The sequence below is a fragment of the Triticum aestivum genome, chromosome 5D, assembly GCF_018294505.1.
Source record: "Triticum aestivum cultivar Chinese Spring chromosome 5D, IWGSC CS RefSeq v2.1, whole genome shotgun sequence".
In the NCBI taxonomy this organism is placed as follows: Eukaryota; Viridiplantae; Streptophyta; class Magnoliopsida; order Poales; family Poaceae; genus Triticum; species Triticum aestivum.
In genome coordinates, this window is record NC_057808.1 from 323,353,332 (window position 1) to 323,425,420 (window position 72,089).

The 72,089-nt window shown below is 43.1% G+C and overlaps 1 protein-coding gene and 3 long non-coding RNA genes across 4 annotated transcripts; 1 reads left to right on the forward strand and 3 right to left on the reverse strand.

Moving 5' to 3' along the window:
• Positions 1-6,641: 6,641 nt before the first annotated feature.
• Positions 6,642-8,057, reverse strand: LOC123124775 (uncharacterized). The gene is made up of 2 exons (XR_006461227.1): positions 7,483-8,057; positions 6,642-6,901 (listed from the first exon to the last, which is right to left on the reverse strand). It is a non-coding gene; the product is annotated as an uncharacterized lncRNA (long non-coding RNA).
• Positions 8,058-8,394: 337 nt separating this feature from the next.
• On the reverse strand, positions 8,395-9,283 carry LOC123124774 (uncharacterized). The gene is made up of 2 exons (XR_006461226.1): positions 8,804-9,283; positions 8,395-8,713 (listed from the first exon to the last, which is right to left on the reverse strand). It is a non-coding gene; the product is annotated as an uncharacterized lncRNA (long non-coding RNA).
• Positions 9,284-24,902: 15,619 nt separating this feature from the next.
• On the forward strand, positions 24,903-30,422 carry LOC123121480 (uncharacterized). Its single transcript, XR_006459753.1, has 4 exons — positions 24,903-25,342; positions 26,898-27,002; positions 27,097-29,785; positions 29,993-30,422. It is a non-coding gene; the product is annotated as an uncharacterized lncRNA (long non-coding RNA).
• Positions 30,423-32,238: 1,816 nt separating this feature from the next.
• Positions 32,239-35,011, reverse strand: LOC123121481 (uncharacterized protein At1g66480). The gene is made up of 2 exons (XM_044541478.1): positions 34,157-35,011; positions 32,239-32,609 (listed from the first exon to the last, which is right to left on the reverse strand). The coding sequence occupies exons 1-2, from the start codon at positions 34,805-34,807 to the stop codon at positions 32,565-32,567; spliced, it is 696 nt and encodes a 231-aa protein (XP_044397413.1). The 5' UTR covers positions 34,808-35,011; the 3' UTR covers positions 32,239-32,564.
• Positions 35,012-72,089: the final 37,078 nt, after the last annotated feature.

A 72,089-nucleotide genomic window follows, 5' to 3' on the forward strand; every position in this document is an offset into this window, starting at 1 on the left:
TTCAAATACATGGTGAACACGTTTCAACAACTTTTTAAACACGAAGAACCTTTTTAGATTATTTTTTGTGGGAAACTTTCGATCTATCCATCTTCAATCACGGCAGTACAACGAACACCAGAAATAATAAAAATTACATCCAGATTCGTAGACCATGCAGCGACGACTAAAAGCACTGAAGCAAGCCGAAGGCGTGCCGCCGTCAAGGCCCCTCCCTCGCCGGAGTCGGGCACAACTTGTTGTAGTAGATAGTCGGGAAGACGTCGTGTTAAGGCCCCATAGAATCGACACACCAGAATAGCAACCGCCGCCGATGAAGAGAAGCTTAGATTGGAAGGATCCAATCTGAAGATATGTGAACAAAGACAAATAATGATTGGCCCCGAGCAGATCGGCCAAAGGCAACCACCGACCGAATCCTATGAGATCCGCCGGAGACACGATGCTAGACGCATCACCGGGACGGGGCTAGACGGGGAGAACCTTATTTCATCTTCAGGGAGCCGCCGACGTGTCGTCTTCCTAAGTAGGACACAAAACTTAAAGAAAGACCTAAAGCGGACCCCTCTTGTTGGCAAGGGCTGGGATCACTGCACACAGTAGCGGAGCCAGCGTCACACAATGTAGGGAGGAGCTCTATTAGGAACATTTTTAGAATTGATGGTAACCATTGTTTAAAAGTACATGTGCTTTTAAAAAAAATGTCTCACCTGTTTTTTAAGTTGTTTATATGTCCATATAAGTATCTAATTTTTATAAATCTAAGCGTTTTATGCTACAAAAACGACTAGAGAAACCAGAGCAAATAAAGAATACCAGAGGAAACGCTAAAAACTGCACTGTAGAAGCGCTCGGGAAGAAACAGGCCAACGCCAAACTGAGCTGGTGGCCCATGTTCGCCAGCTATGCTACAGCCCCTAAATATGACGCAATGAGCGTCATATATGATCATTCTCATTTTAGTTGGCCTGGGAGCTCCCTGCATTAGAAACACACAAGAAGAGTGCGATCAGCCGGTCCATTTGGCAGGCGCTGTGGAGACCGAAGGTCTTAGAATAGGGCGCCCCTATGTCTAGCTTTAAGTGAAACAGGGCATATCCTAAATGGGCGCACAACATATCCCCCACGCTGGGCCGACCCATCTTTCCCTTTTCTTTCTGTTTTTTAACGCCAAAAGAAACTATGTGACGAGAGAGTTTCGAACCGACGACCTCCTGCACTTACTTAAGCTGCATTAACAACCCCACCAACCCTAACTGAGTTGTTCAATTCTATCTTTTACCTCCTTTTTTTCTTTCTTCTTTCTTCTTTTTTCTTGTTCCTTTTTTTATTGGAACGGTTTTGCTGGTTTTTTATCTTTCGTTTTTTCATTAGCTTAACTGGATGAACTTTTTTCAAATCAATGATCTTTTTTTTCAAAATAAATGAACTTTTTTCAAATTTGAACGAACTTTTGTCAATATGAATGAACTTTTTAAAATCGATGGAATCATGTGAGTTCGAATACTGGAAAACCCTAATTTTTTGCACTTTTCCTGCGCTGTAAGTTCGTTGCGCTCGCTTTTTGTGGGCCGGCCCAACTAAGTGCTGCAATGAGCGCCAGTTTGTTTCACGGTTCAGAAGGCGCCCTATAGGATGGGAGCCCCTATTTGACGCTCTTTGCGTTAATTGGCGGCCAGGCGCTCGACTGGACCGGCCCATGAAGCTTCACCGCCGGACGAAAAAGATGGCAAAAAGGAAAGGCAGGCACGACAAGGATTTGAACTTGCGACCAAGTGCTTGCGACTGTACACGCATAGCCAACACAGTAGACTAGTACAGTTGGTTAAAGAGCAGAGCGTAGATTATAGAACTAAACCTGACTTGTGCACTGTAGCAAACAGGAACCAATTACGGTAGCGAACCCGAAATTACTTGTTGTATTGATTTTTTAAAAGTATAATTTCTTTGAATGTGCATCTTTAAAAGAGTGCGCACATTTTTTGAATTCATGAAAAAAATAGAGACAGGAACACTTTTTGAATATGTGAACAAATTTTTTTCAAAAGTCAGAAATTGTTTTTGAGATAACGCGAACCAATTTTGAATTTGTGAACAAATTATGAAATTCTGAACATATTTGAAACTGCGAACATTTTTCGAATTTGTGTACAAATTATGAAATTCCAATGAAATTTGTAACCGCAAATATTTTTTGAATTTGTGAACAAATTATGAAATTCCAAAAAAATAAAACCACGATTTTTTGTTGATTTGCGAACAAAAATTGAAAAATGGAACATTTTGTGATATTGCGAACAAAAATTCAATCCGCGAACATTTTTTGAATTGGTGAACAAAAATATTAAAAATGGAATATTTCATGAAAGTACGAACAAAATTTTAACGCCACAAACATTTTTTGAAATTCTTGAACATTTTCTAAATTTCTAACCCAATTTTGAAAACGTGAACATTTTTTGAAAATGCAAACATTTTTTGGAAAATCCGAACAATTTTCGAAAAATCGGAACAAATGTGAAATTTTAAAAAATATGTGAAAATTTGAACAAATTTGAAAACGCGAACATTTTTTGGAAAACGTGAACAGATTTTTAAATATGGGAACGAACGTGAAATTCCAAAACTTTTAAAAAATTTGAACAATTTGTAAAACATGAACGTTTTTTGAAAATCACAAACAAAATTTGAAACTCCGAACAGATTTTGAAACACAAACAAATTTTCTACATCTTTTAAAAGAACGAAATATTTTTTGATACCTGAACAAAAAAAATCAAACATCTAAAAAAAGCCGAATAAAAGTATTGAATATATTGAACTTCTTTTGAAATTGTGATATTCCTAAAAAATAAATAAAAGAAAGAAACAAGAAAATGAAAACGAAAACCAAAAAAATGAAAGGAAGAAACAAATAATAAATGACCTCTTTGCATGTTTAAAACACTAGTGTTGTTAAGCTCGAGTGGCTAGCAACGCATCTCCAAGAGTGGGAGGTTTTGAGGTTCGAATCCTTGCTCTTTTCATTTTTTTTTGAGCGATTTTCCCTGTATTGCATCCAACATGGGCTGGGCCACGAACGGTCGATGGGTGGAGCCCCAAATGGGTCGCCCCAGCCGCACGGAAGGCCATGTTATTTTTTCTGTTTCCTGTTCTCGTGTTTTGCTTTATTTGTGTACTTTTCTATATAATTTAAAATAAAATATTATATATATACATATATATATTGTTACTATTCATCATCCAGGGTGCAGAATAAGTTATTTATTCACCTGAGGTAATCTTACGATCATTTCATAAATAAATTACATTTTAAATACAAATAGTTACATTCATATTGATTTACTGCATAAAAGTTGGCATAACAAAAAATATAAGTCAAAAATTGCATTTTATGTATATTTTGCACTATGTTTTTACATTTGTAATTTTACGTAACATAAAAAATATTTACGACAATTATAGGTTTTCTTACATTCTCTTTTTTATGTCTAAAATAAGACAAAATTTACGAAACATAAAATTGCGGTGTATAGATGATAAAATAGAGGTGGATAAAGAATAACTATTCCGCACCCAGGGTGACAAATAGTCAAGGGATAAAAGCGCGAACCCAATTGTAATCCCTTGACTATTTGTCACCTGGGTGGAATAACCCCAGCCGTCCCTCGAACCAGACGCCACAGCTACGCGAGAATAAAAGCGCGAACGTAAATTTACCTCATGAATCGTAAAGTTACATCATGGGACCCCACGTAAAAAGAACACCGCGAGATAAATTTACCTCGTCTCTACTTCGAATCAGGAGAAAACCAACTCCATGGATCGTGGGAGGGCTCCGCCGTTTTCCACGCCTCTCCTGCAGTCCACCAGCTCTACCCCTGATTTGTCCATCGTGCAGCATGACGGTTCCCCGTAGACCAGCGGAGCGGTTCGCTCTATCCGGTGGCCCGGAGCCGGCTCCGGTGGCTTTGCAGAAGGGAAGATGTCGTCTAGCCGGCGGGGTCCAGCTAAACTGAAGCAGCGGCGCCAAGTTGGGCCGCGATCTCAGCGCCAGGGCGGCGCTCGGCGCATCGACGCACTCCGCGAGCTCGAGCCATTTTCATGTCTCTCCTCTCCCATCCTCACCTCCATGATTGGATCTGGATCCAAAGATTCCATCGGCTGCCGTTGAGTCGTCATGGTCTAGGTATGATCGACCTCCTCTTCAAGTTTGGTCAATGGTTCCTACTTCATGCGCCCATGAGCTCCAGCGCCGCCCCTTCCTCTCTTGAATATGGTCACCTGGGCACATCCCCCCTGGTGACATCCCTACCTATTTTTTCTATACTGAAGTTATTTTGTTTTGACAAGAGTGAGTCAGAATTTGTGTGTTGTGAGTTTGGCATCTAAATGGGGGTGGTAAGTTGTGATGGGACAGTGAATCACTTTGCCTGTTGTAATGCGAGCAGAACGAAATGACCATGTTATGATAAATAAAATTCTTATGCTAAGGTCTTACAATGTTAGAACAAGTCGATGCATTATCTTTCTGAAATCAGCAGCAAAAGTATCAGTAGCTCATTTTGTTGTGGGGAGCAGAGCTTAATAGTCAATTAGTTTTGTTTTTAGTGCTGCTTAGAAATTTTCATAACATGTGTGAAGGCTAATTTGATTCTCAGTTCGTACAGTCACCTTGTTCTATTTCAGTTCTGCATCCTACTCAGATTTTGAGTTTGCTTGGTTTGTTCAAAAACCAGATCAAATTTTTTCAAGTGAAGAGAGAAATTTATTGACATAGGAAAGTTATCCACTAACGCTCTTAATTTTGATACCTGCCATGTAGGAAAGTTCTCCCCCAAAACTTTGATTTCTCTGTATTTCCTGCGTGTGTTATGCAGTGGACAAGTGTGAAAAAGTTGTTGTCTATTTGACATGAAGAAGTTGAGGTAATGTGTTGCAAACATGATGTTTTCCTAACATCCAATTAATTTGGTTGCAGGACTCCATCACCACCACACAATCACATATGGAGGCTACTGACTAACTTATTTGTAGAATAAAGAGGCCAATATATTTAATCTTTTTAGGTATACTTTGGATTTAAGAAGAAGCTTAATCATTGTTATTTTATATATTTGATAGTTTTGACATAAACTCTCTCACATCTACTCAGTTGATTTGATTGGGAAGCTTAACGGTCTATGCGCTACTCCCTACCACTGTACAACAGTATTTTTGGCAGTGTACTATCCAATTCTTAGCATTCTTTTTTCTGGCAATAACAAACACGGGAAGCCTTATTTTGATTTCTGCAATGTTCAACATGTTCAACTGGCCAAGAGAAGGAATTCTTGTTCAACATGTTCTCAACATGTTGACTTGAGATGTTCTCTTTGAGAAATTATTGACACAGAGAAGTAATGACCTTTCTCCAGTTTTGCATATTAAGAACTATTGTTTGCTAATATCTCATCAATCTTCTTTGAGACAATTACAGTTTTGTAAATTTCCAAATTTATTGGAGAAAAGAGATCAAATTTTTCTTCTCATTCTCATGCAGCTTCAGATGTTTTACCCATCAGCTTTTGCTATAGGCTTTTGTACATGTTATCTTGCTTACAGCAAGATCTGCATCCTTGCATTGTAGATGGTAGTTGAACCAACTAATTCAGTATGAACTAATAGTGCAGGGGTTTCTACAGATGCAGCGCCACCAAGGAATGTGTTGCGAGGAAGCACGTGTGGAGTGGTGGTGCTGCAACACCAAGATGCTCGTGTCACCGACTAGAACAAGGCAACAAAAACAATCATATGCAGTCACTCGACCTGTCGATGCTTGCGCAAATTCAGAAGCTTAACTGAATCTGCCAATGCTAGAAGAAGATAGAATAACTCTGAATTTTTTTTATTTTTTTTGCGGGGAGAATAACTCTGAATTTGTATGCCATATATGGAACATGTCATTCTTCCGATTTTTGGTTATTCATCTGACAAAATATCTGGATGCAAATGAAATTTTTAACAAGGCCAAGATTTCACTGCCGTATTTTCATGACGTAGTGAATATTTTATCGGGGGTGCAATGCATTTACCATTTAAATTATTATGTCAATAAAATTGCTCCATGCGAGCGGTTGTCAAATTTCCTTGTAGAAGTACCACTGGAAGTTCATTCTTCTAATCTGTGTGTGCTTTCAGCAGATGATGATAGGCTTATCAATAAGTGTCTTGTTGAGTGTATCTAAGAAAAATAATGTTCAGTTATTTGTTTGGGAGTCCTCCTTTTGATTCTCCTCCAGCGTTTTGTAGCACTGTCTACTGGATCATCACGTCTTGTACTCAACCCATTAGCTGACCACACACAAAAATATACTTTGTGTTCAACTCATTAGCTCTAGACCACACACAAAAATATTCTTGTGAGTTGTTGTGAAGACATAAGTATTGCATTGATACACTGGGCTGCATGAGAACTACCCAAAAAGCACTTGAATTTCATTACATAACTAGGTCGGTTTACAATGAACAAACACGATCTGAGTTCGTCATACACAATCATACAGACAATAAATTCAGTAAGCTATTTGAGAAAGTAGCATCTAAATATTCAATATCTACAGACAAGACTATCTATCTGTAGTGACAAGACTATCTTTCTGTAGTGCAACACTCTCCCATCGATCTTGAGATGGACACTGTTCTGGCCTATCTGCAGACATTTGTAGTTCCAATTAGGGGTTGCAAAATCAACATCTGAATGACTGTAAAGTTTCTGCGAAGATGTATTTCCAGTTAGCCTTTGCAACATCCTCATCTGGATGACCATACAGTTTGAGCAATGATTTCTGAAAAAGTTCCAGAGCTTGGACAACTGTTACATGTACACGTATCATTGCAGCTCCTTGTGACTACTCTGTTCCTGTCATGGGAAGAGAACCTTGATATACAGAAACTGTAGATTTGTGGAAAGTCAGTGTTGTCGAAATTTTACTGTGATATTTTCATTCATCAAATAATGGTGCATGATAGCGGACAAGATAATAAGTCAATAAAGATGTGAGCAGGATCTCAACTACAAAAGATTAATTAGTTGTTTTTTTAGAGAAGATTAATTAGTTGTTGATACTATGCCATTCTATCCAAACCTATACAAAAGTAACAAATTCTTCCATTCTGTATTGCCCAAAGCCCCAAACAATCTAGGGAGTAGAATGCGCGTGAGAAAATGCACATCTGTCTTCGAGTTCCTTGCTACTTGCAAATAAAATGAAGGGGGCAATAATTTGCATAGAAATATTAAGAGAACTAGTAAACCCATAGCATCGACTTGTTGGCAGGATTTACCTTACGACCAAAATTTGAAGTCAGGACATGAATTTCTGAAACAAACAACTGCAAATGGTAGGTTTGCTCACCATGAAATCCCGAATGGAAAACAGTAACAAAACGTGAACCAAAAAAAAATCCTAGCTGGACTGAAGATTTAGCTAGCCACCGTACCCTGATGTCGAATCCCAATGGTGTGCTCCGCCCACCATATAACCACCCACAGCAGTGCCGAGGCCGGCCGGCGCTTGCTGATGCCACCTGTCGAGCCAGTCGCAGGCTCCCAAAGCTTCAAAACCTTTGGGTAAATGGCAAACAGTCTTAGAAATTCTCCTAGAAAGGAACAGCTTAAAGATTCACGTACACCTAAACCATGTACTTGCATGAGCACACAACTACTAAACACTCCTTAATCTGAATCGTGTTATTCATTTTCTATAGATGGACTAATAAACTCCAAAATACAACACTGTCCTTGTCCTATTCTTATATGCAAGTGCAACTAAACTGATTAATGTTTGCTAACAGGAAAAATTGCTTGCTTTATACTGAATCCCTGATTTGTTGGAACTACCGAAGAAACTAGTTGTGAGTTCCAATTAGGTAACTGCATAGTGCAGCTACCTACGCCAGCAGCTATGCCTGATTGTACTATATTCAAATCAAGCTAATTTCCTGGTGCACATGACCATCGTGAAGTGACTCATGCAACCAACTTTGATATAACAAACACAAGAGCAGTCGAACCCCAATCCTAACCAATCAGAACATAATTTTCTCGCCTGCGCACCATTGCCTCGCCTCCAAGTCCCTTGCATACATCTTCTTCTGCTCCTAGATTTCTTGGCAGAATTCCAATTCCTCGATTGCCTAATAAATTCACAAAACATAAAGCTAGCATCATCGATTAAAATCTTATCTTAAGAATAGCAAAAAATAGAAATCCTCGTAAAGTGAATATTCTTTAATTGAAGAAATATTGCTCGTACGTATGTGCAAATTTCGATTATAACATAAATATACAAATAGCATTGTCAGCTAGGTACAGACTGACTCTTTATGCACATCATTACTAACCTTCAATTAAGTCAGAACCATCATTTATTGCTAAAGGATGAAAAATTGAAAATTCGTGAAACTTAAACAAAAGCAAAATCAGTAGAGTATTCATATGTCCCGTGACAACCAAAAATTGATCTCAGCTAGATTGAAGTCTGATACTCTACTGTTGTTCCTTTCTCCGCAGCCTTGAGCTTCTCCTCTTCTTCTATGTCATCCACATGGCCTTCATCTCCTCCTTGAATTGATCCCACCGCCAGGAGTCCGTCTCGAGCGTTACCTCCATCACCCGAGCTCCTCATTTATCTTTCCTTTCCTTTCTTGGTCTGCTTCCTCTTCCCCTGCACTGCTCCCAAAAACCAATAAGCCTAACCCTAGAAATTCAGAAGTTCATGGAGGAGGATAGGGGAAGACAAGGAGGAGGGTGGTCTTATACCGCCGACAGTGGAGAGGGACGCCGGAGAAGATCGCTGTCACTGCCGAGCTTCGCCCAGATCTTGCATCCCCCACGGTGCCTCCGAGTCGTTGCCGCACGAGAGAGGAAAGGGTAATACTCCACACGCGAAAGAGGTAGTCCTCGCCGTTGGGCCATCCCTCCGGCGCCGTCGCTGGCTCGCTGCCGCTGCCTCCGCATTGACGAGATTTTTTATTTTTTGAGGGGAACCGCAATGGCGAGATGCGAGCAGCCGGAGGGAGAGAGAAACGGACCGGGGGAGTGGGCTAGTTTTTTTTTTCTTTGCCATCAGGGGTAGTGGACGACCCGTTTTCCATCAACGTAATATTCTGATCACAACATAAACTTCCTAGATTACACGCCTGAACTTCCCTCTATAGAAACCCGACCTTCGGGCTATCTTCGCAACCGTGTCTCCCCGCGCAATTTATTCTGCTTAGTCATGTTCTATATGATGTTAGTGTAATCTAGAAACGTTTTTTAGCATCGAAATACCGGTTTTAAATAGGAATCTCACTCTTTAGCGGATTTTGCTCTCGGGTTGGGATAAAATTACGTTTTTTTTTGTAATTTTACTGCCTGAGTTGTTCGACCTGAACTTCTCCCAGTGCTAGGTTGAACTTCCACCAACATTGCCCAAATGGGGCTTGCGATATACCGATGGAAAGCTATGGACCTCAGTATCATGACCCAAGTTATTTTTTGGCAAAATGTAAGCGGTTTAAGAGCAGTTTTGAAAACCGTTCTTTCTTCATACAAAAAACGTGAATCGTATTTTCAATCGCATTTCTAAATCGTTTACCGGAATGAGGCAAATAATATGGCGTTGTGAAGCTACTGTAAAACCGCTCCTTCCACATGTTGAAAGTTTTCTCTAATTCCCTATGGTTAAAGAGTAATTTGGAAAATCGTAAATTTCGCAAACCGAACAGCCGAGTTCGTATTTTCGATGTCATTTCTAAACGGCTAATCCAATTGAGGCAAATGATATGGCGTCGGAAAGCTTATGAAAATGCGCTACTTTCTCTTGTTGAAAGTTTTTTCTAATTTTGAACGGTTCAAAGTAATTTAGAAAACGGTACAAGTTCCACCGAGTAGGTATTTTCGAGCCAAAATTTTAACCTCACGTCCAAATGCAGCAAATGATATGGCGTTGGAAAGCTTGAGGAAATGCGGAACTTTTTGGTATATATTATTTCTTCCAATTCATTACGGTTTTATGTCAATTTTGAAAATGGCTAAAAACGTATTTTCGCCATAATTTCTACAAACTTTATCGGAATGAGGCAAATAATACATCGCTGAAAAGCTACGGAAAATGCGAAACTTTTTCATGTTGATGATTTTCTTTGATTCCTAGCCGTTTTCAAGTAATTTCGAAAATGGCGGGATCATTCGTTCTGCCTTTATTGCGAAACAGATTCTTCAAAAATGCACCGCGTGAAGACTTGAACTTCTCAGCATGTCTACTTGAACTTCACTCTGTTTTTCACGTGCTTTTTTTGCCCATAGCTCTCCATCCACTCACCGGAACACTCACCGGAGTTGAGCAAATGATATACCGATGCAAAGCTGATGTAAACACGCAACTTTCCCGTGTTGATCATTTTTTCATACTCGCGACAGTTTTAAAAGTTTTCATTCAGCGTAGTAATCGAACTTCCTGCTGTTTTCACGTTGAACTTCTGTGACGTATTTTCGTGTGTAATTCTCTAATCCATTCGCGAGTGTTACACAAATGATATTTATTCTGTACAAACCTCTCTCACAATAATTTTTTAACTTTCTCCCACCGAGTACTTGAACTTATAATAACAAAAAATTGGACTTTGCCTTTTAATTCATTTTTCTCATATTAAACACACACTATGTAGTACATGAAGTTTTTCTTTTTTTATAATTTGATTTTTTTTGTTTTTGAAATCAAATTGCTCCCAAATAATAACTGAACTTCTTCGTGGATTGAATGAATTATTTTAAAACACAAAAAACAATTTCTTTTTGTGTTTTTAACATGGAAATACAAGGTGAACCTCCCTCGCAAGAATTTTTGAACTGCCTCGGACAGAGCACTTGAACTTCTGTCAACAAAACCTTTTAAGCTTTTATTTTTCTATACTTTTTTCTCACCTGAAAATCATTCCTCGCAGTACTTGAACTTCTCGTTGTTTTCACTATGAACTTCTGTCACATTTTTGTGCATACGTTGAATTACACGCAATTGAAGGCCGGACGTCATTTTTTGTCATTTTTCAAACATGTAATTGGTGGTCGGATGTCCCGCAATATAAATTCTGAACCGTGCACGGAGGAGCACGTGAACTTCTTACAACAAACCTTTTAAGCCTTTTGTTTTCTATTCTTATATTCTTATATTCTTATCTGAAACGCATTTCATGTAGTAGTTGAACTTCCCGCTATTTTCACCTTGAACTTTTGTCACGTATTTTTTTCAACCTCTCTCAAAAAAAATTTGAACTTTCTTGGGCCAAACACTTGAACTTCTAGCAACAAAACTTTTAGCCTTTTCTTTTCCATTTTTTAATACAAAATGCACTCTGTGTAGTACGTGAACTTCTGGCAATTATGAATCTGAACTTCTCTTGGTTACGTGAAAATATCTGAGTTTTTATAGACATTAGACCGCTCTACCTTTTTTATTTGAACTTCATTTGTGTATTTTTAGAAATGTGAAAATTGGAGCGGTTTTTAGAAACATCGAACTTCTTTATTGTTTGAAATTGAACTTATTGGTTTTATTCTTTAGTAACTAGAAAAATCCGATTTTTCAAATAAATATCAAACTGCTCAGCTTTTTCCAATTGAACTTCTTGTTTTTTTTCTAGTAACGTGAAAATTTGAGTTTTTTTATATAAATTGAACTAGTCCGTTTTTTGAAATTGATCTCCTTGGTTTAATCTTTAGCAACCCTTTAGCAACTACGCTACCCTTTATCAATGAAAAAAACTAAATTTTTATAGACATCAAACCGCTCTATTTTTTCAATTTTTTGAACTTTTTTATTTATTAATTTCTAGAAATTGGAAAATTTGGAGTTTTTCTAGTAAATGTTGAACTTCTTCGTTATTTCAAACCAAACTTCTTGGTTTATTTGTTAGTAACGGGAAAAATTCAAGTTTTTGTAACAAATATTGAACTGCTCCGTTTTTTGAAATTGAACTTCTTGGTTTATTATTTAGTAACAAGGAAAATTTGGGTTCTTCATATACATTGAACTATTCTATTTTTTAAATTGAATTTCTTAGTTTTTCATTTTGGACTTCTTAGTGTTATTCATTTGTAATTGGAGAAAATCCTAGGTCTGTAATAAACATCATACAATTTTTGATTATTTTCGAACAGAACTTCTTGGGTTATTCGTTAGTAACGGAAGAAATTATGAGAAAAATCTGAATTTTTTATAGACATAGAACTTCAACATTTTTTAAATTCGAACTTCTTAGTTCTATTTGTTAATAAAAGAGAAAAAACTGTTTTTATAAACATTGAGCAACACCATTATTTGAATTTGGACTTCTAGTTTTTTTAGAACAACAAAAAATCCGTTTTTTGTATATTCTTTTGAAATGTTCCACTTTTTAGTTTGAACTTCTCATATTTTTTAACAAAGGGGAAATCCGTTTTTATTGAGATTTTTGAAGTACTTTTCTTTATTTGAACTTCTTGCTCAATTTTTTTAACTTCGAGAATTTTTAAATATCAACATCATCGTAAGTTTTTGTAAACCTCTATTTTTTAATGCGACCTTATGTCGCACTATTTCTCCAAATGTTGTAGGTTTATCCGAAAACAAATGAGCTTTAACCAAAATTATATTACCTTTTTGTGCGTGCACCTATGATGTGTTTTTTTCTTAATTCCATGTGTTTTGTTGTGTTTGTTTAACATTTTTTTCTTATAATGTATTGTCTCTACTTTTCTTATTAGCATGTCTGAACTTCTAGAATTATTTTTGAAACGGGGAAAATCGCTTTTTTATATAATCTTGTTGACTTGTTCTTTTTTTAATGTGTTTATTTTTCCTCATTTCGAATTTCCATGACCATAATCTTTGAACTTCGGTAGTTCTATCTTCTTTTTTGCGAACTAACCATGTTCCTCTAGTAATTCCATACTTTCGTTTGTTGTATGTTTTTTCATTTATTATCTCCTTGCTTTCCATTTCTTTTTTTGCTGAACAAACAATAATACATGAACTTAAAATAGATACTGAACATATTTGCAGCATATTTTTTTAATTGATCTATTTTTCTACAAAAAATGACCTTTTCTTTTGTTGTTGAACTGTTTCAATCTTTGCAATAGTACCGCTAGAGAATTTTGTCCCACGGGAATTACAACGAGAACCTTGAGAACATCAAATTCCAAGAAGAAACATATTTTTTTTCCTTTTGCACAAACGTACGAAGAATCATCACACTTCACAAAGGTCATTTGACCACAAGATCCACCATAATTAGGTGCTGCTGCTGCACACGCACACTTAGAGAGAAGCTAAGAGAGAGGGAGAGCAGCACATGGATAGAGAGCAGCAATAGCCTGTACTTAGAGAAAGAAACTACAATAGTAGGAAGAGAGCAGCAACAACGTCGCACCATTAGCATTACTAATATGCTATGTTTGGATGTTGATATTCAAGGCCTTGGAATTGAATTGGCCCCAATATCAAATCTCCCTGACTTTGATATTGACATTGACCCGAATTCTGGTGTTTGGATGCTCACAGAATTGACATCTGGAATTTGCATGAGAGGCGCAATTGCAAAGCTTGTTTGGATGGCCAGTGTGTACATTGGAATTGGTCATTTGTCATAGGATGAACATTGTACTTCGATGTAATTTTTTAATTTAAATCCTATGCATTATGTGAATATATTTTTGAATGTTTACATTTCAAGAATACAACCACAACACTCATACAATGGCAGCACTTGCAAAAAAAAGCATCACTTGCACAAAAAAGGACATCACTACTTATACAACAACAACATTTTCTTCCACAACCAAATACAACTATCCCGAGCTGCTCTTTGTGAGATAAGGTATGCCATCCCGAGAACTACACAATAATTAAGTAATTATGCATCAATTTGTACAACATATATCAATCAATCAAGAAAATGGATGTTCAGTCAAGCATCGAAAGGACCGAAAGCAAAATTTCTATCAACATCACACGTCTAACAGACCAATATCACACACAAACCACGTCAATTACTTTGGATCTACCTGATGGGGATCAAAGCTCAAATCGTCTGACCTGTAGAACATAATTGTTTTTTAGAACATCGGCACATAAGTGTGGGGGGTTTGAAGGGATTAGAGGATTGGGATTTCTGCATAGGAAAGGGAGGGGACAGGTGACGGCGGCCATGGGCTATAGGAAGTAGCAACCATGGGAGGAGAGGCTGCCGAGCCATCTGCCATGGGGAGCATGCGCGCGGTGGTGGGTCAGGCCAACGACGGCCACTGGGACGGGCGCGCAGGGAGGGAGAACGGGCTCGCAAGGAGGAAGACGGGCATGCGGAGAGAGAGGTAAGCACGTAGGGGAGGAGCGGATCAGCCGGAGAGATGGGAGAAGGAGGAGGACGGTGGAGAGGGGCTGACCAGCGCCGCCGGGAGCTCCCGCGTCGCGTCTCCGCTCGTCTCCTGTACCACACGTTTGGCCTGTTTCTTTTTTCTTGAGAGCGGGCGAAGCGGTAAGTCGAGCGAGCAATCCCGAATATCTCACGAAGTCGAGCTCCTGTGCTCTGAATTCGGAATAGCCAGGCGGGCTGCGAGAGTGGGCTAGCGAATATCACGGGCCAATTCAGCGAGTCAATTCTGTGACCATCCGAACAATGGCATTCGGGCTGCCCAATGCCAATATCAATTTTTAGGCCCCAATATCAACATCCAAACAGGGTGATAGAGAACAACAGCACGCGGGAGCACTAGTTGAGAGAAGGAACGCTCCACAACATTCACACTCAACATCAGCACGGTAGGCATCAGAAGTGGGCCGTTCACCAGCCAGAAGACGGGCAGGTCACACAGAGCAAAAGTAGCAGCAACCACAACATCTTCAATTCAGTCCAAGAAAGAAGAAACCTGAGGCAGTGGACTTGGGGATGCAGCGACGCTAGCCAGGAGACGGGGGTTGCGCTGGTGCGGGGACGCTCGCTTTTGGGCAGCGCCGCTCCGACGGGTTGGTGTGCCGCGGGTCGCTGGAGTCCAGTGGCATGGCGCGGAGGCGGTGGTCGGGGCAGGGACGGTGATGGCGCTGTGGGTGGGTGGCCAGGTCGGGGAGGGTGGTTGGAGTGGGGCGACAGCGAGTGCAGGAGCTGCGTAGGCGGCGGCGCGTGGGGATCCAAGGCCTCACCGCGCGCTGGGATCCCAGGAACGGCGGAGCGCGGGCGGCGGCGGCGCATGGGGGTCCCAGATTCGGCCATGGCGCCTGGGAATCCCGGGCTCGTCGGCGGCATGCGGGAATCCCGACTCGATGGCGGCGGCGGGTGGGGATCCCGGCTCGATGGCGGCGGTCGTGGGAATCGTGGGGGTCGAGGATCGGGAAGTTGTGGACGCACGGGTGGGATTTTCCCTTTTTTTTTCTTTGTTCGGTTCGCGTGGGTTTCTCAGATCCAGGAACATTTCCGTCGGCTCCTATTTATATATATATAGGGATTGACTATTCGTCACCTAAGTGAGGAATAGTTATTCTTCACCCCCTTCTATTTTACCACCAATGCATCGTAATTTTACGTTTCGTCAGTTTTGTCTTATTTCTGACGTAAAAAGAGTCCGTAAGAAAATATATAATCACCGTAAAAAATATTTTATATTATGTAAAATTACAAACGTAAAAACATATTGTAAAATATACATAAACTACAAAATATCTTGTCTTATGACCTATATTTTAATTTTCTTATACCAAATTTTACGTAGTGAATTAATAGAAATGTAACTATTTGAATTCCAAATGTAATTTAATTAGGAAGTGATCGTAAGATTACCTCAGGTGAAGAATAACTTATTCTGCACCCTGGGTGATGAATAGCATCACTATATATATATATAGAGAGAGAGAAATGTTGAACAAGTATTGAAAATGTTGAATAAGTATTAAAAATGTAAAACTTTATTTGAAAAATATTGAATAAGTATGAAAAAGTATTGAACGAGTATATGATAAATGTTGAACAAGTATTTGAAAATACTGAATAAGTATTAAAAATGTTGAACCAAATATTTGAAAAATATTGAATAAGTGCTAAAAATTGATGAACGAGTATTTAAAAAATGTTGAACAAGTATTTGAAAATGTTGCATAAGTATTAAAATATTGAACAACTATTTGAAGAATGATGAATAAGCGTTCGGACCATGTTGAATGTGTGTACACAAAATGTTGATCGCTTGCTAAAAATTGTTTTTGATATATACAAAAATGTACAGTGAGAAAACAAACACAAACAGAAGAAAAAACAAAAGTAAAACAAAAATGGAGAAGAAAAAGTAAAACCGAACAAAAAAGAAAAAGAAAAAAATCAGAGAACAAAAAATTATAGAAAAGAAACAAAAGAAAACAAGAAAAAAAAACCCGGAGAAAACCGGCTCACCTGGATTCAAGTAGGTCGCGCCCCCGCTATTTAACACGAAGAGTTGGTGGTCTTGATGGCTATCCGGGCTCGTTGCTTTCCTGGAGGTGCAAGGTTTGATCCCTTATTCTCCCAATGGTTCTTCCCTTGTTTTTAATAGTGCACAAAATGAGCCGGCCCGACTACTGTAGCCCTTTTCTTGAAGGCGAGATATAGTCACCACGCTTAGAATACAAGCCATTTTCTCGGCCTTTGGGTTTCTACTACGTGGCCCTTTTTGCAGGTTTTCAACTAATTTTACATTTGATTTAAAAACACACAAATATTTAACTAAGTTAAAATGAACATTTTTAATATTAAGATTTTAAAAAACTATGGTGAGATATTGTATTTATTTTCCTCCGAAATTCCTACAGATTGTTCCATTCTATAGGAATGTCATATGAATCATGTTGACTCTTTCTATTTTTCTAAAGAGTATTGTATTAATTTATAGTGATTTAGTATTTCAACATTCTTACGGATTTTTGTTCTTTTAAACATGGCCTAAACTGTGAAGGAGGCCAACAGACACATCCCCATGTGAGACGAGTCCGGGTATAATATTCTCGAATTTCTTGGCCCCAGCCACTTTGAGAGCAAGTACAATAGAGCCGAGTCAGCTGGCTATAAGAAATAAACCAGTATACTCTTGCTTAGTTGGAGGAAAAAAAAGTGGAGAGAGAAGGTAAGCGAGCTCTTGGTGAAGAGCCAGCTCTAGCACGTGCTCCTAGGCACTTTGTGAGAGTGAAAAGTGGGCCATATAATAAAAAAAAGTACACTCTTCTAATCAACTATTGTACATATTGGCTATAAGATGGGTTATAGATGACATGGCAATGACTTATAGCCAGCAGTTGGCTATACTATTAACCATGCTCTTCGTCGCCAAAGGAGAAACCTAACCACCTTGTACCTCTATGGATGTAGTTAAGAGATAATCCCAAGATAAACGAGGGTTCGATCTTCCCAAGTTAAATACCGACAATTAATACGATATAGTTTCTTGCATGGATCTTATTTCCTTCACTTTCTTTTGGCTAGGGAAAACTTATCTCCTCTAGGTTCTGTCGGCAACTCCGCGGGTTCGCCTCCTCTCTGCTTGACGATCCTTCGGCCGGTGGCGGCAAGGGGGATCTCGATGGCTTGGCTCCGAGTAGTAGTTTAGGTTAGGGAGTCTTGCAGGGACGGCGCTCACACTGATGGCAACACTTTTTTTTAGTTGGTCTTTCGGGCTCCGATTCTCCTCGAGTTCGTGTAGAGAGATTCAACAGAGCTTCAGTGTAGATTTTTGCCGTCTCCTTGGGGGGGGGGGGGAGTTAGGGTTTCTCGTCGTGTGTACGCGATGAAGAGATCTGGGGTTAGGCGCTTTGAGTCGATTCAAGGGTCCAGAGGCTCAACAGCGTTGATATTTAGGGGCGCTTGGGCAAAGACTTCTTGGCTGACATCGGAAAGGTCAGACCGGCTTCGGTAGCGAAGCGATGATCACTGGGCGTCGGCGACTCGTTCTGGCGACGGTAGCGGCTGTCTGGTAGTCCAGGGACCCATAGTTCCAAAGAAGTATAGAATGATATACGCCAGTAAGTTCACCAAAAATCTCGTGTGGGAAATTATGAGATGTTGCAACTTTTCCTTTTACTCCGACCCTCTCTGTTTTTCTTTTATTTACTAGCAAACATGTCCGTGCGTTGCACCAGGAGTATCATTCCTCATACACCCACTCGACGTCATCAGCAAATCCCATGAGATCTTTCAGGATGCTACACGACAAACAATATGATAAGTTGTGTTGCGCAAAAACATTAATGTGGGATGCTTTTTGAAATGTACTCAAGATGTTTCCAATTCATGAGACAACAAAAATAATCTAACCGATAAAGAAATAAACAAAAAAAATGAATATGCTTTTTAAATGATTGACATGCAAGATAATAGCATATTTGAAATCTGCATATTTTTCCGAGGAATTTTCATATATAGTATGTTAAATTTCGAGTTAGGATTTGAATCTGGCCGATAAAATAAAATAAAATATAAAGGTAGAAAAGTGGGGATAGTTTGGACTCAAACTTGGGTCTCCCTCGCAGAAGGCTGGGGCTCTAGCCAGTGGGCTAATGCGTCCCTGTTGTACATTACGTGTGTTGCAGCATGAGAAAAAAAAATCATTCCTCATACACCCACTCGACGACATCAATAAATCCCCTAAAATCTTTCAAGATGCTGCACAACAAACAATATGATAAGTGGTCTTGTGCAAAAATATAAATGTGGGATGCTTTTTGAAATGTACTCAAGCTGTTTCCAATTTATTAGACAACAAAAATAATCTACCCGATAAAAAAATAAACAAAAAGATGGAAAATGAATTTTTTTAAATGATTGAGATGCAAGATAATAGCATATTTGAAATCTGCATATTTTTCTAACCAATTTTCATATATATTATGTTAGATTTCGAGTTATGATTTGGAGAATATGGGTATTTTAAAAAGTATTTGAATCTGCCCAATAAAAGAAAATTTATATAAAAACGTAGAAAACGTGGGGGGTAGTGAGGACTCGAATCTGGGTCTCCCACGCAAATGGCTGTCTTTGTAGCGAGAGGGCTACTGCATCCCTGTTGTACATTAGCGAGTCACTTTTTTATAAGACATATCCTGGCGCAGTGACTTATGAGAAAACCAATCATTTCTTTCTCACTTATGGATGGCATAATGGGTAATTTGTGGCAACTTCGGGGGTGATTTTCGTGACGTACCACCAGATGCAATAGCCCCTTTATTATTATTACTAGCAAAACGGTCCGTAGGATTGCAAAGAGAAAAAAAAATCATAATCTCTAATGACTATGCCACATTTTACTGCATCACCGACATACACTAGCACTCTTATTTACGTGAAATCGTGAACTATTTTGGAAAATCATGAATGTTTATAAACCCGTCAACATAGTGGAATCGTGAATATTTTTCAAATTCATGAACATTTTTACAGATTTTTGAACATTTTCAAAAATCATGAACATTTTATACTATTTGCAAATATTGTTTTTTAGAATTGTGAACATGTTTTAAAACATTTTTCTTCAATACGCGAACATTTTTAGAATCGACGAACATTTTTTGGAAATTGGTGGAACGGTTTTTGAAATTTACAAACATTTGTTTTATTTAACGAATATTTTTTGCAACGCATTATCATTTTTTGAATCAGCAAACATTTATGAATCAAGAAACTAATTTGTAAGTCACGAACAGTTTTTTTAATTTTTACGATATTTTTCAATTCATGAATATTTTTTGAATTGGCGAAATTTTGTTCAATTGCATTAACATTTTTTAATACATGGTTTTTTCAAAAAACATGAACATTTTTCATTTCCCGAACATTTGTTTTCAAAATTGTGAACATTTATGAAATATGCAATTTAAAAAAAACCGTGAACAGTTTCTGAATCCACAAACATTTATGAATCATTAAACAGTTCTTTCAAAATTCTCAATTTTTAATTTTGGAAACTTTTTTAAGTCCCAAATTATTGAAAGTACAAAAAACAAAGATGGGAAAGTCAAATGAAATTAAAAGCAAAAACAGGCCGCCCGGACATGGGCAGGCCCAAACTGGTGCGTTGCGTCTTCTCCAAGCGCGCAGAGCGCAGTATAGAAGGATCCTAAAGCATGGGCCGGCCCAGGTGGTGGTTCCCCTGTGTGAAACTTTTTTTTATCAGTTATAGGTGGCCTCGGTGAGTAATATTTTACAACTTTAGGGGAAAATTTAGTTACGTACCGCCAGAAGCAATAATCCCATTATTATTAGATATAGAGGTGGAGATTTGAGAACTGTGCGTGCCTTACGTGGGACGGCCAAAATGACTCCATATCAGGTTTTTTGTTTGGTGTTGGACACATGCTAACTACATGACTACGATGGTCGCCCAACTCTTTCAAATGACTAAACAAATGTAAAATCACCACAGTCTTGTGAGGCTGAGGACAACATATCTGCTTCACAATGAGAGCACTTAAATAGCTCACATCCTCTCGTCTCTCAAGTCTCTCTAGCAAAATGATTGTGGCAACTAATGATAAGTTGTTGAGACATTGGAGATACACAAAGTGTAGCCACGGTGGCCTATGCAGTTCTTATTGGAGTGATTTCTGAATTCCGGACCATGCTTCTCAGCACATAGCGACCTAGTTTGTTCCGAAAAGACGCGGTGACCTCAACAAAAAGGTTTTCTTTCCAATTCTGGTTTTGGTATTACCTTCTGCAGTTTGACCTCAGTTTTCCCAACCCGGATGCGAAATTGTTTTAAACTTCCATCTGGTGGACAATCAATGTAACAATCCATGGAGATTAATAAAGGCCAAGGGATGATTCTCAAAAAATTGTGTTTGAAGTCCGAAAGAAGTACCGCCGCGCTGCGCACAATGTCTGAATGTTCTGACAACAAATACATGAAACGAAGGACCTTGTATGTTATCAATTGTTTTGTTCACTAGTAAATGCCCGTGCGTTGCCACGGGCAATAATACATGTACAAATTTTAGACGTGTCCATCTAATTGAATGACAAAGTTTAGTTGAGGATTATCTAACTCAATGTTGAGATGAAGTAGCGTACATCTGTACTGAGTTGAATTTAAGAAGAGCACACACATTTCTTTTCATTTAGCATATAACTATCCACTTCACATGAAATATTTGAAGTAAGCTTGCAAAAAATAGCATTGTTCATATTTAGATTAAAAGAATAAAAACTGTAATAACGTATTGATACAGAGTAAACAAAGCTATTTCACAATGTTGTAATAAAATTACACATATGCTTCTCCGACTAAAAAAAGTTTATCCCAATTCTCTTCACCAAATCACGCACGACTTGTGGAATATTTTCTACGCATTCATTGTCCTTGTACGACAGCAAGTGTACCAACACCTGATTCTGTAGGTCATAATCGTCCTGCACGTGCATTATGCTGTCATGCAAGGCTCATATCTAAAAGGACACATGAATGGTGAATGTAGAGTACTCACCAGGACAACTGGTAATCTATGTTCATGATCATGCCACGCGCGCATAAACTTTAAAACTAAAAACCCAGACAGATTGCTGGATAGGAGTAAATGTTTTTAGCAATATGATAGATGAAAATGGGGTAGTGCGAGCAGCCTAGCTTTATTATTTCCTTCCCTTCCGCTGAACTCGGGATTTTCTTGCTGCATGTGACGCGCCGCCTTAACTGCCCTGCAATCTCGGTGATTATCTTCCCTACATAGGGCAATCTCCACGATTATCTTCCCTACATAAACGTGATTGCTTCCCTCTGATTTATTTACCGATTGGCTAGCGTCATTATCGCATGCAAAAATATCGGGAGCAAGAAAATGGCCAGAGATGTCGCTCCGTTTTATTGTATCGTATACTTTTACTCTGAGTGGAAACATCCCATCCAGCGACAAATTTGGCGGGTCTATGGCGGATAAGACGAAATCACCAAGCAGTCCACTTTTTGAGTCTTTTGATATTCGTTTTGCTAGAAGGACAGCAAATGTTGATACTCATGACTGTGCGTGAGTGGCGCAGAAGCACGTTGGCTGGACCATAGCCCTCATTATCTTCAAGAGGAACCATATTTTCCTTGTTGCAAGAAGTGTCTTCTTGTTCTAACCATGGCACGTGAGGTATAGTTGTTGGAAATATGCCCTAGAGGCAATAATAAATGGTTATTATTATATTTCTTTGTTCATGATAATCGTCTATTGTTCATGCTATAATTGTGTTATCTGGAAATCGTAATACATGTGTGAATACATAGACCACAACGTGTCCCTAGTAAGCCTCTAGTTGACTAGCTCGTTGATCAACAGATAGTCATGGTTTCCTGACTATGGACATTGGATGTCGTTGATAACGGGATCACATCATTAGGAGAATGATGTGATGGACAAGACCCAATCCTAAGCATAGCATAAAAGATCGTGTAGTTTCGTTTTCTAGAGCTTTTCCAATGTCAGGTATCTATTCCTTAGACCATGAGATCGTGCAACTCCCGGATACCGTAGGAGTGCTTTGGGTGTGCCAAACGTCACAACGTAACTGGATGACTATAAAGGTGCACTACGGTTATCTCCGAAAGTGTCTGTTGGGTTGGCACGGATCGAGACTGGGATTTGTCACTCCGTGTGACGGAGAGGTATCTTTGGGCCCACTCGGTAATGCACATCATAATGAGCTCTATGTGACTAAGGCGTTAGTCACGGGATCATGCATTGCGGTACGAGTAAAGAGACTTGCCGGTAACGAGATTGAACAAGGTATTGGGATACCGACGATCGAATCTCGGGCAAGTAACATACCGATTGACAAAGGGAATTGCATACGGGATTGATTGAATCCTCGACACCGTGGTTCATCCGATGAGATCATCGTGGAACATGTGGGAGCCAACATGGGTATCCAGATCCCGCTGTTGGTTATTGACCGGAGAGGCGTCTCGGTCATGTCTGCATGTCTCCCGAACCCGTAGGGTCTACACACTTAAGGTTCGGTGACGCTAGGGTTGTAGAGATATGTGTATGCGGAAACCCAAAAGTTGTTCGGAGTCCCGGATGAGATCCCAGACGTCACGAGAGGTTCCGGAATGGTCCGGAGGTAAAGAATTATATATAGGAAGTCAAGTTTCGGCCACCGGGAAAGTTTCGGGGGTTACCGGTATTGTACCGGGACCACCGAAAGGGTCCCGGGGGTCCACCGGGTGGGGCCACCTATCCCGGAAGGCCCCGTGGGCTGAAGTGGGAAGGGAACTAGCCCCTAGTGGGCTGGGCGCCTCCCCATGGGCCTCCCCCCATGCGCCTAGGGTTGCAAACCCTAGTGTGGGGGGGCTTCCCACTTGCCTTGGGGGGCAAGGCACCCCCTTGGCCGCCGCCCCCCCACCCTAGATGGGTTTGGCCGGCGCCCCCCCTCCCAGGGGGCCTATATAAAGGGGGGGAGGGGAGGGAGGGCAGCAACATCTCAGCCTTGGGCGCCTCCCTCCTCCCCTGCTACACCTCTCTCTCTCTCTCGTAGAAGCTCGGCGAAACCCTGCTCGCATCCCGCTACATCCACCACCACGCCGTCGTGCTGCTGGATCTCCATCAACCTCTCCTTCTCCCTTGCTGGATCAAGAAGGAGGAGACGTCGCTGCTCCGTACGTGTGTTGAACGCGGAGGTGCCGTCCGTTCGGCACTCGGTCATTGGTGATTTGGATCACGGCGAGTACGACTCTATCATCCCCGTTCACTTGAACGCTTCCGCTCGCGATCTACAAGGGTATGTAGATGCACTCATTTCCCCTCGTTGCTAGTATACTCCATAGATGGATCTTGGTGATGCGTAGGAAATTTTAAAATTCTGCTACGATCCCCAACAATAGTTGCTTAGAAACATGGAACAACGAAATTGCTATATTTGCAAGTAATAATATGCCTACTATTAAGCACCTTTAACAACTGACGTATCTTGACTTGATTCTGTCTCTTGGGAATGAACCAATAGTCGAGCTTTCTTTTGTTGATAGGCTTCACGACGTTTTTTAAGTAGCTCATTTTTTTTATCTGCATCCATCTGCGCATATCGTTCCCTAGCACGTTGCCGCTTGCGCTCTTTCACATCTATAGGTCCCCCTCCATTATTAATATCGATGACACCTAAAAAACAGAATAATAATTTAGTTATTTCTTGTGCATCAGATTGTACAAATTCACAGCATTAAACCATTAAATATTACTTTGGTTCGTAGAGTTCGACATGTCTTTGAAGGGAGTACGATCACTCGATCGCGTCGGAGACTTCATCTGCAAGGAAGATAGTATCAAAAAAAAAATTCTGTTACGTGGCCACCGTGGTAAGATTGTAGAGTGCACACTTATTCTACCTCATTCCAATTCATATTCGACTTATGCACTCCTGTTTATTATACCATGAATTATAATCACTAATGATGATGATTTAAAAATTATTCATGCAAGTATGCTAGTTGTCCAATGTCTACAGTGAAATTCAGTTGACATTACCTCAAGAGCATAAATGATCGTGTTGTTGATGCAAATTAAAATGATACATATTTTATATCCATAAAATTAATAGCACGTGGTACCACAAGTATCTTGCATTCTCTTGAGTCACAACATTTCATCAGACTATTTCTTTAGGACCGTTTACCATACATTAGATATTGTCCACATGAGAAAATATAAGAAATGGAGGCATCGTTGTACAAGAGAAAAACACAGCGTAGTATAACTTTTGGCCCACCCACGAGAACTAATCTGGTCAACGGCCTATTACATCAAGTGCCACCATCCATCCATTCTAAATTGGCCCAACTTGGGCCTGCCAGCACCGCTGTGCCACTATGCGCACCGTCCGATCCCCTGGACGGCACAGATCAACAACACGATCGCAAAATCAGCACCGGTGGAAACCCTACCCAAAATATCCTCCAATTTTCGCCGTCATTCACGGAAAGGAAGGAGATAGCGGCTGCGTCGGCGCCGAATTCCTTGCCGGCGTAACCGCGCCGGCAATTCGCGATGCTCGACGGCGATGTCGCGTCCGGCGTCGATCTATCCCGCTGTGCTCGTTGAGGATGTGGTGCCGCCGTCCTTGAAGGCGGACGTCCTGGCCATGGTGATGGGGGCTGCGTGGGCCGTCGCCATTGATGGCAGACTACGCGCGCTACGGTGACGGCGGGCCGGGAGACGGCGTCCGTGCGGAAGACGGAGGCTGAGCGGTTTATGTGTGCTGGAGTTTGCTCCGGCGGCGTGGAGAGGAGCTGCAGCCGGCGCATCGCAAAGGGATGGAGGCCCCCTTCTCCCAGCCAGTCACCGATTATATGTGGGTACGTGTATTTCTGCAACCTCATCTGAAGCATACTATTCTATTATGCTCGAAGCCCAAATAGTAAACAGGATGCGCTTTGCATAGAGTCGATGCTCACAAACATGGGGCTAATTATACATGGTAAACATGAATAAACTATAGGTCTTACCGAACCAAATTAGATAGGAGTCTGCGTGCGTTTATCTTAGCGGCGTGGCACCCGGGTTGATAGTGGAGCTGATTGAATTGGAGGCGGGGACAGATCAGCAGGAAACCAATGCCACGAAGAGTGCGTGAGGTTCGTATGCCAAGCAGACTTATATGCAACCATGGATAGGAAAGTGATCCCGTATTAATTAATTAGAGTTAATGCGCATTATTACACAAGGAATTAGTGGGGAAACAAAAAAAAGGAAAGAACATAGATATAGCAGTTGATCCCGGACAGAATCTCATCTGTCATTGATTTCTTTCATCTAGCTGGATTTATAATGATGACAACACGTACTATAAAAATAGATCCTTGTGAAGCTGTTTTAGAGGCGACGAACACTAAGTGGCTGTGCGAACATAATAACATTTGAACATCATTATAGAGCATCGAAGTGAATTTTGCATCAGACTTGAACCCTCCTCATTCGTTGAACGTGAACATGGCTCGTTCGTTGAACAATCAAGTTGGCCCGGTTGAGCATCTCCTAGTGCCGCACGGCAGGCTGCCAGCTCGTAGGACTGCTGGTTGTCTGGTTGGAAGACAAGCTGGCTCATGTATGTCGTTTTCAAGAACCGTACAAAATAGGTTTAATAAAACAACATACAATCCATATTTTTATATAAGATGGTCATGTTAAACATTCTTCGATTACACAAGCACTCACGTTGTGCTCTGTTGACCTCAAGCAGTGTGGCACCTAAAGTCCAGAGCCCCTGCTTTGCTAGTCCCCACCGCATCAAGTGGCGTGACACATGCTGGTCCCAGACACGTAGGTAGATAAACTCCCTCCTGGTTGAGCAATAAAATGTTAGCCCACTGCCATGCATCACATGTCGGTATGGTGTGGTACGGTCGTCTGACCTGTATAACATTATTTTGCTGACATGCATCACTATGCCAATGACATCTAGGAAAAAATGATGTGAATTTGTTAAGAAAGTCTGGCTCAACTACATGTCAGCAAAATTCATTGTGAGATGATACAATGCACCTGCAAGCATCCTGTTTCTGAGGCTGTAGACATCTATAAAATCAATGAATCGTGGCGGCAACGAAGGGATGTTAATGCTGGCCCTGGCAAGAAGTATTTCAGTGCGCGAGTGGAGGGCGATGTAAAAGTCACATGGCACCGGCAATGCAACTGGCAGATGCATAGCTGCTGGTTCAAAACCAACTTTTTTGAATAAGTGTACTGAGCCGGCACGTAGGTTGTCACTGAAGCGATATGCGATCGGTTGAAATGGATCAAATGCAATTGCATCCATTTTGACCCCCTGAAAATCTATTGCATACATTAGCAGCATGTTGAATATATTATCAGCAGATCACTTGATAGCATATCTTCTTTGAATACTTACAGTTTGGTCGATGAGGATGGCGTGAAAGATGACTGCTCCACTGCGGGTATGTTTGATGCGAGCATACAAAACCTTTGCCGTTGCGTCCCAACCTCTAGTGTATATATGTAGGTTTTCTATTTCGCCGAACCTTACATGTCTGCAATTGGTTGACAAAGAGCACAATTCTGTATATTTCCTAATGCAAATAACTAAAAGCAGGAATGGATAAAATGTTGCCTGGCGATCGGCGGTGGAGGGCCAACGGGAGCGGGAACGAAGTTCACAGGCGGTGGTGCCATGACCCTCTGTGAGCCAGGACGGCCCATCCTGGGTCCCATCGGCATGAGTGCTAAGACCCGATTTCTCTTCTAACACGACTCATGGTTCAGAACGCAAGGACGTATATTGACTGATCTGACTATTTTCATTTTCATTGGCGCCAAGTAAACCATGGTGATAGGAAAAAGGAAGTGATTGAAAGAAGGAGATTGATCAACGTTTGATTGAAAGAAGGAAGGAGATTTATCACCGTCATGAATGAATTGATTGCCATGCATGAATTGATTGTTGATTGATTCCGCTTGGTTGCCTTATGTGAATTATTTCTTTACCAAAGATAGAGTCGATTGGAGGGAGAAAAGAAAATCGGCAGAGGGAGAAAATCGGTGGGGAGAAAACCGGTGTCGGGAGAAAAAAATCGCTAGAGGGGAGGGGGATCGTATGAAGGGGTTGAACGAAGAGGGGAAACGGAACCTTACGTTTCTTTTAGATAAAATATATAGTAGAGAAGAGATAGAGATTTCTCTATGGAACGCGTGTGCTGCAGACCCGCGGCGCTGCTGTTCCATTGGTCTTCTCTGCAACTACGCAGGCGCGCGGCCAACAATTACGAAGCGACAGGCTAAGCCGCCTCTTATCCGAACCTTCTTCGCCCAATGGTGAAGCGACGCCGATGCGGTGGTCACCTTCGAACGAGATTTCGGCCGATCAGAAGCAGATGCAGCGGCCGCGGAAAACGCCGCCGGGATAAACGCCAAGGCGGAGTCGGCCGCGTGCTTCCCATTCGCATGCCTGTAGTGGGTTGTGGGCGCAAAAGAGAACTGAACGTCGTACGTCCCTGTTAATCATGATTGATTCTTGCAGAGACGGCAGGCGCGCACGGATTTAGGCGGCAGAATATTCACACGGCCTGATTAAGTACACAGACAAAGCGACAAGCTAATCATCATCTTATCCGGAAGCTTTTCGGCCGCCGATGAAGCGACGCCGACCGCCGAAGCAGTTCACTGTTAAGCTTATCGATCAAGGAAGCAGAGGCCACGACAGCGGCGGCGGCGGTAGACGGCGCCGGGTAGACGCCGGGCGCAGCCGACCTCGTGGCTCCCGTTCACATACCTGTAGTCGTAGGGGGGCGGACGGCTCATGAAACTACGTCACAGTTCATCTCGTGGGGAAAAGGTCACAGGTCAAAATCGTGGTAGCGACAGACGCAAAACACAGAGCGAGGAAAGGCTAAAGACGGCAAAAGGACAATAACCAAGAAGTTATTAGATTAAGCAGCGGGGTACTTACACGATCTAGCTAAGTACAGTGGTCTTTTAGGTTATTTCTCGTTAGGCGTTATGCTAGTACTGGGATACTACGGACTCCAAAAGCTATTGGTTACTCAGTACAATCGATGGAAGATGGTAGCTCTGACTATATTCAATCGGTTTGGATGTCGGTCGCATAACATGATAGGTGTTTAGGGCCTTAGTCCTTTCTTTCATACCGGTTGTGGCATTGCGCTGTGCTTCTTTTGCGAGTTGTAATACTTTTAAGATTTTGTGACACGCTGGGACTTTTAATAAAATAGTTGCATGCATCGTTCAGATGCAGAGGCCGGGGGCAAGCCTCCTTTTTCAAAAAAAATAAGACGAAAGTAGTACTATATAAGAGGCAGAAAGGAAGAGAAAGATTGTGGTGGCTCCATGGGCACCATTCCCAAGTCCAGAATTGCTGGGGAGATAGGATGGGAAGCCGCATTTCTCCATGGGCAGCTTCTCACGTCCAAACCCAAGAATTTCGGCAAAAACAGAACCCAGACAAACAAGAATGCCATGAAACACATGTCCCATGTTCGTCATCCAATGATCTCGTCTGGCACCGTCATAAACCTCATCCGCTTCTGCAGCAAAAAGAACAAAATGATGTAAGACTTGATTACACCGACACATGCATACAATTTGCACTATGGATTTCTGGTGCCTAGGAATAAAATGTAGGAATACCTTCTAGCTTTCCTTTTACTCTAACGCTTTGTGTCTACCTTTTATTTATTTGAAACTATTTGTTCTATAATTGGAATGGCAAAAATTGACTCCATCGTAAGTTTTGGCCACATACTAAGGTTGTGTTTGGTTGAGCTTATTTTTCCAACTTCTATTTTCAAAAAGGTAGAAGCTAACCAAGGAAATAATTTTAACATCGGCTTTTGTAAAATCTACAGCTTTCACGTAGTGTAAAATCTTGCAGCCAGCCTATCTCAACTTCTTCAGATTCTTAGCGAACCGTTTTCAGTTGTCCCCTAGAAGTTGCATTACTATTTACCAACCTCTGCCTCTCTCAAGTGAAAAACGATTGGGTGAATATAGAAAGCTATCAGCAAACCCACCAACCCATTTCCTCCAAACAAACAGAGCAACCACCACTTCCCACCCAGATGGCTAGGGTTCCTGCCCGACCGCTGCTGCTTGTGGCCCTTCGGCGTCGTGCACCCAGCCGCCCCTCCGCCTCCATCCCTCACGTTGGTCTAGCCTCCGTCCCCATCGATCTGCTCGTCCTGGCGGGTAGTGAGGCCCTCCCGCGAGCAGTCGCTCCCGCCCAGCTGCCCCATCACAGACGCTGATGAGTAGAGCTACGGCGTGAGGTAGCCAACACTCGTCCTTCCTTCCTTGTTCCCTCATCCACTCCTTCATGTTCTCGTTGTACAAATTAGTAGGATGTTGTGTTTGTTTAAAAAAAATCATGGACTTGTTTCGGATGAGTACTTGTTGTAGAGAGTATATATATGTTCAGAATATGGTGAGGGTGATTTCTTATATGTGCTTTCAGTGTTGATTTTTCTCTATTCTAGGAGACTACAAGGCAAATGCAGGTGGTCACTAAAGCATTTTTCATTATGAATGGACACTGAAGACGTGAAGGATTGCATGGGTCTGATATTTTGGTGTTGCCGACATAACCAAGATGGTTGTCATATGAATGTACATTGGTTGCTAGTTATTTCGTGATCCTTTTAGTTTCGTTATGTCTATAGCTTATGATGAAATATTAGGCGGTGATATGTCGATCGCGTCATCTCACTGGTCATTTGGCTGGAGCCTGAAGAATATGTCAAATGCATATTTTCCTTTCGTATTTACTTTTCGTGTCAGCCTGATCTCGGTAATGATCTAATGATTCTCTAATATGATATAGAGCGATGTTATCAATTATTCCATTATTATGAGAAAAAGGAAAGAAAAAACAGAGGGAGTGAAATAGGCGTTGTTGTTGCTTGATGCTATATTGCTCGAGTGAATCCGATAACTATTGGTGGAAAAGGTAGTTTCATTACTTTCCATACCCTGATTCATGATCTTATTTGATTGCTTCATGAAATACTCTTGTGAGCTGTAATTGGAGTAATTATGTTTTTTACACCTTTTCATTGTAATTTTGGAGCTATTTTTCATTTCTTAGATTCCTATGAATGTAATTAAATACTGGAATTATGTTCCGACGTCCATGTTACAAGAATCATGTACATTATCATAATTTCGCTTTAAAAATGGTCGTTCAATTGCCTATCGATGTACATATTATTCCTTTACTGTCAATTAGCATAAAAACATTTTCACTCAGGCCCTAATGTCATTATAGACAACTCATGACCAAATTTATAATTTTATAGTTGTTTCAACCAAATAGCTTATAGCTTTTCCACAGCTGAAAGTTCACAACATTTTTCCCACAACTCACAACTAACAGCTCAACCAAACACATCAAGTATATGACTATGACGATTGCCCATCTCTTTCAAATGACTAAACAAAAGTAGAACACCCCAATCTTGTGAGCCTAAGGACCACATATCTTCTTCACAGTGGGAGCACTTAAATACCTCTGCATCCTCCCGTCTTTCCAAAATCCCCAGCAAAATGCTTGTGCAGCCAATGAAAAAGGTGTTGAGATATTGAAGACAAACAAAGTGTAGCCGCAGCGACCTATGCAGCTCTTCTTGTAGTGATTTCTGAATTTCGAGTGATGCATGTGAATCCCTGGTGACTCAAATCAAAAGATGTTTTTGTCAACATCATCAGCGGAACCACCTTCGGTAGTCTGGGCTGAGCGTTGCACTTGGTTTACATATGGTTCGGTGAGGAAAAATCAAGACGTTTCCGCGCAGCAAGTTATGTCAGTACATAGCAGTGGGCGGGCCAAAGGGTGTGTGTGCTCACACACGATGCAGAGCGGAAGTTTCATTTTCATGGGGTTTTAATGGGGCTCAACCCCCTTCGGGTAGTGAGGTCCGCCCATGGTAAATTTGATGGACCACATCATCTCCATTTGGTAGAGAGGTATTATTTCAGAGTGCTACCCTGTCTCCGTGTGTATTCTAAGTCGAAGTATCGAACTGTGTTATCACCGGTTCTGTTCATTTTCCCTGTGCATTCTAAGTCTCGAAGTATCGAACCGTGTTATCACTGGTTGTGTTCATTTCACTGCGCGTGGCAAAGCGACAAGCCACTCTTCCTGTGTGGAATATTTTCGCCCACAGATGAAGCGACGCCGACGCAGCAGTCACCTTCGAACAAGATTTCGATACGGCGGCGAGCGGCGGAAAATGGCGCCGGCTATACGCCAGGCGCAGTCGGCATTGTGCGTCCCATTCTCAGGCCTGTAGTGTGTTGTAGGCGCAAAGAGAAGATACTGATAATAATCATGAACGTACGTCCCTGTTAAGCACACAGGCTCACATGACCGGTGGCAGGCAGGCGCCGATTAGGCGGCGGAACATCTACACGACATGATTAAGTACACAGACAAAGCGACAAGCTAATCATCCTCCTCTTATCCGAAATTTTTCCAGCCCACCGATGAAGCGACGCCGACCGAAGACGGACGCGGTTCACTTTCGAGCAAGATCATCGACCAAAAAGCAGAGGCGACGACAGACGGCGGCGGCGGCGGAAAACGGCGCCGGATGAACGCCAGGCGCAGCCGACCTCGTAGGCGGCGGACGGCTCATGAAACTACGTCACCGTTCATCTCGCGGGGAGAAGGTCACAGGTCAAAATCGTGGTAGCGACAGACACAAAACACAGAGCGAGGAAAGGCTAACAGTAACAGAGACGACGGATGGCCACGCAGTCACTAGATTAAGCAGCGGGAATATTTACACGACCTAGCTAAGTACAGTGATTTTCTTTTCTTTTTTGAGTTGTTTCTCGTTATGCTAGTGCTACAATATATAAGAGGAGAGCAGGGAGGAAGAGAGAGGTCGTTGCTTCATGGGCACCGTTCCTAGTCCAGAATTCGCTGGGGAGATAGGATAGGAAGCCAACATTTCCCGGCAGCTTCTCACGCTCCAGACCCAGCAATTCCGCCAAAAACGCAGAGCAGTAGAGAGACAAGAATGCCATGAAGCACCCTGTCCCGCTTCGTCATCCGATGATCTCGTCCGGCACGGCCATGAACCTCGTCCGCTTCTGCAACAAAAAGAACAAGATGATGTGAGACTTGATTATTACACTGACACACAGGCACACACACGTACAATTTACACTGAATTTCTGGAGCCGCGGAATAAAGATGTTCATTTTCCCCATAGATTCTACTAGGTGCTTTTCTTTTAGCAAGGGTTTGACATTCGGGCGCTTTGCCTTTGCGTGAAAGGGAAGGATTGTGAGACACTCTGTACAGCACGAAGAACTCACTTTGTGGATCCTGTACCAAAAGGCAAAAGCGATGACCGGTGATAATCAATCACTTTGTCAGGACTAATTAAACACTAACGACCAACGTTCGTACGCGAGGGTCACTAAGTTAAGTGTGTTCATCAGGACTAAACTAGTGCTACTACGTACTACCAGTACGTCAGGCTCAGCCAAGACGTGGAGACGAGGGACGGGACAAACTACGAGCTCATGATTTGGCAGAAAAATGCCACCGGAGGCAAACCCCTGCACTGAAACCGCGACACGTAGATTGATTCGAATCAGCTATACTATTCACGAATTGTCTGTCATTAGTCTAACTCCAACCTACAGCACGGGGCGTCTCGGCGGCCGGTGTCACAGCACAGTACCACTCTGTACCCAGAATCTTTCCCGCACATGCACGACGCGACTATCACGTCCCCGCCCGCTTGACGTGGCGCGCGCGGCCTATAAGCTCGCTAAGCTAAGCTAAGCTAGCTAACCACGTCACCTACCGCTGCCAATTAATCCCGGAATTGACTTGACCTGGCCCTCCATGATTCCTTCCGATCCAGTTAGGGTTGGAGCCAAGTTAACCATGCAGAAGGCAGAGCTCACGTGGTCGCCAGGACACGTGGCGTGCGCTGTTACGCTAGGGGTGGATCGCAGAGTGGCCGCGAGATGCAGAGCTGCAGATGCTCTGTGTCTCCGGGTGAATGATGGGACGGACGGAGGAGAGGAGGTAGGGTAGGAGAAGCTTCACCAGCTGTGGCGCGCAGCGGCAGTGCTGCACCACGTGAAGGATGGAGCCGAGCCTATCGGGGGCGGGCAACCAACCAACAAAGCGAAGTGGAGGTCAAAAGGACGTGCCGAAGGTGGGGGCGGGCAAAAACCACACGTACCGCACTCCCCAAACAAGGCAAAGGCCGCGCGCCAAGTTGCCACGGATCATTCACCGCCCAAACAAGGCAAAGAAAGATCCACTCGGCATCCAATCCATTTCCGTTGGCGGTGGCGATGCTCTTTCTCTTACTCCCTTTCGGTTGATAAAACGGGAATCTGGACAGAGCCATGGCAGCATTGCTACTCGTCTTGTCGTCCCATTACGGCCTGCTGTTTGTTGGGGGAGGCGCAGAGTAGAGCCGGCGAGCTGGTGATCTGTGTATGGGACGTCCTTGTCGGCTAAGCCTAATCGGGCCGGAGCGCGGAGCAGGTTCGCATGGTGCCAAATTATCGTTTCAACGAGCTTGGACGGAAATGTAACATGGCAAGTTGTGCCCGCGCACGGAAGGTCACGGTCATGGCCGCGGTGGGGGTGGGGGTGGGAGGGCGCTCACCTCTTTCTTCATGGCTGGCTTGTTGGTGCACAGCGCGGAGGCCGGCAGCGCGGCGGGCTTGGCCGGCGCGGCGGCGGCGGCGCCCCCCTGGTCCCTGGCGACGCAGAGCTGCATGATCCGCTCGGCGGCCTCCGCGGGGTCCCTGCTCTCCTTCATCAGCCGCGCCACCTCCGCCTTGGGCAGCCGCATCCGCAGCCGCACGGCGCCGTCCGCGCCGGCCTCCACGGACGACGACCGGGCCGCCGCCTCCCTGCCGGCGGAGGGCATCAGGGACGCCACGTCCGACACGGTGCGGCGCGACAGCATCAGGCTCTCCAGCCGCTCCCTGGCGCCCACGTGCAGCGCGCCGGACCACGTCTTGTGCGGCCCGCGCAGGTCCTGCTCGCCGCCGCCGCCGCCGCCGCGCCCGCCGGCTCCGCCGGGCGGGAGCTGCACCAGGAAGTAGAGCTTGCCCGGCTTGAGCGCGGCGTCGCGGTCGAGCGGGCGGGCGCGGACGCCGAGCCGCCGCACCTCCTCGGACTCGAGCAGCTGGTGGCCCGGGTGGCCGCGCAGCGCCGCGCCGGCTGCCGCGGGCGTCTTGTACCGGAACGTGGCGCCGTCCACCGTCATCACCTTGGCCGCGCGCCGCCTGCCGGCCAGAGCGTTCCCCATGCCACCGCCGCGCCTTGAGCCTTGTCTGGCTGGCTAGCTAGCTTAGCTCCGTGCGGCAGCGCGCGCAGGGCGGCCGTAAAATGATGATTAGCGAGGAGCTGGGACTGGGGGGTCGGTTGGTTACCCGTTACCGTACGTGGGGTTGGAGGAGCGGGCGAGAGGGAAACGGAGAGAGAGCTGGGAGTTATAAAGGTGCTCTGCTGTGAGGCTCTCTCGGGGTCAAATACTCAAATGGATCCCCGTTCTGTTGGTGTTCCGACGCTCCTCTCTCTAGTTTGTACTAGGTGTTCCCACGGTCGAATTATTAATAAATACTTTAACACTTATTAACAAATGTTCGTAAATCCGTATTCCTTTTTGTACCCTTCTCTTTATCAGCATGAAACTTTTTTCCTCCCCGCAAAAAAAAAAAGCATGAAACTTTTTTCCGTACGGTTTATGGATCACACTACTTTTCTCTTTCTTTAACTATGCAAATTATGCATGGATCGCACTACTTCTTTTATGGTTAAGTCATATTTTTCCCTTTATGTCACAACGTGGACAGTAACAAATCACCAACGCAATATGCATGATGCGTGTGTACGCTGATTGACGCAAAAAAGATGAAGGCGAGTTAGCAGTGGATACTACTCATGAGCTCCACCGCGGTGCTAATGATGATCTGCTTACGTGTTATCTCGATTGTGTCAAAGTGTAAAATTTGATGGGGCGCGATCTTGTTTGCAGCCTATGATGTAAAAGCACGCATTAAGATTGCCATTGCCTTTTCAAAGGCTAAGTTAAGTCAACAAGAAGAAATATCTTGGTACCATGGTTTCCAAGCCAACCTCGGTTAACCAAATAAAGCTCACGGAGTTCAACAGAATTAGCTTTCAGTACACTAAAGTAAGTGTTAACATCAAACATCAATGTGCCAAGCACACAACTAAAATTGAGGCCTATATCAAACTGCAAAAGATTTCGTCCAAATTTTGAGTAAGGTGGTATGGGATCCGTCGAGCTGTCATGTACTACTCCGACCATCTTATTGTCTTGCAGGCAGATCGATTCGAAAGATAAGTCCTCTTAAACGTCCAAGCCGGCCACGATTAATCAGCATGTCGGTGCAACAAAATGCCAAATGTGCAAAATATTCTGACATATAACTGTAGAGCTAGACTGGTGATATGGGAATTCTTAGTTTTAATATATCTTCGTTATGTTTTCCTTTGAGTAAGTCTCATTGTGAATTGTCTAGAAAATGTCCCAGTTTTTAAATTATGATAAATCACGAGTGCAATAATATTCTCGATTCATTTGTACGTTGACTAATGCAAGAAGTGGCATGTTAGATGTTAGCACTGGATACAACCGATGTGCTCCACTACGGTACTAATGATGATGGCATGCTTTATTCACCTTTTATCTAAGATCGTGTCATAATGTAACATTTGATCTTGCAATCTTGTTTTAGGTGAATGATGTAAGACCATGCATTTGTAGTTGTATTAACATTTTAAACACTAACTTGTATCAACTTGGACAAAAACCATGCTTTCCAAATCCAATGTAACCAAATAATTTTTTTGCGATGGTAACCAGATAAAGTTGGTGGTGGGCTTTATTTGGTTAACTGACGACGAGCATGCTCGACTTGCAGAATATACTATTTGTACACTATATTTAGGTTTAGATGCTAAAAGTAAACCAAAATTTATCAATAATTTGTGTTGTATTTAAGTTTTTTACATAATGGAAGTTAACTTTCGGCCTCGGCCCCAGCTTGAGAGTGAACACGGCTAGATGCATGACTTACGTGAAATGTCAAATTGTGTAATACTCAATCCAAAATGTAAGTAAGGCGGTTCCAAGTCAAACCCCTGTGTTGATCAACTCAGAAGATGAAATCTTTGTCATATGTTCTAACCTAACCTTGGTTAATTAGCATGTTCAAACTCAACCAGTCGATACAATGGCAAAGTACAAAAAATCTTTGTGTCATTCTGATTTTTGAGAAAAAAATATATTTTTCTGTTAGGGAATGTTTGAAAACCACCCTTTGGCAAGTGAAGTTGTGGGGGCGTGGCTTACCGACTCACTGTTACACGCGCCAATGTGTTCTAGTAGAAATGTTGTGGGATTAGTGAACTCACTGCCAATGTATGTTAGTTGTAAGTGTGTGATAAATTATTTTGTTGCAAAGAAGATCCGGATCTAGTATAAAGGTTCACCGGAAGTACGAAACACCTCAAACATAGTAACAAAAATTACATCGAGGTGATTCTACATGAGGTTTTAGATTTAATATAGTTGTTATGTTTTTTGCTTTGACTTTTCATCTATTGTTCTCCGCATGTCTATACCCGAGCCCTAACATAACACGTAGCCATTTTCCATGCAACTTGGGATAGTATTAGCTAGCCTCCTTAGTAATCCAGTGAAGACAAAAAAAGAAAAGAAAAGGAGTAAACAAAGAACAAAACATTTAGGGTGTACCTGGTCATGGATGGATGCTAACCCCATAATCCAGGATGACCATGCATGAATTCCCGGTGTTGTATGCTGGCTTAGTCATGCGGTTGAACCAGGCGTACGTCCCATTAACCTAGTAGTACAAAAATGACGGGTCAAACATTGGTACAAAAAATGAAGAAAACTTTCAAAAACTACCGGGTTTTCCGAGGAGTATGCTGATGTGCAGTTAAATCGGTCTGACCGCTGGTCGCGTACAATTGTCACTTCCTGTGATCGGTCAACATTTTTAGGCCTAGCTAACCGTTTTTCCTCCGGCTTACCGGCCAGTGGCAAAGACAAACATAATTCTTGACCATGTTCTCTCGTCGTGTCAGTTTGCTGCACTGCACAGGTGTTTTCAGCTATAATTTGCACATGCGGCGGAATTCGGCCAAATTTACCGTATAAGATTGTATGTACATGTGGTAAACTGGTAAGTAGTTTCTACGTATTTGCATTGGGCGGGATGGCGATAAAAAATGAGCCCCCGGTCGCATGGTTTCACAAGCCGTCAGTGGATGACCCGACCGTGTCAAGGTTTTAGGTTTGTACGAGCCCAAGAGTCAGAGATTCGAACATAAACTTTTCCCCATGCATCTAAGCCTAATCGACCGGTATAACTTTACCTAACCTGTTCAATGAGGCATGTAAATCTGCATATAAAAAGAAGACATTCGGCACACACCCGACGGTAATCTCGAAGACGATGATCCTTATGAGGACCACGGAATGGCTTAATTGCTCCGATCCGTCATCGAGCGTCACCTGGTCGTTTGTATAGTACTACGTACAATAATCGGTGAACGCTCTACGTTTTTTTCTTGGAATTATTGCGTACGTACATAATGGGGCACAGAATGATTGTACGCCAGACTGTACGTACGTATTACAGTTGGTTGATGCCTTCCCCTCGATCCAAATTCTTTTGGTGTCAGATTCAGATTTCGTTTCCCCACCAGAATGATTAACCAGGATCAAGATCGGTGCCATTAGTAAGCCATCACATGCTAATCTGATCAGCATGAAATACCAAAAGATATAAAACAATAGAAAACCTAGTGCATTCCCGCCAAAAGAAAAAAGGTACTGTAGTGCCGATTCCTTCCAGGTAGAGTCAACGAAATCAAGATTACTTATAGAAAACAAACAAAGGCAAAGCCAGATTTGAAGCACGTCGCACAATTCATGGGATTCTGCCGCTGCGGCGCAGTCGCAGTTTTAAGAAAATTGCAACTTGGACGTCTGCATTGACACGCTTAATCGGGACCGTTTTGCTTTCTGGAATCAACACGCTTAATTGGGACGTACTCAACGTGAATTGGAGGTGAAATTATCATAGCTATCGATCGATGCGTGCATGTACCGAAGGCGCCGACGTGCTTCCAGAAGAAATCATCGAGATTATTGTAGTAAAACGGTTGACTTTTATTGTTGGTCTGACTTCTGCAAATTGAGATTATATATATACTCGTGGTTGATTCACAATCCGGTCTTTGCTGTTGTTTCCATTTTGAAGACCGTGGAAAAATCTAGTATCTAGAAACTAATACTGACTTTGTTTCCAAATATAAAGCGGTTCCTTATTACTTCTTCTGTATTCGGACGCTAGATTTTTTAATACGGTTCTCAGTCACAATACGATATGAAACAATTTTGTGTAAGATAATTCCTTACTTGTTTTCGGTTAGTCCATCCGTATTTTTTCTCACAACTAGCAGACTGCACACTCAGAGCGACAAAATCAAAATTTCGAAGTAGCAATTGTGATACATTGTGAAATGCTAAGAGTGGCAAAGGTGAAATACAATTATTTTTCTTTTGCCCCAAACTAGCAATTATCATAATTGTCAAAACCTAAGAGTGGAAAAAGTGAAATGTCAAAATCTAGAGTGACATAAGGAAAGTTGGCAAAATCTAGAGTGAAAAAAGCAAAATTTTGCCTTTTTCCTTGGCATACAGGGATATTGGAGCGGCAGGGGGATATAAATTGCAAGTAGGGTCTGAGCTCATCATCAATGGAGTTCGCGACGGAGTTACAACCCTGACAATGGTTGAATGACAGTCTCCACCGCCACGCCTATTGATCCTTCCTGCTGATGGGTAGTAGTTCTTTTTACCTCCCAGACTGGATGCCCACAGGGAGGCATGTTAGTTTCTGTTCGAAAACAATGGCGTCTTCCTCTAGCGACCTTTGCTTCAGGAGGTGGAGCAGTGGTTGTCTTGGCGGTCCAAGTGGTTTCGTCCCCGATGTCGTTCATATTGGATACTTCCGGAAGTTGTGTTGGACTCGGTTGAGTTTTCATTTTTGGTCTAGCATCTACTTACCAAAAGTTAACGAGAATTTTTCCTTTTTCTTTGAGTCATGTTGTAAACTGCACTGTGCCACCACCGATTTAATGCAGTTAATGGACCCTGGAAGAATATGTGGTGCTAGCATCCATCACATACTCCCATGATACCATATTTTAAAATTTCAGTTTAAAATGTTTCAAAAGATCTGACATTTTTGCAGATGTTCGTCTGATATGTGACTACAGCCTCTAAAAAAATTAGATCTAAATTCGAATTATACATTGAGAAATAATACAAACAAAACCAGGGATGAATAGAGTGATTTTTTGCTTTTGTCTTTTTGTGATACTATTCATCTTGGATTTGTCTTTTTAATTTATCCATGTGTAATTCAAATTTGGATCTGAAATTTCTAGGAGCTGTAGATTCATACCTCATGAACATCCACAAAAACAATGCAGAATTTTTTGAAACATTTAAATAAAAATGTTAAAATGTGGTATCATGGGAGTATGGATGGATGGTACCACTGGATAATCATCCTCGGTTAGAAAACAACAATGCCATGGGTGAATAGTAAAATGTAAAGCGATTGCGTAAATAGCTAAAGGCCGTCACAGGATCATATAACTACATATGAAAGGTGAAAACGTGTGGTGTTCATGGAAACCTATTTTATCAACGGAAGTGCCTCACGTACGATGAAAGCTGGTCCGATTTGGTACGATAGTGCAATCCACCGTAAACCCACCTTGAGCCAGCGTTGATCAACTGTGGCCATACTACTTCGTACAGAAATCGAACCTATTATGTCGTACGTGAAGCAATGCTCTTTTATCAACCTATGAGCTCCTTTCAATGACAGAGTTTCCGGAGCAAATTGGTTCAGGATTTTGCTCCACTTTACACATATTATATATATAGGGCAAATTTGTTAGAAGGGAGAGAGGGATTTGGTGTAATTGTTCGTTGTATTGCTTGAGCCTCGTGGGCATATATATAGGAGTACAAAGACTAACTTGGAGTACAAGACAAGGCAGGACCAAATCCTAGTCTATCCTATACTTCCTAATAATCCTTATACTCAACATCCTCCCGCAGTCACAACGGTAGCGACGCAGACGGTGAGACTGGAGAAGAATCCAAAGGCAAGCCGACGGACACCCTCCCACAGTCGTAACGGTCGACGCATCGCGGAATCGTGGCTGGAGTGGCAACCGGCGAGGTTGCTCAAGCAAGGCGATAGCCCTTTGTGCCGTTTATCGATGTAGCCGAGAATGTATGTGGTGAAGCCGTGGTCGAGGCAGCCGTGCGAATAATGCCGTGGTCGATGTCGAGTCGGGGTAGCCGGTGTCGAGGAAGTTGCCGTGGAGCCGCGGGCGCAAGGGGGCGCCGAGTTAGCATGGGCGCAGTGGTGTCGAAGTACTGGTGCGCCGGGGAGAAGACGGTGTTGACGAGGCGTCGTGGTGGGGTTGCCAAACCCGGGGACACGTCGTAGACGATGGCACGCGTCGGTGTTGCCAGCACCGGGCATGCGTAGACGGTCGAAGACGAAGTTGACGAAGCGCCGCACCAGGCTTGCCAGACCCGGGGACACGTCGTGGACGAAGACATGTGGCGGTGTTGCCAGCACCGGGCATGCGTAGACTAGGACCTGCACGAGCGGTACGCCATGTCGAAGAGGTCGGAGAGGCCAGCAAAGAAGGACTCGACGACGGTTGCGGCGCTAATCGGCGCGGGGCCAATGTCGCCCGCGGTTGTCGAAGTAGATGAAGCGGTCGGGGTAGGTGACGGTGACGCTGGCGACGAGCTGGTGCTGGACGAAAACGAAGGGGGTGGACGGGCGGCGGCGGCTATGGAGGTAGCGGCGGCGGCGGCCAAAGACGAGCGGCGGCGGCAGCGACTTGGTTAGAAGTGCGGCGGCGGTGCTCGAAGTTGGCGAAGAACCCTGACAGCGTGACGAAGACCGGCGCGGACGGTGGCGTTCCCGCGCCAAGGGAGACGGCGCGGCACATACCACGCGAGGTTGACGTGCGGTGACAGCGGAGTGATGTCTACTACTCAACCTTCTTCTTGTAGACGTTGTTGGGCCTCCAAGTGCAGAGGTTTGTAGGACAGTAGCAATCCCTCAAGTGGATGACCTAAAGTTTATCAATCCGTGGGAGGCGTAGGATGAAGATGGTCTCTCTCAAGCAACCCTGCAACCAAATAACAAAGAGTCTCTTGTGTCCCCAACACACTCAATACAATGGTAAATTGTATAGGTGCACTAGTTCGGCAAAGAGATGGTGATACAAGTGCAATATGGATGGTAGATATAGGTTTTTGTAATCTGAAATATAAAAATAGCAAGGTAACTAATGATAGAAGTGAGCGTAAACGGTATTGCAATGCGTTGAAACAAGGCCTAGGGTTCATACTTTCACTAGTGCAAGTTCTCTCAACAATAATAACATAATTGGATCATATAACTATCCCTCAACATGCAACAAAGAGTCACTCCAAAGTTACTAATAGCGGAGAACAAACGAAGAGATTATTGTAGGGTACGAAACCACCTCAAAGTTATTCTTTCCGATCAATCCATTGGGCTATTCCTATAAGTGTCACAAACAGCCCTAGAGTTCGTAGTAAAATAACACCTTAAGACACACATCAACCAAAACCCTAATGTCACCTAGATACTCCAATGTCACCTCAAGTATCCGTGGGTATGATTATACGATATGCATCACACAATCTCAGATTCATCTATTCAACCAACACATAGAACCTCAAAGAGTGCCCCAAAGTTTCTACCGGAGAGTCAAGACGAAAACGTGTGCCAACCCCTATGCATAGGTTCATGGGTGGAACCCGCAAGTTGATCACCAAAACATACATCAAGTGGATCAATAGAATAACCCATTGTCACCACGGTTATCCCACGCAAGACATACATCAGGTGTTCTCAAATCATTAAAGACTCAATCCGATAAGATAACTTCAAAGGAAAACTTAATCCATTACAAGAGAGTAGTGGGGGAGAAACATCATCAGATCCAACTATAATAGCAAAGCTCGCGATACATCACGATCGTGCCAAATCAAGAACACGAGAGAGAGAGAGATCAAACACATAGCTACTGGTACATACCCTCAGCCCCGAGGGTGAACTACTCCCTCCTCATCATGGAGAGCGTCGGGATGATGAAGATGGCCACCGGTGAGGGATCCCCCCTCCGGCAGGGTGCCGGAACAGGGTCCCGATTGGTTTTTGGTGGCTACAGAGGCTTGCGGCGGCGGAACTCCCGGTCTATTCTGTCCCCCGATGGTTTTAGGGTATATTGATATATATAGGAGGAAGAAATACGTCAGGGGAGCCACGAGGGGCCCACGAGGATGGAGGGCGCGCCCAGGGGGGGTGGGAGCGCCCCTGCCTCGTGCCTTCCTCGTTGATCCCCTGACGTGCACTCCAAGTCTCCCGGATTGCTCTCTTTCCAAAAATAACTTTCCCGAAGGTTTCATTCCATTTGGACTCCGTTTGATATTCCTTTTCTTCGAAACACTAAAACAAGGGAAACAATAGGAACTGGCACTGTGCTCTGGGTTAATAGGTTAGTCCCAAAAATAATATAAAAGTGTTTAATAAAGCCCATAAACATCCAAAACAGATAATATAATAGCATGAATACTTCATAAATTATAGATACGTTGGAGACGTATCACGGAGTGGACCGCGGGCCACGGCGCTACGGCCCGAAGGGGCGACGCAGCGGCGGCAGGCGGGTCGGGGCGACAGCGGGGACCGCGGGCTGATACGTCTCCAACGTATCTATACTTTTTGATCGTTCCATGCTATTATATATTCTGTTTTGGATGTTTAATGGGCTTTATTATACACTTTTATATTATTTTTGGGACTAACCTATTAACCCAAGGCCCAGTGCAAATTGTTGTTTTTTTTGCCTATTTCAGTGTTTCGCAGAAAAGGAATACCAAACGGAATCCAAATGGAATGAAACCTTCGGGAGCGTGATTTTTGGAACAAACGTGATCCAGAGGACTTGGAGTGGACGTCAAGAAACAACCGAGGAGGCCACGAGGCAGGGAGGCGCGCCTGCCCCCTGGGCGCGCCCCCACCCTCGTGGGCCCCTCGTGGCTCTCCTGACCGACTTCCTTCGCCTATATATACTCTTATACCCCAAAAACATCCAGGAGCACCACGAAATCCTATTTCCACCGCCGCAACCTTCTCTACCCGTGAGATCCCATCTTGGGGCCTTTTCCGGCGCTCCGCCGGAGGGGGCGTCGATCATGGAGGGCTTCTACATCAACACCATAGCCTTTCCGATGACGTGTGAGTAGTTTACCTCAGACCTTCGGGTCCAAGCTATTAGCTAGATGGCTTCTTCTCTCTCTTTGGATCTCAATACAAAGTTCTCCTCAATCTTCTTGGAGATCTATTCGATATAACTCTTTTTACGGTGTGTTTGTTGAGATCCGCTGAATTGTGGGTTTATGATCAAGATTATTTATGAACAATATTTGAATCTCCTCTGAATTCTTTTATGTATGATTTGATATCTTTGCAAGTCTCTTCGAATTATCAGTTTGGTTTGGCCTACTAGATTGATCTTTCTTGCAATGGGAGAAGTGCTTAGCTTTGGGTTCAATCATGCGGTGCTCGATCCCAGTGACAGAAGGGGAAACGACACGTATTGTATTGTTGCCATCGAGGATAAAAAGATGGGGTTTATATCATATTGCTTGAGTTTATCCCTCTACATCATGTTATCTTGCCTAATGCGTTACTCTGTTCTTATGAACTTAATACTCTAGATGCATGCTGGATAGCGGTCGATGTGTGGAGTAATAGTAGTAGATGCAGAATCGTTTCGGTCTACTTGTCGCGGACGTGATGCCTGTATACATGATCATGCCTAGATATTCTCATAACTATGCTCATTTCTATCAATTGCTCGACAGTAATTTGTTCACCCACCGTAATACTTATGCTATCTTGAGAGAAGCCACTAGTGAAACCTATGGCCCCCGGGTCTATTCTCTATCACATAAGTTTCCGATCTACTTTTTTTGCAATCTTTACTTTCAATCTTTATCATAAAAGTAACAAAAATATTATCTTATCATCTTTATCAGATCTCACTTTTGCAAGTGGCCGTGAAGGGATTGACAACCCCTTTATCGCGTTGGTAGCAAGGTTATTATTTGTTTGTGTAGGTACGAGGGACTCACGCGTGGTCTCCTACTGGAGTGATACCTTGGTTCTCAAAAACTAAGGGAAATACTTACGCTACTTTGCTGCATACCCTTTCCTCTTCAAGGGAAAACCAACGCAGTGCTCAAGAGGTAGCAAGAAGGATTTCTGGCGCCGTTGCCCGGGAGTCTACGCACAAGTCAAGACATACCAAGTACCCATCACAAGCTCTTATCCCTCACATTACATTATTTGCCATTTGCCTCTCGTTTTCCTCTCCCCCACTTCACCCTTGCCATTTTATTCGCCCTCTCTTTCCGTTCGCCTCTTTTTCGCTTGCTTCTTCTGTGCTTGTTTGTTGGATTGCTTGCTTGTCACGATGGCTCAAGATAATACTAAATTGTGTGACTTTTCCAATACCAACAATAATGATTTTCTTAGCACTCCGATTGCTCCTCTTAACGATGCTGAATCATGTGAAATTAATGCTGCCTTGTTGAATCTTGTCATGAAAGATCAATTCGCCGGCCTTCCTAGTGAAGATGCCGCTACTCATCTAAACAGCTTTGTTGATTTGTGTGATATGCAAAAGAAGAAAGATGTGGATAATGATATTGTTAAATTGAAGCTATTTCCTTTTTCGCTTAGAGATCGTGCTAAAACTTGGTTTTCGTCTTTGCCTAAAAATAGTATTGATTCATGGAATAAGTGCAAAGATGCTTTTATCTCTAAGTATTTTCCTCCCGCTAAGATCATCTCTCTTAGAAACGATATTGAATTTTAAGCAACTTGATCATGAGCATGTTGCACAAGCTTGGGAGAGAATGAAATTAATGATACGTAATTGCCCGACACATGGTTTGAATTTATGGATGATTATACAAAAAAATTATGCCGGATTGAATTTTGTTTCTAGAAATCTTTTATATTCGGCCGCGGGGGGGGGGGGTACTTTTTTGGGAATCACTCTAGGAGAAGCTACTAAACTCCTAGATAATATTATGGTTAATTATTCTCAATGGCACACCGAAAGATCTACTAGTAAAAAGGTTCATGCAATTGAAGAAATTAATGTTTTGAGTGGAAAGATGGATGAACTCATGAAATTGTTTGCTAATAAGAGTGTTTCTTCCGATCCTAATGATATGCCTTTGTCCACTTTGATTGAGAATAATAATGAATCTATGGATGTGAATTTTGTTGGTAGGAACAATTTTGGTAACAACGCTTATAGAGAAAACTTTAATCCTAGGCCGTTCCCTAGTAATTCCTATAATAATTATGGTAATTCCTACAACATTATTATGGAAATTTTAATAAGTTGCCCTCTGATTTTGAGACTAGTGTTAAAGAGTTTATGAATTCACAAAAGAATTTCAATGCTTTGCTTGAAGAAAAATTGCTTAAAGTTGATGAGTTGGCTAGGAACGTGGATAGAATTTCTCTTGATGTTGATTATTTAAAACTTAGATCTATTAGACCTAAGCATGATATCAATGATTCTCTCAAAGCCATGAGAACTTCCATTGATGAGTGCAAAGAAAGAACCGCTAGGATGCGTGCTAAAAAGGATTGCTTTGTAAAAGCGTGTTCATCTAGTTTTCATGATAATAATGATGACGATCTAAAAGTGATAGACGTGTCTCCTATTAAATCTTTGTTTTGCAATATGAATCTTGATAATAATGGGACTGGAGATGAGTCAACTTTAGTTAAAAGGCGTCCCAATGATTCGGAGTTTTTAGATCCTGATGCAAAAATTGGTAAAAGTGGGATTGACGAGGTCAAAACTTTAGATAGCAATGAACCCACTATTTTGGATTTCAAGGAATTTAATTATGATAATTGTTCTTTAATAGATTGTATTTCCATGTTGCAATCCGTGCTAAATTCTCCTCATGCTTATAGTCAAAATAAAGTTTTTACCAAACATATCGTTGATGCTTTAATGCAATCTTATGAAGAAAAGCTTGAATTAGAAGTTTCTATCCCTAAAAAACTTTATGATGAGTGGGAACCTACTATTAAAATTAAAGATCATGAATGCTATGCTTTGTGTGATTTGGGTGCTAGTGTTTCCACGATCCCAAAAACTTTGTGCGATGTGTTAGGTTTCCGTGAATTTGATGATTGTTCCTTAAACTTGCATCTTGCGGATTCCACCATTAAGAAAGCTATGGAAAGAATTAATGATGTCCTTATTGTTGCAAATAGGAATTATGTGCCCGTAGATTTCATTGTTCTTGATATAGATTGCAATCCTTGATGTCCTATTATTCTTGGTAGACCTTTCCTTAGAACGATTGGTGCAATTATTGATATGAAGGACGGGAATATTAGATTCCAATTTCCGTTAAGGAAAGGCATGGAACACTTCCCTAGAAAGAAAATTAAATTACCTTATGAATCTATTATGAGAGCCACTTATGGATTGCATACCAAAGATGATAATACCTAGATCTATCCTTGCTTTTATGCCTAGCTAGGGGCGTTAAACGATAGCGCGTGTTGGGAGGCAACCCAATTTTATTTTTGTTCCTTGCTTTTTGTTCCTGTTTAGAAATAAATATTTGATCTGGCCTCTGGTTATATGTGATTTTATGTTTTAATTAGTGTTTGTGCCAAGTAAAACCTATAGGATCTTTTTGGATGATAGTTATTTGATCTTGCTGAAAAAGTCAAAAACTTCCTGTTCACGAAAACAATTGTTTAAAAACACCAGAATGTGATAAAATAATGATTCCAATTGCAGTAGATCAATAAAAAAATTAGCTAGGTCGTCCTGTTTTGGTAGATTTTTTGGAGTTCCATAAGTTTGCGTTAGATGCATATTACTATAGACTGTTCTGTTTTTGACAGATTCTGTTTTTCGTGTGTTGTTTGCTTATTTTGATGACTCTGTGGCTAGTATCGGAGGTTATGAACCATAGAGAAGTTGGAATACAGTAGGTTTAACACCAATATAAATAAAGAATGAGTTCATTACAGTACCTTGAAGTGGTGGTTTGTTTTCCTTTGCTAACGGAGCTCATGAGATTTTCTGTTGAGTTTTGTGTTGTGAAGTTTTCAAGTTCTTGGGTAAAGATTTGATGGATTATGGAACAAGTAGTGGCAAGAGCCTAATCTTGGAGATGGCCAAGGAACCCCAAGGTAAAATCCAAGGACAACCAAAAGCCTAAGCTTGGGGATGCCCCGGAAGGCATCCCCTCTTTCGTCTTCGTCCATCGGTAACTTTACTTGATGCTATATTTTTATTCACCACATGATATGTGTTTTGCTTGGAGCGTCTTGTATGATTTGAGTCTTTTTTTTTAGTTTACCACAATCATCCTTGCTGTACACACCTTTTGAGAGAGACACACATGATTCGAAATTTATTAGAATACTCTATGTGCTTTACTTATATCTTTTGAGATAGATAGTTTTGCTCTAGTGCTTCACTTATATCTTTTAGAGCACGGTGGTGGTTTTATTTTATAAAAATTATTGATCTCTCATGCTTCACTTATATTATTTTGAGAGTTCCTTAGAACAGCATGGTAATTTTCTTTGGTTATAAAATTAGTCCTAATATGATAGGCATCCAAGATTAGTATAACAAAAGCTTTCATATAAAGTGCATTGAATACTAAGAGAAATTTGATACTTGATGATTGTTTTGAGATATGGAGGTAGTGATATTAAAGTTGTGCTAGTTGAGTAGTTGTGAATTTGAGAAATACTTGTGTTGAAGTTTGCTAGTCCCGTAGCATGCACGTATGGTAACCGTTGTGTAACAAATTTGAAACATGAGGTGTTCTTAGATTGTCATCCTTATGAGTGCCAGTCGGGGACGAGCGATGGTCTTTTCCTACCTATCTATCCCCCTAGGAGCATGCGCGTAGTGCTTGGTTTTTGATGACTTGTAGATTTTTGCAATAAGTATGTGAGTTCTTTATGACTAATGTTGAGTCCATGGATTATACGCACTCTCACCCTTCCATCATTGCTAGCCTCTTCGGTACCGTGCATTGCCCTTTCTCACCTTGAGAGTTGGTGCAAACTTCGCCGGTGCATCCAAACCCCGTGATACGATACGCTCTATCACACATAAACCTCCTTATATCTTCCTCAAAACAGCCACCATACCTACCTATTATGGCATTTCCATAGCCATTCCGAGATATATTGCCATGCAACTTTCCACCGTTCCGTTTATTATGACATGCTTCATCATTGTCATATTGCCTTGCATGATCATGTAGTTGACATCGTATTTGTGGCAAAGCCATCATGCATATTATTTCATACATGTCACTCTTGATTCATTGCCCATCCCGGTACATCGCCGGAGGCATTCATATAGAGTCATACTTTGTTCTAGTATCGAGTTGTAATCATTGAGTTGTAAATAAATAGAAGTGTGATGATCATCATTAATAGAGCATTGTCCCAAATATAAAAAAAATAAAGAAGAAAGGCCAAAAAAAGAGAGAGAGAAGAAAATAAATAAAAAGGGACAATGCTACTATCCTTTTTCCGCACTTGTGCTTCAAAGTAGCACCATGATCTTTATGATAGATAGTCTCTTGTTTTTTCACTTTCATATACTAGTGGGAATGTTTCATTATAGAACTTGGATTGTATATTACAACAATGGCTTCCTCAAATGCCCTAGGTCTTCGTGAGCAAGCAAGTTGGATGCACACCCACTTAGTTTCTTTTGTTGAGCTTTCATACATTTATAGCTCTAGTGCATCCGTTGTATGGAAATCCCTACTCCTTGCATTGACATCAATTGATGGGCATCTCCCTAGTCTGTTGATTAGCCGCGTCAATGTGAGACTTTCTCCTTTTTTGTCTTCTCCACATAACCCCCATCATCATACTCTATTCCACCCATAGTGCTATATCCATGGCTCACGCTCATGTATTCCGTGAAAGTTGAAAAAGTTTGAGATTGCTAAAGTATGAAACAATTGCTTGGCTTGTCATCGAGGTTGTGCATGATGAGAGAATTCTTCTATGACGAAAATGGAGCATGACCAAACTATATGATTTTGTAGGGATGAACTTTCTTTGGCCATGTTATTTTGAGAAGACATAATTGCTTAGTTAGTATGCTTGAAGTATTATTATTTTTATGTCAATATTAAACTTTTATCTTGAATCTTTCGGATCTGAACATTCATGCCACAATAAAAAAAATTACATTGAAGAATATGCCAGGAAGCATTCCACATCAAAAATTCTGTTTTTATCATTTACCTACTCGACGACGAGCAGGAATTAAGCTTGGGGATGCTTGATACGTCTCCAACGTATCTATAATTTTTGATCGTTCCATGCTATTATATATTCTGTTTTGGATGTTTAATGGGCTTTATTATACACTTTTATATTATTTTCGGGACTAACCTATTAACCCAAGGCCCAGTGCAAATTGTTGTTTTTTTGCCTATTTCGGTGTTTCGCAGAAAAGGAATACCAAACGGAATGAAACCTTCGGGAGCGTGATTTTTGGAACAAACGTGATCCAGAGGACTTGGAGTGGACGTTAAGAAACAACCGAGGAGGCCACGAGGCAGGGAGGCGCGCGTGCCCCTAGGCGCGCCCCCACCCTCGTGGGCCCCTCGTGGCTCTCCTGACCGACTTCCTTCACCTATATATACTCTTATACCCCCAAAACATCCAGGAGCACCGCGAAACCCTATTTCCACCACCGCTGAAAGATCGTGGATGTCGCCTAGAGGGGGGGTGAATAGGCGCTTTAAAATAATTACGGTTGAGGCTTGAACAAATGCGGAATAAACCTAGCGGTTAATTTGTCAAGCACAAAACCTACAACAACTAGGCTCACCTATGTGCATCAACAACTTATTCTAAGCAAGAAAAACTACTTAGGTGATAGCAAGATATATGACAAGAAACAATATGGCTATCACAAAGTAAAGTGCATAAGTAAAGGGCTCGGGTAAGAGATAACCGAGGCACGCGGAGACGACGATGTATCCCGAAGTTCACACCCTTGCGGATGCTAATCTCCGTTTGGAGCGGTGTGGAGGCACAATGCTCCCCAAGAAGCCACTAGGGCCACCGTAATCTCCTCGCGCCCTCGCACAATGCAAGATGCCGTGATTCCACTAAGGGACCCTTGAGGGCGGTCACCGAACCCGTACAAATGGCAACCCTTGGGGGCGGTCACCGAACCCGTGAAATTGCTCGGGGCGATCTCCACAACCTAATTGGAGACCCCGACGCTTGCCCGGAGCTTTACACCACAATGATTGAGCTCCGAACACCACCAACCGTCTAGGGCGCCCAAGCACCCAAGAGGAACAAGTTCAAGGGTACCAAGCACCCAAGAGTAATAAGCTTCTCAACTTGTAACTTCCACGTATCACCGTGGAGAACTCAAACCGATGCACCAAATGCAATGGCAAGGGCACACGGAGTGCCCAAGTCCTTCTCTCTCAAATCCCACCGAAGCAACTAATGCTAGGGAGGAAAATGAGAGGAAGAACAAGAAGGAGAACACCAAGAACTCCAAGATCTAGATCCAAGGGGTTCCCCTCACATAGAGGAGAAAGTGATTGGTGGAAATGTGGATCTAGATCTCCTCTCTCTTTTCCCTCAAAAACTAGCAAGAATCGATGGAGGGATCGAGAGTTAGCAAGCTCGAAGAAGGTCAACAATGGGGGAAGAACACGAGCTCCAAAGATAAGGTTCAACGGGGAAGAAGACCTCCTTTTATAGGTGGGGGAAAATCCAACCGTTATGCTCACAGCCCGCACAGAGCGGTACTACCGCTCCAAGGAGCGGTACTACCGCTAGGGCGGTAGTACCCCTTTGAAAAACAATAGCGAGGAGGCAAAAGGCCAGTAGAACCGCCGGAGCGGTACTACCGCTCGTCCCCACGGTACTACCGCTCGACCTCACGGTACTACCGCAAGTGGTAGCGGTACTACTGGTTGCGAGCGGTACAAAAAAAATACTTCTGTGCCTACTTCCGCTGAGCAAAACACGAGATTTTGGTCCGGAGCGGTACTACCGCTCAGGAGCCGCGGTAGTACAGCTCTGGAGCAGTACTACCGCTCAGGAGCCGCGGTAGTACCGCTCCCAAGAGCGGTACTAAAAAATTACATCCGCAGCAGCCCCTTTAAAGGACACCAAAACTGACACAACTTTTGCAAACGGACTCCGAATTCGACGAAACCAAGTTTGTTGGAAAGCTAGCGACAAGGGCTAACACAATCTTGATAGAAATACCAATAAGAAGCAAATGAGAAAAGGCCCAAAAGAAAATGGTGAGAACCCTTCCTCGGATAAGACCGGTAAAACCTTCAACATCGAAAACATCATAGAAGACGCATGCAAACTCCGTTGTCGATGAACTCAAGCTTGTCATCAAGATGACCATAAGATCTAAGACTCACAAAGAGAACCAAACAAGAACCAAGAAACATGATACAAGGGTGCAATGGTTTGAGCTCTCGACGAACGATACGATCAAGCTACTCACTTGAGAGCCCCTCTTGATAGTACGGCTATCGATCCTATAACCCGGTCTCCCAACTACCACCATGAGACCGGTAAAATAGAAAACCTATCAAGGGCAAACCTTTGCCTTGCACATGGTCCACTTGAGCTAGATGATGACGATCTTGACACCCTCAAGTTGGACCACCTTTCTTGATTGCGTTGGCTCGATGAAGACTAGATGATTACTCCCCCATAGTCCACTATGGGTGAGCCACTCTTTGGCACATCTTCACAAGTCCATTGTCACCACAATGGACGGCAAGCTTCAAGCACTTGATCTCTTCGTGATTCTCCACTTGAACTTGCACACGTCAATCTTGATGACGATCACCACTTGATGTCATCCTCTCCATGGGTTGAGTGATATCTTCCTCTTGATGCAAGCCCATGAACACGTACCTAACCCCACATAGAACTCTCACATAGACCATGGGTTAGTACACAAAGCACAATGGACAATGCTTACCATACCATGGGATCACTAGATCCCTCCCGGTACATCTTCTACGCTTTGTGAGTTGATCAACTTGATTCACTCTTGACTTAGTCTTGATCAACCTAGAATCTTTCCAACTCTCTTCATTTGGATGATGTCTTGAAGGTAAACATGAATGATCACACAATCTTGTTCTTCAAGACATGCTTGCAATAAGCTCAACTCTCACATGACCAATCTTTCGATAATTCCTTAATAGCACCTTGGTCAACACAAATTCTCCTTGAAACCAACACATGTACTCCAAGAAAAGCCTATGGACAAAACCTTCAAATATAACTCAAGGCAACCATTAGTCCATAGAGATTGTCGTCAATTACCAAAACCAAACATGGGGGCACCACATGTTCTTTCAGCCGCAACCTTCTGTACCCATGAGATCCCATCTTGGGGCCTTTTCCGGCGCTCCGCCGGAGGGGGCACCGGAGGGGGCATCGATCACGGAGGGCTTCTACATCAATACCATAGCCTCTCCGATGACGTGTGAGTAGTTTACCTCAGACCTTCGGGTCCATAGTTATTAGCTAGATGACTTCTTCTCTCTCTTTGGATCTCAATACAAAGTTTTCCTCGATCTTCTTGGAGATCTATTCGATGTAACTCTTTTTGCGGTGTGCTTGTCGAGATCCGATGAATTGTGGGTTTATGATCAAGATTATCTATGAACAATATTTGAATCTCCTCTGAATTCTTTTATGTATGATTTGATATCTTTGCAAGTCTCTTCGAATTATCAGTTTGGTTTGGCCTACTAGATTGATCTTTCTTGCAATGGGAGAAGTGCTTAGCTTTGGGTTCAATCATGCGGTGCTCGATTCCAGTGGCAGAAGGGGAAACGACACGTATTGTATTGTTGCCATCGAGGATAAAAAGATGGGGTTTATATCATATTGCTTGAGTTTATTCCTCTACATCATGTCATCTTGCCTAATGCGTTACTCTGTTCTTATGAACTTAATACTCTAGATGCATGCTGGATAGCGGTCGATGTGTGGATTAATAGTAGTAGATGCAGAATCGTTTCGGTCTACTTGTCGCGGACGTGATGCCTATATACATGATCATGCCTAGATATTCTCATAACTATGCTCAATTCTATCAATTGCTCGACAGTAATTTGTTCACCCACCGTAATACTTATGCTATCTTGAGAGAAGCCACTAGTGAAACCTATGGCCCCCGGGTCTATTCTCTATCATATAAGTTTCCGATCTACTTTTATTTTGCAATCTTTACTTTCAATCTTTATCATAAAAGTACCAAAAAAATATCTTATTGATGTCTACTACGCAACCTTCTTCTTGTAGACGTTGTTGGGCCTCCAAGTGGAGAGGTTTGTAGGACAGTAGCAAATTTCCCTCAAGTGGATGACCTAAGGTTTATCAATCCGTGGGAGGCGTAGGTTGAAGATGGTCTCTCTCAAATAACCCTGCAACCAAATAACAAGGAGTCTCTTGTGTCCCCAACACACCCAATACAATGGTAAATTGTATAGGTGCACTAGTTCGGCGAAGAGATGGTGATACAAGTGCAATATGGATGGTAGAGAAAGGTTTTTGTAATCTGAAAATATAAAAACAGCAAGGTAACTAATGATAAAAGTGAGCGAAAACGGTATTGCAATGCGTTGAAACAAGGCCTAGGGTTCATACTTTCACTAGTGCAAGTTCTCTCAACAATAATAACATAATTGGATCATATAACTATCCCTCAACATGCAACAAAGAGTCACTCCAAAGTAACTAATAGCGGAGAACAAACGAAGAGATTATGGTAGGGTACGAAACCACCTCAAAGTTATCCTTTCTGATCGATCTATTCAAGAGTCCGTAGTAAAATAACATGAAGCCATTCTTTCCGTTTGATCTATCATAGAGTTCGTACTAGAATAACATCTTAAGACACAAATCAATCAAAACCCTAATGTCACCTAGATACTCCAATGTCACCTCAAGTATCGGTGGGTATGATTATACGATATGCATCACACAATCTCAGATTCATCTATTCAACCAACACATAGAACTTTAAAGAGTGCCCCAAAGTTTCTACCGGAGAGTCTAAGACGAAAACGTGTGCCAACCCCTATGCATAAGTTCACGAGGTCACGAAACCCGCAAGTTGATCACCAAAACATACATCAAGTAGATCACGTGATATCCCATTGTCACCACAGATAAGCACATGCAAGATATACATCAAGTGTGCTCAAATCCTTAAAGACTCAATCCGATAAGATAACTTCAAAGGGAAAACTCAATCCATTACAAGAGATTAGAGGGGGAGAAACATCATAAGATCCAACTATAATAGCAAAGCTCGCAATACATCAAGATCGTGCCGAATCAAGAACACGAGAGAGAGAGAGAGAGAGAGATCAAACACATAGCTACTGGTACATACACTCAGCCCCGAGGGTGAACTACTCCCTCCTCATCATGGAGAGCGCCGGGATGATGAAGATGGCCACCGGTGAGGGATCCCCCCTCCGGCAGGGTGCCGGAACAGGGTCCCGATTGGTTTTTGGTGGCTACAGAGGCTTGCGGCGGCGGAACTCCCGATCTATTCTGCTCCCCGATGTTTTTAGGGTATATGGATATATATAGGCGAAAGAAGTCGGTAAGGGGAGCCACGAGGGGCCCGCGAGGGTGGGGGCCGCGCCCAGGGGGGCAGGCGCGCCTCCCTGCCTCGTGGCCACCTCGAAGCTTCCCTGACTTCAACTCCAAGTCTCCTGGATCACGTTCGTTCCAAAAATCATGCTCCCGAAGGTTTCATTCCGTTTGGACTCCGTTTGATATTCCTTTTGTGCGAAACACCGAAACAAGGAAAAAAACAGAAACTGGCACTGGGCTCTGGGTTAATAGGTTAGTCCCAAAAATAATATAAAAGTGCATAGTAAAGCCCATTAAACATCCAAGATGGATAATATAATAGCATGAATACTTCATAAATTATAGATACGTTGGAGACATATCAGTTATCATCTCTATCAAATCTCACTTTTGTAAGTGGCCGTGAAGGAATTGACAACCCCTTTATCGCGTTGGTTGCAAGGTTCTTATTTGTTTGTGTAGGTACGAGGGACTCGCGCGTGGTCTTCTACTGGATTGATACCTTGGTTCTCAAAAACTGAGGGAAATACTTATGCTACTTTGCTGCATCACCATTTACTCTTCAAGGGAAAACCAACGCAGTGCTCAAGAGGTAGCACGGGCCGCGACGCTGCGGCCCGAAGGGGCGACGCAGCGGCGACCATGAGTCGATGCAGCCGCGAGGAGAACCATGGGGCGGCGGCGCTGCGGCCCGACGGGGTGACGCAGCGGCAGCCCGATGCTCGATCGGCGGAGAGGCGCACGGTACTCGGGACGATCTTCACGGGACCTGCGGAGGCGCGCGTAACCAACAGGCCAGGTCGTTCGCGCGGCGTAGATAAGGCGGATCGCGGCGACGAGCGGGTGATCAAGCCGATCGCGCGCGAGGTCGGGGACGCCGCTCGGTGGAGGCGGGGTGGCAGCGGAGTCCGAGATGAGGCCGGCGACGAAGGACGGCGTGGGACGTCATGCGGACGAGCTTGTCAGCACCGGCACCCGGGCTGCCAAAGCAGCGCCGGCGCCCGGGCAGCGAGGCTCGAGCGACCAATGGAGCAGCGGCGCCCGAGTTGAGGAAGCCGACGAGCCTGACGTAGCCGTCCCGATGCAACCGAGGACGAGGCCGGCGAGGTAGACCGTCGGGCCGCTGTGCGGACGCGGCGGAGGCGGGTGACGTGGATCGATGGGCGGGTCGGCACGCGAGCGACGGCTATGACTGGCCGTCGCATGGCGCGAGACCGCTGGGTCGGGGCGATGCAGGTGTCCCGGTCGGAGCAGGGCGGTGACGGCCGGCGTAGGGCGACGGGCGGACCGACTCACGGACGGCGGCTGGCCCTGACGGCCCGCCTCGGCGCGGGTGGCCGCGGGATCGGAGGAGAGGCCGGCTGGTCGCGCCGGGGTCGGAGTAGAGGCGCACGGGGGTCGACGGCGGCGGCGGGCGACGCAAACCGATCAAGATTAGATCGGAAAACCAAAAAGAAAAAAACGCCGATCAAAATGACCGGCGAGAGAGCGAAAAAACCCGGAGCAAGGGCTCGGGAAAAAGACTCTCTAGGGCAACCGGCCAACCCGGCCGGCGGACGAACCCTAGGTACGGGCGGCGCGGCCCCCGGCGGCGTCATGGAGGCCGACCGCCCCGGGGGCGGTGCGCGGGTGCGGAAGCGGCGGCGGCTAGGGTTTAGGATCGACTTGTGATAAATATACCATGTTAGAAGGGAGAGAGAGATTTGATGTAATTGTTCATTGTATTGCTTGAGTCTCGTGGACATATATATATAGGAGTACAAAGACTAACTTGAAATATAAGACAAGGCATGACCAAATCATAATCTATCATATACTTCCTAATAATCCTTATACTCAACAAAATTCATAAGTGTTTCCGCGCACAGATTCATGTTGTTTTCATCCAAGCAGCGGTCCAAGTTCACGCTGACCGTACGCATCATCCAATCCAATTCCTGGCGCGTCCTGTTTCTGAAGATAAAAGGAGTGCTCTTTCTTGACAAGGTTACACGAGCGCGCGCGCGCTCTCTCTCTCTCTCCACACGAAAGGAACCTCTGTATTCTCAGCTTGGAAGTCGACCGGGCGTACGCACGGTTGAGACGCGCCATCGCGCAGCAGCGAGGTGACACACGCGAAACGTCACGCCCACGCACCGGTCCGACACGCAGTGCTCTCCCGCAGCACATACAACCAAATTCTACGTAGCTTCCAGAGCTAAATAATTGGGTTCAGCACGGATGATGAGCGCGGTGACAGGGCAGACAGGAGCCCAGGAGTCACGGGAGCGCCAGCCCGTGACGCCCGGTTCGCCCAGCCATCCTCCTCCCGTCCACGTCCACGTCCACGGAGGAGAACAAGCAGCTCTCGCATCAATTGTTGGCATTATCTCGTCCGGCGTAGCAGGGCCGGGACGGGCCGGAACGGGCCAAGCCAGGCTAGCGCCAAGCGCCAACTCGCGTGCCTCGGAGGGTTCTTCGCGGGATGAGATGGACCGTTTTGCGTGTGCGCGCACGTACGTGTGGGTGTGGGCGCATGCAGCTGCAGTGCAGGTTTTGTCAGTGCTCGGGCTCTGCACGCCCGGACGCCAGTACTAGTAGGGTAGGAGTATAATCCACTCTTCTTTCCCCGAATTTAGTACGGACTGGTATACTCCTTGAACAATGCTGCTGGTTCATCTTTCTGTTCTGCCTTCCCTATTTCCCGCCCGGTTTTTTGGGTGCTAGATAATGCAGGTATGACCCGACCCGATGCCATCGTTTCTTTCTTACTGGTGCTGCTAACCGTGTGGTTTATACCTAAGCTAAGAGAGAAGCATTGGTTTCTACTCGTCTGGGACGGTGCATGACAGGTGTACGAGACAAAGTACTGGAGTGGACACAGCAATTGTCAAGGGACGCATGCACCATAGCCTCACCCGTGTCCGTGTGTGTGTATACATACATGGTCGGACGGACCTGGGGTGCACTTCACTTCAAGCCATGTATAGTCAACTCACAGGGAAGAACAATCGAATTTGGTAATCAAGATTAATTAGTAGTAGTGCAATACATCAACCCATCAACGTGTTGCTTGAAGCAGAGCCTCACTACCTAACCACAGCACTGCATGTACACCAGAATTCCCAACTTGTCTTTTCTTAACAAAAAGAGTTTCCAAGTTGTGCTTACTTGCTCCCAGTCTTTCCGTCTCTCGCCAGATTTCTTATTCGGGGGACAGGGTTGCATGATTTGTGCGTTACCGGCGAGACTATGGTAGTAGGTAATCTCTTGGCGGTCAATTGCTACTGGTTTCATACTATTTCTTGTTCCTATCTGAGTAGGTAAATTAGACATGGATGTTATTGTAAAAATATATATACATGGATGTTCATCTCTACTCGGAAAACAAAACCTGGATGTTCATGGGTGGAAGTAGGAGGCAGAGAGATTAGTACTGCTGGTGAAGAGACTGCGTCATGAGAATGGGACAGGCAGAGGGAGGGCCCTAATGATTAGCATTTTCAGAGGCAACGAACTGGGCAGGTGGTAGGACGATAGTCTATCCGCGCACGATAAGCTGCGGCTTTTCTGGCGCCAAACCAAACCTCTTTTGACTAGATTTGGTTGGTAAAGTTTGATCGTTTGTATTCTATCCTGCTCTATCGTCAACAGCAGATTAACTTGGCCATCGCTGTTTATTTTGACATCTTGTTGCTCCGCGTCCTGGCCGCGAGTGATATGGTGTGGTGTGACATTTGCTGCTCTATCGTCGACAGGAGATTAACTTACCATCTCTTTCGGCTTGGATGGCAATGTTCATAGGTCCAAGTTTTCCTAGCGAACTCAGTTGCGGCGCGACATTGGTGCGCATTTGTGTGGATATTGTTCGTCGGCTCGGTTCATGCTCTTGGCGGCCGCTTCAGTTGCCATGGTTTTGGTAGACGTCTACACAACTGCTATGTAATTCATCTTGGATAGCCGATGACGTTCACCGACTGGATGACGCATCTCTGCCCCTTTTTTCTTCAGTTCAGTGCCGTCAATTTTAATTTGAGATGCTGACCTTGATCCATGGACAGATCACGCTGCATTGCACCGGTCGTCCTCTGATCGCCGGATCGTTATCGTGGACCAGCAACTGCTACAGCCTGCCATGCCAAGTACGCGAGGCGCCAGCGACTCCCCGGCCAGGACTTGTAACCTGGCGGGAGCACGAGCAGAACGCACCAACCAACTACATAAGATTTGAATGAGTAAGCTTTTGCAACGGGGGCTGTTATTATAGTGCTACGTCGCATCATTTGCACGAGCGCCACCTACCGTGCCATGCATATACAGAGTGTTGGGAACCTTCAGATTATGTGCTCACTGATCAACACCAACCGTTGCTTGAAAAACCGTTGACGCTGGACGTATCATCGCACCAAACCGGGGTAGATCGTTGCAAACCTTATGAACCGATGACCAGAAGCCGTGCCAAGTCGATCGCTGCAACATGCATGCAAACCTTATGAACCGATGACCAGAAGGCTTCGTAAACAGGCACTTCCTTCGTTCCTAAATACAAGTCTTTTTAAAAAATCTAATAAAGGATAGTTTGTATTGAAACTCTAAAAAGATTTAAATTTAGAAACGGAGGGAGTAGATGTTTTTCTGATGCATGCAGAGCAGCTGGCACTCATGGTGTGGGGCTAGTGCAGCGGTGACTAAACGAGGTGTACAATGTGAGTCTCTGCAAAGCAGGAGCGGCTTCTGACGGCAATGATCAGAGCACCAAACCTTTCATTTGCGTCTGGATTTCTCGTCGTTTGGAAGAAGGGTGTGCGCAGTCAGCAGAGATACTCTGTCAGTGTCAACGAAATGGTCCAGCGTAGGCTGGTGTTTTCGCGTGACGAATAGGTAATGGAGAAAAGGTTGAAGAGGAAGATGTGAATGCTCACGCTCGTGCTAGTCAATTTTCAAGATCCGGTGCCGAGCTCACCTCACGCGCAGGGCATGAACGGGTCCGTCCTTTTTTTGTAGGTATAAGAGATGAGAAAAAGGACGCGGTGCACGTTGGTGAGACCATGCACGTACTGTTTGATCGCGGAATAACAAATCGAATAGGAGAAGACCACTTCGAGTAAAATTTTGGTAGAGTCGCCATGTTAGTCCGGCTGCGACGATAATTATCATGATGATTTCTGCTTTAAGCGACACTTTGGTAGAGTCTTCATATGATTCTTGATCGTCATAATTTACGAAGCATAGGGATGAAAATGAAGCGAAAACGAACGGGACTGAGTGCTACTATATTTGTTTTTATATTTTTTCGCAGAAGCGGAAACAAATATAGAAACCTCGAAAATAAATACGGAAACAACTACTAAAAAGCAGACTCGGAGTGAATACAGAGCAGACACAGAAACAGAAGTGAGCGTTGACCGGAACATAAACCCCCCTTGAATTATAGAAAATACACACAAAAACAAACAAATTGAATGACCTATTAACATGGCTAAAAAATAATATGTTTATTTTAGCAACTTAGTGCACTATTGTACTAGTACTTGACAATAGCGTATAAGGTCAAGTTGAGTACATGTATAGTAGTAGAAGTTGGGCCTCAAATGATCCATTCAACTCATTGTGTCATTGTGTGTTGTTTGGTGGTTGGACTACAAAGCAGCCATATGCCTACAGTAAAAACAGAAATTCCATATTCGCGGAAACGGAAAATTCCGTTTCCACGCCTGTTCCACCGGAAAACACCATTCCGCTTTTGTTTCCGTTTCCGCATAAAAAGTTCCATTTTCACTCTCCTTTTGCAAATTTCCATTTTTCACTTTCATATTTCCTCTTCGTTTCCATTTTTCTTCGAAAAAGCGGAAAGTTTTCCTCCATTTTCATCCTCGCTTCATAAACAAGCTCACATGTAAATAACAAAAATATGTTGTTCATGACAACATAGGACAAGTTGCCGCACAACATTGGCCTTTTTTGAATATAAAAGATGGTCCACGGGGACCGCAACAAGGCTCGTGTTGCAAATCGGCAACACAAGCCTTGTTACAAAGGCTGTCACACGCTCATGGAGAGTAGATCAGATGACTGCCGAGCTCTTCATCCAATGACTACAGAGGCATTTAGTAAACATCACCCGACCGATGCATATTACACACCGTTTTAAGCTGAATTTGGAAAAATAAATTTATTTTTTAGAAAATGGTCATAAAATTGAAATAACATGAATTTATAGAGTATTCACAACTTTTTAAAAAATATTAATGAATTCATAAAATAACTAATTTTCAAATTATTCAAGAATTATTAAAATGTTGCCCACGGGGTTGCGAGGGGCACACAGTTTTGGATGGCACTCCTTCTGAAGGAACTTTATCTTGAGCTTATAGCGCTAGTTTTTGTTCTTTCTCTCAACTGGCGCACACCCCCTGCACTTTTTTGGGCTCGGCCCATATACATCTTTTATTTTTCTTTTATACCACACAACTCGTTGTCTTCTATGCACACGCTTCCCATTGAACGTTCCGGGTTTTTGTGATGGCCGATTTTGCCAAGCTTCCCATCAGTTTAGGGAAGCTTCTACAAAATTCCAAACCATTTTTTGTTCTTTTTATTTTTTCTCTTCCATGTTCTTATTCATTTTTTTCGTTTTTCCATTTCAATTTTATATTAATTTTCATGAACCTTTTCTTTTAATTTTTTCCAAAGTTTTCTGAAAAACGTTAACAAGTCTTCAGTTCATGTTTTTTTAGTCTACAAACATTTTTAATTTTGGCATTAATTTTTAAAGCACAAAATTTCAAAAATTTGCAATCATTCTATAAACACAAACTTTTTCCAAATTTATGTACATTTTCAAATTCACATAGTTTTCCAAATTCATGATATTTTAACATTCACTAATCTTTTGTTGCAATTGGTAAGATTTTTCAAATTCGCAAATTTTTCTTCAAATTTTGATATTTTTTCATATTTGCAATATTTTCAAATTTATAACTTTTTTGAATTCATTTTTTTGAAATGTCACATAGTTTTTAAATTATCATGAATGTTTATGATTATTTTATTTTTTTTGTCCGCTTCCAAATTTTATTTTTTCAATTTCATTTCCTCGCCAAAAAGCTAACTAGTCAACCGGTTAACCACTGTCTCCCAAGCGAGCGAGGCATGCTTCAACAAGTGGGATGCGAGCCGAAGCAAGCGAGCTTTGAGTTGCGGGGCCAGCCCATAGGGTGCGCGCGTGAGCACCAGTTGCATTGTTGGCGTTGTGCGTGATGAGGAGGGCTGATCTTATTCCCCATGCGGTTCGGGGGTTAGTGTCGAAACGCCCACCGCACGCCCGCGGGAATGGGCCAGCCTGTTAGTTCATTGTAGTTTTTTGTCCTTGTCTTCTTTTTTTCTTCTACTTTCCCTTTCCTTTTTTCCTATTTTGTTTTTTGAAATCCACAAACTTCTAAAAACCCGATCATGAGAATTTTGGAAAAATTAAGGACTGATTTTGAATTTTGTAAACATTTTTTTCAAACTTGAACATTTTTTGAAAGTCATCTACATTTTTCAAGCTTACATATCATTCAACGTTTTATGAATTCATCAATATTTTGTGAATTCAGAACATGTTTTCAAATTCTTGAACATTTATTAAACTCATGATTTAGTGCCTGGTGCCACGGCGGTCCGGGAAGAGCGAAATCACTAGTTAAAGATTACTACTTGCAAAGGTCACTCCCCAGCTTCTCACATGCCGATAAGTGACGCACCGCATGCGCGCTAACTGGGAGTCCTTTTCTTTGTAAATTCGTTTATTCTAAATATTTTATCTCCGAAACTATGCGTCCAAATACCGAATTATTTTTACATTAGATTTCTTGCATCGAGATTTTCAAAACTAGATCATATTTGTTTCGACGAAGTGTTTTAAATGGAAAAACCAAAACCAAAATATAGAAACAAAATACAAAATAAGAAAACAAAAAATGGCAACCGAAAAAGAGAACACTGAAGAAAACAAAAAGAAAACGAAGGTCGCAGCCTCGTAGCGGATTTTACCTTTTCTTTTGGGAGCACAAGCTGTGAGTTTTCCTTTTTCTCAAGGAAGCACAGACTGTGCTTTTCTCTTTTCTTGGGGAATCACAGTTGTGTTTTTCCTTTTTCGAGTTGAGCTTCTCCTCGAAGCACACGCTGTACTTCTGACAGAAGCAGAAGTTATGCTTCTCATATAAGCAAGTATGTGTATCTACTTCTCATGGAAGTATATGCTATGCTTTTCCTTTTCTTGTGAGAAGTACAGGCGTGCTTCGCAAGAAAAGAATCCACCACAAGCTACGGAAAGCTAGGCAGAAGCTGAAAGGTAAAAAAACGCGTGTGGAAAACAAAAAAACACTGTGCTTCTGAGGGTGCGTCCAGAGCATAACACGTGGCGGTGTTGGGATGCGTCATGTGGCACGCTGGGACTGCCAGAAGGTGCCCCGCTGCGGGGGTTACCCGCTCATTAGTGACTCTTGAGGAATAGATTGTTCCACGGAGGAGGAGGTCTCCTTTTCTTAGGGGCTGCAACGACTCATTAAGACTTATAGGCGCAGCCAGAGAGGAAATGTTACCCCACGGCAGTAATGCCCGAGGCAGAATGCAATTTCCTATTGGACGCATACTGTGTCAAAGTGTCGACCTTTCGCACAGACCTTTCGATCGAGCGATGACCTGGGCCGGCCCATTAACATGTTGCAGCGTTTCCGGTTTTGGGAACCTTCTAGAGTTTCCTAGCCATTTTTCCGGTTTTCGGAACCTTCTAGAAGGTTCCCAAAACTATTTTTTTGTTTTTGTTTTTGTTTTTGTCTTTTTGCTTTATTTATTTATTTTTCTTCTTTCTTTTTCTTTTCTTTTTCTTTTCTTTTCCTTTAGCTATTTCTTTTTTTCTTTGTTTCTTTTATTTTCCTCTTTGTTTGCTTTTCAAGTTGATATTTGTCTTTTATTTTAATTCAAACTTTTTCAGATTATAGAAATGTTCTACTTTTTAAAAAATGTTCACAAATTTAAAAAATGTACACGAATTCTAAAAAAAATGTTCTTGTACTTCAGAATTTGTTCACAAATTTAGAAAATGTTCATATTTAAAAAAAACTTGCAGAATTGCAAAAATAGTTTGCGGTTGCAAAATTTGGTCTGAAATTCAAAAAATGTTCAGGAATTTAAAAAAATTTCATGGTTTCAAATTTTTGTTAGATAATTCATGAAGTTCCATTTTCAACCTTTTGTTCAAAAATTCAAAAAATGTCCGTGGTTTCATATTTTTGTAATTTCATGAAACGGTCCATTTTTCAAATATTTGTTCAAAAATTCAAAAATGTTTGCAGTCTATAAATTTGTTCAGAATTTCACAATTTGTTCACAACTTAAAAAAAGGGTTCATGTTTTTCTAAAATATTTTCTGCAGTATCAATTTTTTTGTTCACATATGCAAAAAAATATTCCTGTGTACGAAAATATGTTTAAAAATAAAAAAATGTGCGCACTTTTTCAAAATATACACTTTCAGAAAAAATGTACAACTTTTTTTTAGGATGTTCACTACAGTGTCTAATTCTGGTTCGATACAGTAGACAAGTCCGGTTGTGTTAAGTTATTTTAGGTGCGCGTTGGTTTGCTACAAGCAATGCTAGTCAGCTGGAGTGGGTGAGAGCATGCTCTTCCAGGCTGTTGGTCGCCGGTTCGAATTTCCATCACGCTTGCCTCCCTTTTATTTTCTTTTCCTTATAGCACTACAGCGAGATGGGCCGGCCTAACCCACGCGCACATGAACCGGCCCAGTAGCCGAGGTTCGTGCAAAATGTCGATGCGTGTGTCGTGGCTCAAAACCTATATCTCGCTTATATCGAATGCACCATGCGTCACGCCTGAAAGCTTTTCCTCATTTGATCGAGGCACTCGTTGGTGGTGGTGTACGCTCTTTTTTTATTTTCGTTTTTCTTCCTTTTTTGGCTTATCTTTCTTTTTTAACCAGTTTCTTTCGTTTCTATTTCTTTTTAATTTTATTTTTTCTTTCCTTTTATCGTTGTTTTTCTTCAGTTTTTTTATTTCTTTCTCTGTTTTCTTCGGGCTTTTCTATTCTTTTTTTTCATTGGATTTCTCTTGTTTCTTGTTTTGCTTTTCTTTTTTTTCTTTTCGGTGTTCTTTTGTTCTTTCCTTGGTTTTTCTTGTTTGCACTGTTTTCCTTCAGTTTTCTTGTTTCCTTTTTTTCTTCAGTTTAGTTTCTTACATTCTATGTTATTCTCCTTTTCCTTTTTTCAACACATTTCTATGTTTTTTTATGCATTTTTAATATTTATATACATCAAGAATATTTTTCTAATATACATTAAATAAATACATGACTAGCATTTTTTTCAAAAAAGTCGATGCTTGTTGTTTTAATACACATTGTACTTTTTTAATACAGGATAATATTTTTCATATATATGACTAACATTTTTTCATATATATGTTTTGCTGTCTACTTTTCATCTTACACATTGTAACTTTACTTATATATCCAATACATTTTTATACATGCTTCAATTTTAATATATACTTGTTTAACATCCTCAAAATACATGATTAATATTTTTGAACATATATTGTTTTTATGTTTACTTTTTCATACACATTGTACATTTTTTGTATACACATTTAACATTTCCCAGATACATAATTAATATATTTTTATAACCTTTTTATGTCTGCTTTTTTCTCTAAACATTGTACATTTTTCATCTGCATCAAAAACATTTTTCTATACACATTTAACATTTATCAAATGCATGATTAACATGTTTCCAAAAATGAAATTTATCGATAGAAAAGTATTATAGGCCATAGTTCTTCACTTTTTGATTGACACAAGTAAAAAAGAAATTTATCAAAAAATTAAAAAGAAAGGAAAACACGAAAACGAAATGTAAAAAAATAAGGCAGTAGCTCCCGCCGCTGGAACTAGGCTCATTTAGGCAGGCGCCAGGTTGCGCACGCCAATTGGACCGGCTGATTCGCGATCAGTAACTCCATTCAGCTATGGTTTTATGTCCCTGGTGCTCACGCGCCTGGGTTCGTGGACTGGCTCAACATGTGCTCGCTGGTATCGGTATGGAGGTTAACTTTCATAAAAAGCGCAAAATCAATTTTTTTTCACAAAATAAGAAAAGTTTCAGAATTTAAAAAGCTCATGGCTTTTTAAAACAATTCAAATAATCAAAAAGTTGTCAAATTTCACAAGTCCTAATTAAAAAAAATATCACAAATTTAATATTAGTTCATGATGATTTTGAAAAAAGTTCGCTGGTTTGAAAAAAGTTCATGAGTTTGGACAAAGTTCATGAATTTTGACAAAATAGTTGACGGATTTGAAAAAGTTTGTCACTTTTGGTAAAAAAAGTTCCAAATTTGGAAGAAGTTCTTTGATTTTTTTAAATTCACGAAACTTTAGAAAATGAATTATGGATTTGGAGAACTTACAATTTTTTTGAATAAAAAGTTCATCAAATCTGAAAGAAGTTCATGGATATGAAAAACTTCATCAATTTGGAAAAAATATCCATAGATTTGAAAAAAAAGGTTCACTAAAAGAAGCTGCAAAAAGCTGAAAAAGTTCATTGATTTTAAAAAGGCAAAAATAAAAAGGAGAAAAATATGAAAAAATAATAATAACTGGTAAAAAAACAAATAAAATTGCACGTGGCCCGAACGGAGAACATAAACTGTGCGTGAGAATTAAAAAAAAAGTGTGTGCCGGTTTACGCAAATGCCTTTAACCGTTGCAGTTATCTCCGAATAGGATTTGGATTCGCGATCTCCCATCAGGCGAGAGCTGAGTCTGTCGCTCTTGTTTCATGGCCCAAACGAAGAACATAAACTTCGCGTGAGAATAAAAAAGTTTTAGGGCCTCTTTGATTCGTAGGATTTTGAAAATGTAGGAATAGGAAAAGTATAGGATTGGGGTGGCATGTCAACTTGAATCCTATAGGATTAGCAAGGAGTGTTTGATGTTACATGGAAAACAAAGAAAATGTAAAAAGAGGTTGGAGTGGATGTTAGGTTTCCCATGAAGTGCAGTACAAAAAATTCCATAGGAAAAATGCCTATGGGATCCAATCCTATGAATCAAAGGGCGAACATAGGAAAAATTCCTAAGGATTTCAATCCTCTAGAAATCCTATATAATTCCTTTAAATCAAAGGAGCCCTTAAATTGGCCAAGCCCATGAGGGCGGGGAAGTGTGCGCCGGTTTATGCAAATGACTTTTACCGGTGCAGTTGGCTCCGAATAGGATTTGGGTTCGCGATCTCGAGAGCTAAGTCTGTCGCTCTTGTTTCGTGGCTCAGTGTTAGGGGGCGGTAAGAATGGCCGACACTTGTTAACTGGCGCTGAAGGTGCTCTTACCTGGGCCGGCCCATATACCCCTTAGTTTCTGTAAACTAAAAAAAGTGTTGTCCGACCGATTGTGAAACACTTGCTTTTTATTTCCTTTTATTTATTTCTTTAGTTTGTGGTTTTTTTTCTGGCAGTTTTTATTCGGTTTCTTTTACTTTTACTTTTCCTTTTTTCTTAACCACAAGGCTATCCGACCGGTTGTGGATTCTTTTAGAATTTTTCTTAAAAATTGATGAACCCTTTTTTGTCCAAATCCATGAAATTTTATTAAAATTCATAAATAAAATTTCAAAATTGATGAACCTTATGAATTCGTGAACATTTTTCACAAAATCCATGAACTTTTATTCAAATTCGTAAACATTGTTTCCATAATCCATGAACTTTTATTCAGATTCGTGAACTTTTACAAAGTTGATTAACCTTTTCCGCTTTTATGAACTTTTTTCGAAGAGGTAAACTTTTTTTCTAATTCGATGAACTTTTTTGAATGTTGATGATTTTTTTCAAATTCGATGAATTTTTTCAAGTTGAGTGAACCTTTTTTCAAATTCGATGAACTTTTATCCGAATTCTATGATTTTTTTAAGTGGTAAGCTTTTTTTCAAGTTTGATGAACCTCTTTTCAAATTCAACGAACTTTTTGTTAAATTCGATGATTTTTTTAAGCGGTGAACTTCTTTTCAAGTTCATGATTTTTTCTTCAAAATCATTGAACTTTTTGGAATTCATGATTTTGTTCGTTTTATGCGAATTATTCGTTTTCCCCCTTTTTTCCCAAATTCGATCGAGCGAACCAGGAAAAAAATGTGAAATTTGAATGGGCCGATCCACTTGCGTCGGCACATGGGAGTCAGGGAGCCGAGTAGGAGCTACCATGTTCCACACAGGTGCCGAAGCACCTCCGAGAAGGTGGCATTGGAGAATGGCCAATGGCCATCGTGCGGGTGCAATGTGCACCCTTACGTGTTGATGGCAGTGGCACACACCGCACATGCACCGTGTACAACCTGCATTGATCCACGTGCCAATAGGGAGCAGAGAGCTGATGGCGATTTGCATAAATTAGCAACATGGAGCTCTCAGCAGAAGGTGGGATTAAAGCATAACAGGAGATCAGTTCGGCCAGTATCTTATCATATGCCCCTCCCCGTGTCGCCCTCCTCTGGCGACACGAGGGGAACCCTAGCCGCCGCCGCTAGGACCTTCCCCCGCCGCCCTTCCCCGCATCGCCGCCGCGGAGGGCCGGCCGAAGAAGCCGCGCCGGGCCCTAGGAAGGTGGCGGCTGGGCGGATCTGGCCTCCCGCGCATTCCTCCACCTCGCCTCGCACCACGCCCCTTGACCCCTCTGCGCCTCGATCCCCGCCCCCTCCGCGGCGGCTGGCTCCAGCGGGGGTGTGACGTGCCATGGCCGCGCTCCGGCCCCTCTCCTCCGCCAGCCCCTACCCCCTGGCGCGATTCTGGGATGGCCCCGTGGTCATTCCTTGGTCGTCTCGGGTGCCCCCCAGTGGCTGCCATCACTCCTGCCGGTCCGACAGGGGATGTGGCGTGCCTCGCAGCGGCCATGGGCGCCCATCCACGCGACCCTCCCCTCCCCTCCCGCCGGTGGCGAGGCCCTGCCTGCCACGGGTGCTTGGGTTGGGCGCGGGCTGCGGCCGGTTGCAGAGGTGCTCGTGGCCTGCCTTGTGCAGGCCACCTTCGGAGCTCCAGTGGTAGTGGTAGACGCGGGGCGCCTCGCGGCGGGTCCTCGCTGGCGCTGTCCCGGTCTCGGCGGCCTCGAACCCGCGTTCTCCGATGTCCTAGGCTTGCCGGTGTTCCCTTCCGGGCAGCTTCGCCCCGGTGACCAGTAGCTGCGTCCCCTCCAGCTTGTCTGGTTCGCCGGTGTTCCTACGGTTACGACCATGGCAGCTCGGATCTGCGTCTCTCCAGTCCTAGCTTGTCGGCGTTGCCGGTCACCGTCGCCTCCCCCTCGCGGTGGTTTTGCTTCGCTGTCGGCCCTACTCTGTAGAGCTCAAAGCCTCGCCTTGTGCCTGATCCTTTGTTCGTGGGTTTGGAAGCGGTGCCACCCTTCGGCGGCAGGTGCAGCCCAATCAACCCTACAAGCGTTGGCCTCCTCATCCTCGAGTCCATTGCCGGCGGCTGTGGGATTGCTCAGCCTCAGGCCAGGGGGAAACTCTTGCTCGGCTTGCCAGTGCTGGCAGCGGCGGCGCCCGTGGGTGTCGTTTTCCTTCTTGGAGGCGCTGCTACGGCCTTTTGTTGTGCCCCTCCTCGAGCACAGGGGAAACCCTACGTCTGGCTTCTCCAGACTGGATGGCGACGGCGTCTCGGCGTTTTCCTCCTTCTTGAAGGCGCTATCTTGCTCGCTCGTGGTGTCCCCGATGATATCCTTGATGATGTGTTCGCCGCTCTTGGTTTTGGATTAGTTGGTTCTGGCTGTGTTGTTTCTTTTGTTCGGGCTGAGCATCCCTTGTCTCTCTGCTCCGGGCACCATGTTCACACCTGTGTGCGTTCGTGTCATGTGTTGTATCCTTCATGATACTATTCTACTTCTTCTATCAATGAAATGATACGCAAGCTTTGCGTATTCGCGAAAAAAGCATAACAGGAGATCCATCGAGCCCATGCCCTCACAACCACAATCTGTCTCCATGTAACCTCATGTAGCGGGATCGGAGCTCGATCGACTTTTTTTTACTGAAATAATTAGTGAAGCCGGGCCACGTAATTTGCAGCTACAAGTAGATCGAAAACAGTGTCGTTGGGTGTGCAAGGTGTCCCCATACCTGTTTGCGGCTGCGACTAAGGTCACGATTGGTGATGGAGAGAAGGCTTCCTTCTGGGAGTCACCTTGGCTAAAGGGTATTAGGCCAAAAGACATGGCTCCGATTTTTTTTTGAGATTTCACGTAAGAAGGGGGTATCTGTTGCCACAGCCTTGTGGGATGGACACTGGATAAACCAAATTGATTATCATAATGGCCTCACGCTTGAGCACCCCCAACAATTCTTGGCACTGTTGGAGAAGCTTCTTAGTGTCATCATCCGACCAGGTGTCAAGGACACAATCCTATGGAAGCTAACAAACGATGACCAATACTCAGCTAGGTCTGCTTATATGGTGCAGTTTGCTGGCCTTACTCGCTCAAGTTTGCATTTCACGGTCTGGAAGGCTTGGCCCCCCTCCAAGTGTAATTTTTTTGCCTGGTTGGTCACTCAAAACAGAATCTGGACTGCTGATAGGCTACAACAGAGAGGATGGCCTAACTGTGATCGATGTCCACTTTGTAATCAGGTGCAAGAATCCACAGCTCACCTCCTCTTCAAGTGCAGATTCTCCACTCGAGTTTGGAATGAGGTGTTTGCCTGGCTTGGTCTAAATATCCCCACGGCTCCTTGGCTTCAGTTTAACTTGGTCAAATCTTGGTGGGATGCGCTACTCACTAACAATGTTCAACCTGCGAAAGCTCTATCTTCCCTTCTCCTTCTTGTGGGGTGGGAACTTTGGAAGGAAAGGAATGCACGCGTCTTCAGGAACTAGGCGGCGCCGGTGGCGATCATCACATGGTGCATCAAAGAAGAAGTGTCCATTTAGGCCATTACGAGTGCCAAACATTTGCGTAATGTAATATCGCGAGAGTAATTGTTTTGTCTTTTGACCGCCTGGCACCACCTGACGGTCTGCTTGTAACAAAACATCTTCTTAACTAATGAAAATGGCAAATCTTTTGCCTTGTTTTTTTTTTAAAAAGGCATCGTTTTAGTGAAGATCTCAAGTAATTTCCCGTCATGCAGATGCAATGCACCCTTACTCCGCATGCATTTGAAGGTCGCTAGTGTCACGCACTGTCCGCGCATGTCTATCCTGTCTCCATGAGCGTACCGACCGACCGGCCGGCGTCGAGCTCGGGATCGTGTAAAAACGGCCACGGAACGCACCGCACCGGGTACGATCGACGACAGGGCGTCCTGTGGCCAGCGCGAGCTGCTCCTGTCCGCCTTTCCGCTTTGCCTCTCGGCGCTGTCCAACGCCCATTCACCCGCTCGGAAATGTTGGGCGCTCCACTCGCCCGCCCACTTGCATGCAGAGATATGCATTGCCGGCCGTGTCGTTTTGTTTCTCACCCTTTGGTCGAGCACACGAGATAGATAAAATCTCTTCGGCTTTTTTCACTGGATCGAGAGAGACTACGTGCATTATTGTCACTGTCTAGAACGATCGACACCAGCTTCTCTTATCTACTCGGTGTTGCATGGATGGACCAAGAGGCCGGAGAGGTCAATGCCATGGCGAATCGTCGAT

Bases quoted from the DNA above. Each gene is read 5' to 3' on its own strand.
- LOC123121481 (XM_044541478.1), bottom strand. From the start codon at position 34,807: ATGGGGAACGCTCTGGCCGGCAGGCGGCGCGCGGCCAAGGTGATGACG. The intron at 32,610-34,156 runs GTGAGCGCCCTC...TTTTTGTTGCAG, and splicing joins AGCCAGCCATGAAGAAAGAG to AAGCGGACGAGGTTCATGGC.